This window comes from Nerophis lumbriciformis, linkage group LG27 (assembly GCF_033978685.3).
Source record: "Nerophis lumbriciformis linkage group LG27, RoL_Nlum_v2.1, whole genome shotgun sequence".
NCBI classification, from domain to species: domain Eukaryota; kingdom Metazoa; phylum Chordata; class Actinopteri; order Syngnathiformes; family Syngnathidae; genus Nerophis; species Nerophis lumbriciformis.
This window is the reverse complement of record NC_084574.2, coordinates 26,394,845-26,466,933: the sequence shown is the minus strand read 5'-3', so window position 1 is coordinate 26,466,933 and position 72,089 is coordinate 26,394,845.

Here is a 72,089-nt window from a genome sequence, read left to right as displayed (position 1 = left end):
AAGATTCTTTTCATGGGGCCCAAAATCCCTAGCGGCGCCCCTGGTCCTGGTGGATTACGCAACTCGCTATCCCGAAGCAATGCCGCTGCAGTCCATCTCGGCAAAGAGTGTGGCGCAAGCACTGTTTCAGGTCATCTCCAGAGTTGGAATCCCGAAAGAAATTCTGACTGACCAGGGCACGTCCTTTATGTCACGCACGATAAAGGAACTATACGGATTATTGGGAATTAAGGCTATTCGGACCAGCGTCTACCACCCGCAAACCGACGGACTGGTGAAGCGGCTGAATAAGACGCTGAAAACCATGATCCGTAGATTTACGCACGAGGACAAACCAAATTGGGATAAATGGTTGGATCCCCCGCTGTTTGCAATGCGGGAGGTACCCCAGGCCTCCACAGGGTTTTCCCCTTTTGAATTGTTGTTCGGCAGGAAGCCGCGCGGGGTTTTGGACATAATTAAAGAAAGCTGGGAGGAAGGTCCAAGCCTCAGCAAACATTTAATTCAATACGTCATGGACCTGAGAGCAAAACTCCACACGGTGGGGCACTTGTCACGCGAGAATTTGCTCCGGGCCCAGGAATGTCAGCAGCGCTTGTATAACAGGGGGACGCAGCTAAGGAAATTTTCACCGGGAGAAAAAGTGCTTGTATTACTCCCGACGTCCAGCTCGAAATTACTCGCCAAGTGGCAAGGACCCTTTGTGGTCACACGGCGAGTGAGTGATGTGGATTATGAGGTCCGGCGCTCGGACCGGGGTGGAGACACCCAAATTTACCATCTCAACCTTTTGAAAGCATGGAAGGAGACGGAGCCTGTTTCAATGGTGACTGTGGTCGAGGAGATCCCGCGCTCCCACAGTGCGTGGTGCAGCCCCATCGTTCTGGTAGGGAAAAAGGATGGGTCTATACGGTTCTGTGTGGATTATCGCAAGGTAAATGAAGTGTCACGTTTTGACGCATACCCAATTCCCCGGGTCGACGAGCTCCTGGATCGGCTAGGCACTGCTCGCTTTTTCACGACACTGGATTTGACAAAGGGATACTGGCAGATTCCCTTGTCGCCAGAGTCCAAGGAAAAGACGACATTTTCCACTCTGGAAGGATTGTACCAATTCGTGAAACTTCCGTTCAGCTTGTCCGGTGCGCCCGCCACGTTCCAGTGCCTCATGGACCAGGTGCTGCGCCCTCACGCTGCATACGCTGCCACCTATCTGGATGATGTCATCATCCAGAGCGGCGGCTGGGAAGAACACAGCAGCGGGTGGGAGCGGTGCTCGAGTCCCTGAGGCGGGCGGGGCTCACCGCCAACCTGGCGAAGTGTGCGGTTGGCCGGAGGGAAGTACAGTATCTGGGGTACCACTTGGGAGGGGGGAAGGTGCGCCTGCAAGTAGACAAGACAATGGCAATCGCAACCTACCCACCCCACAAGACGATAAAAGAGGTGAGGCAGTTTTTGGGACTGGTAGGCTACTACCGGAGGTCAATCCCCCGGTTTGCGGACCTGACCAGCCCACTGACTGACCTCGCCCGAAAGGTTGCTCCAGATCTGGTCCGGTGGACGGAGCAGTACAAGCAGGTGTTGGAGAGGGTGAAAACGGCCCTCTGCGAGGAGCCGGTCCTACTCATTCCTAACTATTCTATCCCTTACGCCTGCAGGCGGATGCGTCGGGCAGGAGGATGGGAACGGTGCTGTCCCAGCAGGTAGGGTCGTCGACCGGCCCGTGCTGTACATCAGCTGGAAGCTCTCGGACCCGGAGGCGAGGTTCAGCACGGTGGAGAGGGAGTGCCTCGCCATCCGGTGGTCGGTCGGGGCCCTCCGGTATTATTTGCTGGGGCGATCCTTCAGCCTCTACTCGGACCACAAACCTCTCCAGTGGCTCCACCGCGTGAAGGAGGCCAACGCGCGGATCACCCGTTGGTATCTCGCGTTGCAACCCTACAACTTCCGAGTGGTCCACAGACCGGGGGCGCAGATGGCCGTGGCCGACTTCCTCTCCCGCTCTCCTACGGAATGGGGGGGGGCGAACGCCTGAGTCTGGTGGTGGAGGCATGTGGAGGGGGGCGTGGTCGGGGCGCCTCCTGCGGGAAGGGCATGTGTATGGACCGGCTTTCGAAGCAGCTGACAGGTGAGTGCATTGCCCAACTGAAGCGGGTAAGCTAATCACCTGTCTCCTTTATCAGTAGGGGCCGAGGCCATGAGAGGGAGAGAGGAGAGCGCAGACACGAGCGAGCAGGAGGCTGCGAGCGAGACAGCCCTGCTTATTAAAAGAAAAAGCAAAATAAAAAACTTTTGTTGCACCCTGGACTGTGGGTCCCGCCGTGTGTATCAGCCCACAGAGAGCCCACACGCAAGAGACATTCACAGTAACCATTGGTCAGATTCAAGGAAAGTAATGCCACCTTTTCTGCCACTAGATTCATGGGACATATTAAACCTAGATCAACTTATATAAAAATGTAAGAGTGCTGAAGTGAATTAATTAACTAATATTATGTTCTACTTATGGTGAATGTTCATATTCATCTTGGAGAAAGCGAACAAGTTTGAGTAAACAGTGGTATTTCAGTTTGAGCACATAAGATAAAGCCCCTTAGTTTGATATTCGCAGGTGAATTGGATCACTTCTCGTAGGAAAGAGGCCCTTATAGGGACTTTGGAATGCAAAAGTGATATCTATATCCTTTAGAAAAGACTACCTGTCTATCTCAAAGCCAACATTTGAGTTATAACTTAAAGCAGTGGTTTTCCAGACACTTACACCCGAACATCTCCTTTTATGGTCAGGATGCGCTCTCCTGACTTAGCACACATCCAGAGACAGAAAGGAGGAATATAAAAACGGATGGTTTGGCTTCTCCAGTGGGGAGTCCTCCATATTTGACCTGACCTCCTCCCAGGAACTGCAGTCCTGTGTAATGACACTCGTTGGTAATAAAGCAACTTTTGATTGAGTAAAGCGTCTCTGAAGTCTCTTTTGATCCAGCCACACTGCCGTGACATCCTTCTGTCTGGATGAGGATGGCAAGACCGGAAATACACTTCAGTGCAGCATGGAGAAGGGAAGAAGTAGAGCACGATCCAAAGCATAGCGCTTTATGTGTCAAAACTAGTAGAGGGAGTGTTATGGCTTGGTCATGGATATCATGAAGCTCTTTTTACTGAAACTCCAGTACTTGCTGTAGGCTACTACCAGACACTCAGCTTAAAGACAGACCTCTCAAAGTCACACAAATACATTGACATTAATGGTCAAGACCTGTACATAGACCGTCCTGCTTCTTTCACAAGTTCCATCAATAGTTCGCCATTATTCAACTTTGTCAGTCATCTGATCGATTCCTGTGTGAATAAGCAGTGCACTGGGAACCGACATCATCCGGATTGACCACAAGCTCGTATAAAGTTGTCTGGTACAGTTACCCAATATTGTAGTCCGTCCAATCAGTGTCCTGTGTCCTTATTGCCATACGCTACTAGTAATGGGATAAGTTCAGTGACGGTGTTCATCGATGATGTGACTACTGGACCTAATTCTAAATGTGTGGCATAACAAGTTCCTACAGCACTTGTATTGTTTTGTGCTTGCATAATAGCATGTTGGCAAAGGTGGTCCCATTTGCAAGGGACATGCTAGGTTCAGGCATGTGTATCTTTGTACAACAAATATTTGATTTCTTTATTTTTCCATGTTTCATTTGTTTTATACAATTCTTTTAATTTTGACAGTACCACGTAACATATGTTTTAATTGCTGACGTGGGTTTATTGAATGTTAAATGCGCCAAAAAAATAGACCCTTTTGTACACTGTGGAGGGGATTCAATCAACAGTAGTGTGTTTTTGTATAGTATCTCCAGCCGTGTCCATGTGGTGACATCAATTACGGTATTTTGAGAGGTGAAGTCGGACTAAGGAGGACATCACTGAAGGCCTAGGTGAGAAACGCACAGCCCGCCACTGCGTTCCAAGTATAGTTAGTTATCTACCCAGTACTCAAAAACTAATTGATATTATGGCAAAAGACTTTCACATTCAGTTTAAGTTGTTGGTGTTCAGTTAAAGTTCAACTGTTGGTAAAATTTCGGTCATCTGGATGCTATGGGTTCTTTGAAGTTCAACGTTATATTCCAAATAGGTTTTTAGAATTTTGAGCTTTTGTTTCTAGAAAACAGGCTCAACAATTTCAGTGTGTAAATGAAAGCAGATATTAACAGGTTTACAGATATGAAAGTAAGACTCAATAGAGTCATGAGACCTTGTTGCAGCTGCAAGTGAGGCCAGGCTCAGTTAACTCGCAAAAACAACATTTCCGTTACAGGGTAGTTTCTAACAGAAGCAAGTGTGTATGTGCGTGTGTGTGCAGAAGTGTGTGTGCGTGTGTCTGTGGTAGTGTTGTCCCGATACCAATATTTTGGTACCGGTACCAAAATTATTTCGATACTTTTAGGTACTTTTCTAAATAAAAGGGGACCACAAACAATTGCATTATTGGCTTTATTTTAACAATAAATCTTAGGGTACATTAAACATATGTTTCTTATTGCAAGTTTGTTTTTAAATAAAATAATGACGCCTTCCGCCCGATTGTAGCTGAGATAGGCTCCAGCGCCACCCGCGACCCCAAAAGGGAATACGCGGTAGAAAATGGATGGATGGATAATGAACATACTGGACAACTTGTCTTTTATTAGTAAGTAAGCAAACAAAGGCTCCTAATTTAGTCTGCTGACGTATGCAGTAACATATTGTGTCATTTATCGTTCTATTATTTTGTCAACATTATTAAGGACAAGTGGTAAAAAAGTAACTGTTAATCTACTTTTCCCATTTACTGTTAATATCTGCTTACTTTCTCTTTTAGCTTGTTCTACCTACACTTCTGTTAAAATGTAATAATCACTTATTCTTCTCTTGTTTGATACTTTACATTAGTTTTGGATGGTACCACAAATTTGGGTATCAATCTGATACCAAGTAGTTACAGGATCATACATTGATCATATTCAAAGTCCTCATATGTCCAGGGACATATTTCCTGAGTTTATAAACATGATATGAGTTTTGAAAAGCGAAAGAATATGTTCGGGATAAGCGGCAGAAAATGGATGGATGGATGGATGTTGTGATGCCAAAAAACATTGATGTAATCATAGTAGTTTCGATTAGATACACTACTGTACTTGGTATCATTACAGTGGATGTTAGGTGTAGATCCACCAATGGTTGTTTGTTTACATTTTGATGCCGGTGAGCTACGGTGTGTAGTGAAGCATGTTTAGTTATTCCTTGTCCTGCAGGGATGATACTTGTCAGAAACGTACTTTATTTGTCGCCATGGAGGCGAGGATTAGTGATTTAAAAGTAGCTAAAACACTGCCGACGTGGATGGACGTTAGCCGGTAGCATGTCTTAAAGCACCTCTTCCTGAGGGTGTTTCAGTGTTATAACTTCACCATTATCTTTAGTTTTTAAGCCAAAATGCGTCCGTTCTCCATTTTCTGTCTACACACTGTGTCTGCTTGTAAGTACTCCGTGATTGTGCGCTGCCGAACATGCTCCTCTGCTCGTAAACCAGCAATGACGGAGGCGCGGTGGGGTGGTCGACTGGTACTTTTCAGAGGCGGTATAGTACTGAATATGATTCATTAGTATCGCAGTACTATACTAATACCGGCCTACCGTACAACCCTAATCTGTGGTAATCGGCAGAATATTTCATGTCTAATGTTTTACAACACTTAAAATATATAAAACACATTGTTAACCTCTCGGTGTCTCCTCCGTCACTTCTTGGAACTGGATTCGCTATTAAAATAGAGGATTCAGAGTGCATTCCTCAGATCTACAAACCACCAATTGGTGTCGACACACACACACACTCACACACACACACAGACTAACCATGATGGTGGATAGGAGTACTTCCACTCACCACTCCACAAGCCAGAAACCCTGCAAGGATGCAAATTCAAATGTCAGCCTCATTTTTCCTCAAAGGCACTGTCAGCTTGGGGAAAGAGTGGAATCTGAAAATCAGCTAATTGTTGTTGGCAAATCCTTGTAGTTAGTTGCTGTGAACATCACGGACACTGAAAGGTACATCCCAAAGAGGAGCAAACACTGGCATTAACAACCATAACAATTTTGTGTTTGCCCAAACCACCCCTGTGTGCAGATGATTAGATTTAAGTCCTAATCTATTCATTTATTTATTTCATTATGCAAATATCTTCAGTGATACATTGTTGGTAATTAAACATCTGTAAATGGAAATATGCTTTGTTGCCAGCGTGTGTGTATCGGCTTCATGTATACTGAATTTGTATTTCAATCCAACTCCATTTCTAAAGAATAACTTTAACTCGTGCATCCTGAACCTAACATTTTATACAATTAGCATCAGCCACTGTATTGTCCCAATTTCCTGTGTTCATACACAAGCAGAATAAACATAGACACATGAACTACCATCAATCACAAACTGGGAATAAGTATTGAGAAATCAAGTAGAAGAATAGAATAGAATATAATAGAATGGACTTTATTGTCATTATATTTGCATATAACGAGATTAAGGACTCCAATTTAAGGTGCGGTAGTGGGAACAAATATGAGGTAAAAATTAATTAAATTACACAACAGGTAATAAAGAAAAAACTAACAATTGAAATAAACAGACTACTATCCAATAAAAATAATAAGCAATCCTGTACAATATACAAAACACTATAGACATACAAAATACTGTACAATATACAGAACAAGACAAGACCTTATTGCAGTGCAACTTGCCAAGGGACATGTAAGCAAATATTAACATTGCTGTATGTATACTTTTGACCCAGTAGATTTGGTCCCATTTTCAGTAGACCCATAATAAATTCATAAAAGAACCAGACTTCATGAATGTTTTTTGTGACCAACAAGTATGTGCTCCAATCACTCAATCACAAAAAAATAAGAGTTGTAGAAAGTATTGGAAACTCAAGACAGCCATGACATTATGTCCTTTACAAGTGTATGTAAACTTTTGACCACGACTGCATGCATACTATACAGGTAAAAGCCAGTAAATTAGAATATTTTGAAAAACTTGATTTATTTCAGTAATTGCATTCAAAAGGTGTAACTTGTACATTATATTTATTCATTGCACACAGACTGATGCATTCAAATGTTTATTGCATTTAATTTTGATGATTTGAAGTGGCAACAAATGAAAATCCAAAATTCCGTGTGTGACAAAATTAGAATATTACTTAAGGCTAATACAAAAAAGGGATTTTTAGAAATGTTGGCCAACTGAAAAGTATGAAAATGAAAAATATGAGCATGTATATACTCAATACTTGGTTGGAGCTCCTTTTGCCTCAATTACTGCGTTAATGCGGCGTGGCATGGAGTCGATGAGTTTCTGGCACTGCTCAGGTGTTATGAGAGCCCAGGTTGCTCTGATAGTGACCTTCAACTCTTCTGCGTTTTTGGGTCTGGCATTCTGCATCTTCCTTTTCACAATACCCCACAGATTTTCTATGGGGCTAAGGTCAGGGGAGTTGGCGGGCCAATTTAGAACAGAAATCCCATGGTCCGTAAACCAGGCACGGGTAGATTTTGCGCTGTGTGCAGGCGCCAAGTCCTGTTGGAACTTGAAATCTCCATCTCCATAGAGCAGGTCAGCAGCAGGAAGCATGAAGTGCTCTAAAACTTGCTGGTAGACGGCTGCGTTGACCCTGGATCTCAGGAAACAGAGTGGACCGACACCAGCAGATGACATGGCATCCCAAACCATCACTGATGGTGGAAACTTTACACTAGACTTCAGGCAACGTGGATCCTGTGCCTCTCCTGTCTTCCTCCAGACTCTGGGACCTCGATTTCCAAAGGAAATGCAAAATTTGCTTTCGTCAGAAAACATGACTTTGGACCACTCAGCAGCAGTCCAGCTGGTGTCGGTCCACTCTGTTTCCTGAGATCCAGGGTCAACGCAGCCGTCTACCAGCAAGTTTTAGAGCACTTCATGCTTCCTGCTGCTGACCTGCTCTATGGAGATGGAGATTTCAAGTTCCAACAGGACTTGGCGCCTGCACACAGCGCAAAATCTACCCGTGCCTGGTTTACGGACCATGGTATTTCTGTTCTAAATTGGCCCGCCAACTCCCCTGACCTTAGCCCCATAGAAAATCTGTGGGGTATTGTGAAAAGGAAGATGCAGAATGCCAGACCCAAAAACGCAGAAGAGTTGAAGGCCACTATCAGAGCAACCTGGGCTCTCATAACACCTGAGCAGTGCCAGAAACTCATCGACTCCATGCCACGCCGCATTAACGCAGTAATTGAGGCAAAAGGAGCTCCAACCAACTATTGAGTATTGTACATGCTCATATTTTTCATTTTCATACTTTTCAGTTGGCCAACATTTCTAAAAATCCCTTTTTTGTATTAGCCTTAAGTAATATTCTAATTTTGTGACACACGGAATTTTGGATTTTCATTTGTTGCCACTTCAAATCATCAAAATTAAATGAAATAAACATTTGAATGCATCAGTCTGTGTGCAATGAATAAATATAATGTACAAGTTACACCTTTTGAATGCAATTACTGAAATAAATCAAGTTTTTCAAAATATTCTAATTTACTTTTTTTTACCTGTATATGATAAAACAAGGCGGTCAACTAAATAAGGAGTACCCTGTGCACCCCTTCTCAATTAAACACAAAAAACCTGCCGGTTGAACAGCTGAATTAATTACTTCCAGACTACAACAACCACCACCAAGTGACACGCATTACCATATGTGTCCCGACTACAACAACCACCACCAAGTGACTCGCATTACCATATGTGACCATACCACTAAAAAATATACAACAGTACCAGTGGTGGCTGCTGGTCTTTCAAGTAGGGGAAGCTCGTAGGGTTACTGATATATATAGGTGCTAGATTTTACAAGAAAACATCCCTTAGAGCAGTGGTCCCCAACCACTGGGCCGTGGCCCGGTACCGGTCCGTGGATCGATTGGTACCGGGCCGCACAAGAAATAAAATAAATAAATACAAGAAAAAAAACAATTACATTTTTTTATTATTATTTTTTTTAATTAAATTAAATCATTATAAAAAAACACAAGATGCACTTACAATTAGTGCACCAACCCAAAAAAAACCTCCCTCCCCCATTTACACTCATTCACACTCATTCGCACAAAACGGTTGTTTCTTTCTGTTATTAATATTTCTGATTCCTACATTATATATCAATATATATCAATGCAGTCTGCAGGGATATATATTGATTGTATTTTTTTATAACAAAACAAAACAAAAAACAAAAACAAAAAAAAACATACATACCCCCCCCACCGGTCCGTGGGACAAATTTTCAAGCATTGACCGGTCCGCAGTTACAAAAAGGTTGGGGCCAACCCCCGGGCCGCGGCCCGGTAACGGTCCGTGGACCGATTGGTAGCGGGCTGCACAAGAAATAAAAACAAAAATAAAAGTTTTTTTTTGTTTTTATTTAAATTAAATCAACATAAAAAAACACAATATATACATTATATATCAATATAAATCAACATAGTCTGCAGGGATACAGTCTATAAGCACACATGATTGTAGTTTTTTTATGACAAAAAAAAAGAAAAGAAAAAAAAAAGAAAACGCCAAGCGTGGACCGGTCCGCAGTTACAAAAAGGTTGGGGACCGCTGCTTTAGGGCAGCGGTCCCCAACCCCCGGGCCGCGGCCCGGTAACGGTCCGTGGACCGATTGGTAGCGGGCCGCATAAGAAATAAAAACAATTATTATTTTTTTTATTTTTTGTTTTTTATTAAATCAACATAAAAAAACACAATATATATCTTATATATCAATATAGATCAACATAGTCTGCAGGGATGCAGTCTATAAGCACACATGATTGTAGTTTTTTATGACAAAAAAAAAAAAAAAAAAAAAAAAAAAAAACGCCAAGCGTTGACCGGTCCTTAGTTACAAAAACTTTGGGGACCACTGCCTTAGAGGATTGACAAATGTATTGACACCAACCAATAATAACACTAAGATGTGTCTTAAAATGAGTATATTTTTTAATAATTCTTCTTCATAAAATATTACATATTTTATTATATACGAATTCACGGTTTGGGCATATCTTGCCTTAGTTCATGACTAAAACCCAGTAATTTGGGCTTTAAAAGTCTGGTGACGACTGCAGTAAATGTTTGGATCCCAGGATGCAGAGAAGCGGCAATGACTGACTAACAAGTCTTTAATGGGCCACGCAAGGGGAAGACGGTCCCAAGGCAATCCTAAGGTCAGCAGGAATTTTAAAAGGGCTGCCAAACGGCAGGACCGCAAGATGGATGCAAGGAAGAACACAGTTTGCACCAGATTACCATTAACAAAATAGAACTCATGAATGGGAGATACCTGAGAGAAACAAAACGAGCGAGGAAGGACGAAATGGCAAATATCGTCCATCTGGATTAGGTGGCATTAAGGGTCTTGACACGGAGGAACAATGCAGCATCTTCCTGCCGCAGCGGCTGATCTTAAATGTGATGCTGATTGGAACGCTGCAGGCAGTCTCGTGACTCAGCCCGGCTCTGGGAACACAGGAGTCTGAGGAGGAAACACAAAAAGCAGAAGAAGTGAGAAGACAATAACAAAATAAAACATGGTGGACAAGCCGAGTGTGGCATGTAATAGTACAACACCAGAAGTATTAATACAACGTATACCGTACAATTTCGAGCGAGGCTGTCTAGCATTTACACTAATGTAATTGTGCATCAAAAGGTCAGCTTGTCAGATACTGGATTTAGTAGCAGCACAGATTCATATGTTTGCTTTTTTGCACCACTCTCTCGCTTATTAACTTCAGTGTTGTTGTTGTTTTTTTCTTTCTGAAAGATGATGTGTCACCACTATCCTAAAATAATATTTTGAATTGTTCATAGCTTATTGCAGTGCTATTCAACTGGTGCCTCAGGGGCAAAACCCAGCCCGGGAGTGAGAACATAGTGGCTCCATTTCAAACCTGGGAGACAAACATTTTTGCAGCAAATTCCTAAAAACACTCGAGTGCTCCTGTTGTATAGAGGAACTTGAACCTATGTAAACACATTGGCAGATCTATTTAATGACATTTTAGGCCCCTTCTACACTAAGGTTATCCAGGTTAACACTCACCTAACTTTATCCTTGTCTACACACACACAATGGTCGTTTAAGACGCAACGTGACCTAGTACGCATGTGCAGAAAATGCGCACGTCATAGTCACCTCCAGTGTTGCTTTGTGTGCGAGTTCTTAAATTAAATTTCACTTATCTGAACAATATCCAGTGTTGTGGTATTTCAATTAACTGGAATCCAGTGTGCTGTGTGGCCCTATTGTAGTGAATCACACCTGAGACATCATCATTTAATCAAATCTTTAAAGGCCTACTGAAATGCGATTTTCTTATTTAAACGGTAGCAGGTCCATTCTATGTGTCATACTTGATCATTTCGCGATATTGCCATATTTTTGCTGAAAGGATTTAGTAGAGAACATCGACGATAAAGTTTGCAACTTTTGGTCGCTGATAAAAAAGCCTTGCCTGTACTGGAAGTAGCAGACGATATGCGCGTGACGTCACAGGTTGTGGAGCTTCTCACATCTGCACATTGTTTACAATCATGGCCACCATCAGCGAGAGCGATTTGGACCGAGAAAGCGACGATTTCCCCATTAATTTGAGCGAGGATGAAAAATTTGTGGATGAGGAAAGTGAGAATGAAGGACTCGAGGGCTGTGGGAGTGATTCAGATAGGGAAGATGCTGTGAGAGGCGGGTGGGACCTGATATTCAGCTGGGAATGATTAAAACAGTAAATAAACACAAGACATATATATACTCTATTAGCCACAACACAACCAGGCTTATATTTAATATGCCACAAATTAATCCCGCATAACAAACACCTCCCCCCTCCCGTCTATATAACCCGCCAATACAACTCAAACACTTGCACAACACACTCAATCCCACAGCCCAAAGTACGGTTCACCTCCCCAAAGTTCATACAGCACATATATTTCCCCAAAGTCCTCAAAGTTACGTACGTGACATGCACATAGCGGCACGCACGTACGGGCAAGCGATCAAATGTTTGGAAGCCGCAGCTGCATGGGTACTCACGGTACCGCGTCTGCGTATCCAACTCAAAGTACTCCTGGTAAGAGTCTCTGTTGTCCCAGTTGTCCACAGGCCAATGGTAAAGCTTGACTGTCATCTTTCGGGAATGTAAACAATGAAACACCGGCTGTGTTATCCGGCACAACAGTCAGGGGGTGCATTCTAGGGCGGGGGTGCGTTATCCGGCACAACACCTACCGCAATACACCGCTTCCCACCTACAGCTTTCTTCTTTGCTGTTTCCATTGTTCATTGAACAAATTGCAAAAGATTCACCAACACAGATGTCCAGAATACTGTGGAATTTTGCGATGAAAACAGACGACTTAATAGCTGGTCCCAAAATGTCCTCTACAATCCGTGACGTCGCGCGCAGGCGTCATCATACCGAGACGTTTTCAGCAGGATATTTTGCGCAAAATTTAAAATTGCACTTAAGTAAGCTAACCCGGCCCTATTGGTATGTGTTGCAATGTTAAGATTTCATCATTGATATATAAACCATCAGACTGCGTGGTCGGTAGTAGTGCGTTTCAGTAGGCCTTTAATGGACAAGTGTAATTAACAATGTGATAAAGAACATTTTACATCAATCAATCTAGGGATCTAGATATCTGGTCAGGACACTCCTCACTCTTTTGCCTTCACCTTCATTGTCCATTCGTTTTTGGTAACTTTTATACTCTAGACGTTGAGTCCGCGACATACATGGCAGACAATAACTGATACAGTCTGCTTTGCCAGTCCAAACATACAAAGCTAAGAGTCGAAGATTCAAGAAATACACGGCGCACTTACCCGTGTAAAAAATTATCCAAGGAGGGTTACCTTAAACGCTGGTTTAGTGTGGCTGATACGGAGCTTAGGCTAAATAATTATTTGTTTAATGAGTTATCCGGCTTAATGTAGACAGCGTCCAAACATGTGATTTACATAACTGAGGTATTCCTCAAGGCAGCCCTCTAAGTCCTTTTTTTTGTAATGTGGATGGTTGGCTTTATGTAACTCAGATGTTGCTATAGCTTGTTTACTTCAGATGCAGTCAGTAGTCATTTGTTGAACTTATTTATTTATACAAGTAGTGTTCCCCAAGGTTCTATTTTAAATCCTCTCTTTTTCATCATTCGGGCTATTCAATTGGTGCGCGAGTTCAGTTAAAAAAAACTTGTGAGAGACTCACATTTTTGCGGCACATTCTTAAAAAACACTTGAGTGCTGTCATGAATAGTATCTTTGACTAGCTTTTTTGCAGATGATCATTAAAAACAGCAGAGCGCTCCTGTAACTCAAAATAAAACGACCAAAATCAAATGTCTACTGTAGAGGACACTTGCTCTCCGGAATATACACTGAACAAAAATATAACACTTTTGTTTTTGCTCCCGTTTTTCATGAGTTGAACTCAAAGATCTAAAAAGTTTACTATATACACAAAATACCTATCGCTCTCAAATATTATTCACATATCTGTCTGAATCTGTGTTAGTGAACACTTCTTCTTTGCTAAGATAATCCATCCCACCTCACGGGTGTGGCATATTAAGATGCTGATTATCCGGAATGATTACTACACAGGTGTGCCTTAGGCTGCCACAATAAAAGGCCACACTGAAATGTGCAGCCCAGGACCTCCACATTCAGCAGGTGTAAGTCCATGATCGTCTGAGACTAACCACCCGGACAGCTGCTGCAACAATTGGTTTGCATAACCAAATAATTTCTGCACAAACTGTGAGAAACCATCCTAGGGAAGCTCAACTGCATGCTCGTCGTCCTCATCGGGGTCTCGACCTGACTGCAGTTCGTCGTCGTAACTGACTTGAGTGGGCAAATGCTCACATCCGATGACGTCTGGCACGTTGGAGAGGTATTCTCTTCAAGGATGAATCTCGGTTTTCACTGTTCAGAGCAGATGGCAGCCAACGTGTGTGGTGTTGTGTGGGAGAGCGGTGTGCTGATGTCGACGTGGTGGATGGAGTGGCCCATAGTGGGGGTGGGGTTACGGTATGGACAGGCGTATGTTATGGACAACGAACGCAAGTGCATTTCATTGATGGCATTTTTGAATGCACAGATATACCATGACGAGATCCTGAGGCCCATTGATGTGCCATTCACCCGAGACCATCACCTCATGTTGCAGCATGACAATGCATGGCCCCATTTTGCAAGGATCTGTACACAATTCCTTGAAGCTGAAAACTTCCCAGTTCTTGCATGGCCAACATGTCCCCCATTAAGCATGTTTGGGATGATGTGGATCGGCGTATACGACAGCGTGTTCCAGTTCCTGCCAATATCCAGGAACTTTGCACAGCCATTGAAGAGGAGTGGACCAACATTCCACAATCAACAACCTGATCATTTCTATGTGAAGGAGATGTGTTGCACTGCGTGAGGCAAATGGTGGTCTGACTGCTTTTATGACCCTGTCACACCCTCAATAAAGCAGAACTGCATATTTCAGCGTGGCCTTTAATAGTGGCCAGCCTAAGGCACACCTCTGCAATAATCCTCTCCGAGGTTTCTCATTGTGCCCACTTGGGTTGAGTTTTTTTCCTGCCCTGATGTGGGATCTGAGCCGAGGAAGTCGTTGTGGCTTGTGCAGCCCTTTGAGACACTTGCGATTAAGGGCTATATAAATAAACTTTGATTGACTGACTTTGAATAATCATGCTGTTTAATCAGCATGTTGATATGCCACACCTATGAGGTGGGATGGGTTATCTTGGCAAAGAGGAAATGCTCACTAACACAGATTAGACAGATTTGTGAAGAACATTTGGGAGGAATAGGTCATACTTGCCAACCTTGAGACCTCCGATTTCGGGAGGTGGGGGGGGGGGGGGGGAGTGGGCGTGGTCAGGGCTGGGGCGGGGCGTGGTTGGGGGCGTGGTTAAGAGGGGAGGAGTATATTGACAGCTAGAATTCACCAAGTCAAGTATTTCATATATATATATATATATATATATATATATATATCCATCCATCCATCCATTTTCTACCGCTTATTCCCTTCGGGGTCGCGGGGGGCGCTGGAGCCTATCTCAGCTACAATCGGGCGGAAGGCGTACACCCTGGACAAGTCGCCACCTCATCGCAGGGCCAACACAGATAGACAGACAACATTCACACTCACATTCACACACTATATACATATATATATATATATATATACATATATATATATATATATATATATATATATATATATATATATGTATATATATATATATATATATCCTGAAAATATGCAAACAAAACTGTGTTTAGATAATTGGTACTTCAAACTTGCATAAATATAACATGAATATAACATAACTTGGCTTCTGAGAGCTTCAAAATGTAATGAATAAAATGCTAAAGTTGTTGATAAACAAGCAATTATTTTAATAATTAAATATGGTCATTTTAAATGAATTATTATGATAATTTCAAATTAATTATTTCAAATATGTTTATTTTAATGTACCGGTATAATTCTATGGCTGGATGTAGTAAGGAGTAAAAAAAAATACAAATAAAAATACAATTAATTTTGATGTTTTTAACAAAATATAATAAAAATGTATTCAGTTTTTTTTTAAATTAATAAATATATTTATTTTTAGGTAAGATAAACATAATAATACAATGTATCTCTAGTCTGGATGATTTAGTTCTTGTCACCCTGTTGTCCTCCCGTCGTGGAAAAAGGCTGTCCTCACTCAGGTCCGCATGGAGCTGGAGGGGGCGTGGCCTCCAGCTACGGCTGAAAATCGGGAGATTTTCGGGAGAATATTTGTCCCAGGAGGTTTTCGGGTGAGGCGCTGTATTTCGGGAGTCTCCCGGAAAATTCGGGAGGGTTGGCAAGTATGGAATAGGTCCTTTGTGTATAGAGTAAAAATTTTAGTTTAATTTATATTTTTATATACAAAATAAGACTAAGAGTGAAAGGAGAAGTCTGGCCCCCTGGTCCCTAGCTTTCTGGAAATGTGGCCCCCAAAATAGTTCCTCACAATAAGAAGATCCTGGGTTCGATCCCCGTGCTCGGAGTCTTTCTGTGTTGGGTTTGCACATTCTCCCCGTGACTGTGTGGGTTCCCTATGGGCACTCCGGCTTCCTCCCACTTCCAAACACATGCACTTGGGGATTAGGTGGATGGGCAACCCTAAATTGGCCCTAGTGTGTAAATGTTGCCTGTCTATCTGTGTTGGCCTTGTGATGAGGTGGCGACTTGTCCAGGGTGTACACTGCCTTCCGCCCGAGTGTAGCTTGGATAGGCTCCAGTATTATTGGAGAAGTATATGATCGAACCCTGTGTGCTACTTCAACAATAAATGATAGAAATTGGTTTTGTATCGAGTTTAATGTTGACGGTTATTATCATGGTGTATCATGGAAGCATTTACAAAAAAAACAAGCCAATGCAGTCCTCATATTTGCTAGCATCCCATTTATTAATCGAGATCGATGAAATGTACTCACACGTGTCGTATCAGGTCATACATCACCCCGTCACTTCATCTCTCCTGACACTGCAGCATAGAGGTGATGAAGTTTGGACTCACTCATAATCTTATTATAGCTGCTCTTCCCTGCTCTGGATCAAGGCCAAAACACATATTACACTAATAAAACAAGAGGCCGACAGACCGGGAAGAGCGAGGCGCTGCCGCAAACCTCATGTAGTTTTGTCAAGAACACCTCCAACCAGGATGAAACATTGTCCTTGCCATTTATCTTGTAATCCAGTGGTCAAAATACCTGAAATCTTTTAATTGCGAAATGTTTAATTCATCAGACGTGTTTCAGATGTTTTAATAAAACATGCTTTTTGTCCACAAGCGGAGTATTGTTGGATTATTATTGTTGATGATTGTCACTTTATTGAATGTTCAATATTTCTCCATAGTAATGGTAGTAGTAGTAGTAGTAGTAGTAGTAGTGTGTGCAGAGTCTGTCGTTTGCACCAGTAAAGAGCAACTTCCTAAAGTGAACTTGCTGGGATTTTAAAGCTACCTTGTCTGTATCAAAAGTGGCGTACCACGTTACATCAAACTTATTGGTAACGGCGTTTTAACATACAGTCGTGGTCAAAAGTTTACACACACTTGTAAAGAACATAATGTCATGGCTGTTTTGAGTTTCCAATAATTCCTACAACTCTTATTTTTTTGTGATAGAGTGATTAGAGCAGATACTTATTTGTCACAAAAAAACATTCATGAAGTTTGGTTCTTTTATGAATTTATTATGGGTCTACTGAAAATGTGACCAAATCTGGTGGGTCAAAAGTATACATACAGCAATGTTAATATTTGATTACATGTCCCTTGGCAAGTTTCACTGCAATAAGGCGCTTTTGGTAGCCATCCACAAGCTTCTGGTTGAATTTTTGACCACTCCTCTTGACAAAATCGGTGCAGTTCTGCTAAATGGACTTGTTTCTTCAGCATTGTCCACATGTTTAAGTCAGGCCATTCTAAAACCTTATTTCTAGCCTGATTTAGCCATTCCTTTCCCACGTTTGATGTGTGTTTGTGGTCATTGTCCTGTTGGAACACCCAACTGCGCCCAAGACCCAACCTCCGGGCTGATGATTTTAGGTTGTCCTAAAGAATTTGGAGGTAATCCTCCTTTTTCATTGTCCTATTTACTCTCTGTAAAGCACCAGTTCCATTCGCTGCAAAACAGGCCCAGAGCATAATACTACCACCACCATGCTTGACGGTAGGAATTGGTGTTACTGGGATTAAAGGCCTCACCTTTTCTCCTCAAAACATATTGCTGTTTTTTGTTTTTTGTTTCATCTGACATCACATGGACAAAGATAAGACCTTCTGGAGTAAAGTTCCGTGGTCAAATGAAACCAAATATTAACATTGCTGTATGTATACTTTTGACTCAGCAGCTTTCCCGGGCGCGGCCACCGCTGCTGCCCACTGCTCCCCTCACCTCCCAGGGGGTGATCAAGGGTGATGGGTCAAATGCAGAGAATAATCTCGCCACACCTAGTGTGTGTGTGACAATCATTGGTACTTTAACTTTAACTTTAACTTTATTTGGTCACATTTTCAGTAGACCCATAATACATTCATAAAAGAACCCAACTTCATGAATGTTTTTTGTGACCAACAAGTATGTGCTCCAATCACTCTCACAAAAAAATAAGAGTTGTAGAAATTATTGGAAACTCAAGACAGCCATGACATTATGTTCTTTACAGGTGTATGTAAACTTTTGACCATGACTGTATTTACATTTATATATATATATATATATATATATATATAATTAGGGATGTCTGATAATATCGGACTGCCGATATTATCGACAAATAAATGCTTTAAAATGTAATATCGGAAATATCGGAAATTATCGGTATCGGTTTAAAAAATATCGGTATCGGTTTCAAAAAGAAACATTTATGACTTTTTAATACGCTGCTGTGTACACGGATGTAGGAAGAAGTACAGAGCGCCAATAAACCTAGAAGCCACTGGCTTTGCGTGCCGGGCCAGGCACATAATATCTACGGCTTTTGACTCACTCACAAGTGAATACTTGATCAACAGCCATACAGGTCACACTGAGGGTGGCTGTATAAACAAACTTTAACACTGTTACAAATATGCGCCACACTGTGAATCCACACTAAACAAGAATGACAAACACATTTCGGGAGAACATCCGCACCGTAACACAACATAAGCACAACAGAAGAAATACCCAGAACCCCTTGCAGCACTAACTCTTCTGGGACGCTACAATATACCCCCCCTCACTACCCCCCCCCCCCCCCCCCCCCCCCTACACACCTCAACCCCGCGCATGTCCCAAATTCCAAGCTGATGTTTTGAGGCATGTTAAAAAAAATAATGCACTTTGGGACTTCAATAATAAATATGGCAGTGCCATGTTGGCATTTTTTTCCATAACTTGAGTTGATTTATTTTGGAAAACCTTGTTACATTGTTTAATGCATCCAGCGGGGCATCACAACAAAATTAGGCATAATAATGTGTTAATTCCACAATTGTATGTATCAGTATCGGTTGATATCGGTATCGGTAATTAAGGGTTGGACAATATCGGAATATCGGATATCGGCAAAAAAGCCATTATCGGACATCTCTATATATAAATTAATCAATAGAAAATGTAGTTAATGCATTACTTATATATATCATATCTGGTGCATGCAGTTGAGAGATGTTTCATGAGAGAAGAGTGCATGCCTTTAAAAGGCAGGGCCTATTGCCAAGTGAAGCGTGACGTCAGCGAAGGCGTGCTCATCGGCTGTTGTAGCTCAGCGTTGGTAGTCTGTGGACTGGAAGGAGATTGCTGATGGCATTGCCTGTGGGATGTGTCTCTCCTTGTCCACAAACGGAGTATTGTAGGATTATTATTGTTGATGATTGTCACTTTATTGAATGTTCACTATTTCTCCGTAGTAGTAGTGGTAGTAGTAGTAGTAGCGTGTGCAGAGTCTGCTCTTTGCAATAGTAAAGAGCTACTTCCTCAGCTGAACTTGATGGGATTTTAAAGCTGTCCTGTCCTCATCAAATGTGGCGTACCACGTTACATCAAACTTATTGGTTAAGGACTTTTTAACATTCATAAAAAAATAATTAGCTTATTCGTTAATAGAAAAACTAACAGTGTTAATAACACCGTTATTATGTAACGTTGTTTTTCTGAACACTGTTTAAGAGACACAATCTTCTGCACACGCTTTTTTTGCGCTGTCAAGTTCGTACGGGTTTAGTAGATCTCGGTTATCGTATGACTAAACATGGCTTGCTTGCAGTACCCAAAAAAATAATTGGGTAATAAGTCTGTGCTTTTTTTTTTTTTTTTTTTTTAAATTGAGTACCACTGCAAAATAAGCCGCAATAGGGCCACATAAAGTTGTGAGTACCAGTACTTTGAGAAACAAGGTGAGAAACCATATTGAATTCATGAGAGAACTTAGACTTAGACTTACACAACTTTATTGATCCACAAGGGAAATTGTTCCAAATAAAAATAAAAATATTGAAAACACACAAAAGCGCCCAAGAACCATAATTAGTGGTTGATGGAAAAGATAAGTGATTAGAAAAAAGCAAGAAAAGTTGAGAAGAATGCCAAAAATAAAGTAAAATGTAAAAAGTCAAAGGGGCTACTGTACTGCTGCCACTCTCTCAGGCGCATCAAAGAGAAATAAAATAATAAAACAATACAAATAAAAAATAAAATAAAAAAATGGCGGTGTCTGTGTGGCTCATCACCCACTCCTTCCTCTCTGCTCATCGCCATCTTCGCCAACAAGAGTCTTTAATAAAAGGTAAAAGGGATGTTAAATGTTCATTTATCCATTTTCATAGTTTTTTTTGCATGTAAAAACTCTACTTTTTATTAATATGTTGGGGTGAGAATGTTATATTGCTCAATTATTCTACCTTATTTCAATTATTGTGCAGACATATGGGGAAATACATATCACAGCAACATAATGCCTTTATTTCTTTCACAGAAAAGAGCAGTTCGTATAATTTTTACAGTAGGATATAGAGACCACACAAATCCACTCTTCATTAGGTCAGGATTATTAAAACTAAAAGACATTGTAGAATTGCATACTCTATTAGTGATGTTCAAAGTTAGAAATAAAGTTCTTCCAAAGGACTTACAAAAGTTATTTGTGTTCACGTCAGAAGATGAGAATCACAGAAGGCCGTATGACTTTAAATATCCAAGAGTGCGAACAAATTTGAAGCAAATGTGCTTATCTGTTGCTGGTGTGAAAGCATGGAATTCTCTAACAAAGACTTAAAAAGCTGCAAGAATATATTTGAATTTAAAAGGAGTTACAAAAAGAAACAACTGGAATTATATAACTGATTTTTGATTTTGATTGGAACGTGTCATTTTGAAAATGCTTAAACGAAAATTAAAAAGTATGTTGGAGTTCGGGTGTTGGTGGAGGGAACAGTGATAAAATCATCTAAATAATTTGTGTTAAAAAGGGGGCAGATGAATACAAGAATAGTATTCTTCCATCTGCTCCTTTCTGATCATGGAAATGTATAAGAAACAAAAAACAATGAAAGTGTCAACTGTATATGGCTTGTATATGTATTTTCATGAAAGGAATAAAAAGAAATGATGATGATGATGATGGAATAATTGAATTGACATCGTTTCTTATAGGAAACATTTGCTTTGTTTTTTTTCCAGGCTTTTTGGAACGGAAACCAAGGTACCACTGCAGACATAATTACAGAGCAGGTGCACCCAGATGGACCATCATGAGACAAAGACAGTAAAAAAAAAAAAAAAAAAAAAAAATTACAAAGAGCAAAGACAGATGGACAGTATGAAAGATAAAAGGGCTGCTTTCTGAATTTACGATGATGCTCAAATATTATCTGCGCAGGTTTGTGTTGCATTGCAGGCAGCAGTTGACTGGTTTGATCACAGCTTAATCAGCCCAGGCTGGAGGAGGTGTCACATGCAGGGACCAACCATTTGTTATGGCAGTCCTAATGGATATCAGGACCACATGGCAGCCATAAATTACCATTACCACCCCTTTCTTTTCTCACATCCATTCTCTCCACACTTTGATCCGGTTGCTTTCATCTCTCTTCCCCTCCTTCACAGTTTCATCCTGATTCTTTTTCAATTACTACAACCAAACATCTCCTCCTTATTTCTATGCTAACAGTTTCTATTGAAAATGTCCACCATTTGCTCTCCTTCAGCAACAAAACATAAAGGTTGTATTTATTGCATTTTATTTATTGCATTGTGTATTGCTCTGTTTTCAATGGATACTACGCTATTTAGCCTTTCTGGAAAAAAAACAACACCCTATTCTTGTGTTGATTTCGGCTGTACGAACCGTTAAATCGCAGAGAGCATAAACGTTTCTTCAGAGTTCCTCGAGAGGTTATCAAAAAGGACGGAAAAGTGCAAGCTTTTTGGAAACAACGACGAGAAAAGCATGCAGTTCACAGACCAGTTCTAGGGAGCATGAGTTTGCAGTGATCACTTTGTTCATGTTGCGTGGTGGTTGCATGTTTATGCGCAGATTGTTCTCCCAACGCTGCAGCAGGAACTCCGGAGACAGGGTGCAGGTAAGAGAATGATTTATTCTCATAAATCAAACAAAAAGACAGGAACCATACTTGCCAACACTCCCGATTTTCCCGGGAGAGTCCCGAATTTCAGTGCCCCCCCCCCCGAAAATCTCCCGGGGCCACCATTCTCACAAATTTCTCCCGATTTCCACCCGGACAACAATATTGCTACACCATCCTTCACTGAGCGCCGTTTCTGGCCGGACAATAATAATGGTTACACCTCGAAGTTGTCAGGACGTGGACTGTGGGGTGTTTGTTTTCCCGAGATGCAAGAATTGGAGCGAACGTGGCGTGAAGGTAAGTACATAATTTATTTAAACACTAACAAAAGGAACAAACAAAAGGCGCGCACAAGGTGGAGGTACAAACTTGACTATGAAACAAAAACTTACACTTAATGTAGACTAAGGACATGAAACAAAAGAACTGCTAAACGTGACATGAATAAACAAAAACTTACTTGGAACAAGCATGGAAACGATCATGGAACAATGGCATAGAACGCGTAATCATGGGAGTAACAGGAATACCAAGGGTAATGTCGCCAGAACGACCAACAGAAAAAGACAGGCTTGAATAACAGTGACATGATTAGTGACAGGTGTGTGAGTCCAAACGTGGAACAGGTGAAACTAAAGGTTGCTATGGTGACAAAACAAGGGAGTGGAAAAAGCAGAAACCAAAAAGAGTCCAAAAACCAAACAGAACAAAGCCAAACAAAAACAGGATCAACAGACATGACCGACGTCAAGCGCGGCAATCAGAACAGAAGAAGACAAAGCAGAAGAAGAGACATACCATACCATACCATACCATACCAACTTTATTTATAAAGCCCTTTAAAGACAAGCACAGTTGAAAAACAAAGGGCTGTACACCACAAAGAAATAGAGGCAAAGGACAGACTAAAAAAGTAACATTTAAAACAGAAATAAAAATACACAATTAAAAAGCAAATATAAATTACCCTAAGAACAGTTTGTTAGATAAAAACAGTTTAAAAGTTAAAAACAGTTCAAAGAGTTAAAAGCTAAAAACAGTTCAAAGTCTCATGCTGGGTTAAAAGCCAGTGAATAAAAAGCCAAAGAAGGGGCCTGTCTCACATGGAGAGGGAGATCGTTCCAGAGTTTGGGACCCGCAACAGAGAAGGCTCTGTCCCCTCTAAGCTTGCGCTTTGTTTTGGGTACCTCCAGGATCAGCTGATCAGATGACCTGAGGGACGATGAGTAAGAAGAAAAAGTACGCTTGCTGTCAAGTATTGGTGGTGACGAACCCCAAGATGCAGAGATGGCAGGCTTGGTTCAGGAAAACATGATTTAATGTCCAAAAATGCAGGTAAAACACAAACCAGGAACCAGGAAAACAGGAGACAGCAAACAGGAACAAAGAATCAGGAACCAGGGAACAGCTCACAAGAGACGAGGAACCAGGGAGAACTGGAGACAGCAAGCAGTCCACAGCATACAGCTTACAGCTAGTAGCAAAGAGCTAGTAGTCCACAGCATACATTCGACCCATAAATAAATGATAAATGGGTTATACTTATATAGCGCTTTTCTACCTTCAAGGTACTCAAAGCGCTTTGACAGTATTTCCACATTCACCCATTCACACACACATTCACACACTGATGGTGGATACCAGTTTGCTTATCGCCTTAACCGCTCCACACAGGACACCATCTCCTCTGCACTCCACCTGAGCTTAGAACATCTGGAAGGAAAGGACACACACGTGCGGATGTTGTTCCTGGACTTCAGCTCAGCATTCAACACCATCATCCCGCAGCACTTGGTGAGCTAACTGGCCCCCCTTGGATTCAGTACCCCCCTTTGCAATTGGCTGCTTGACTTTCTCACAGACAGACCCCAATCTGTGAGAGTGGGCAACAACACCTCCAGTGCCATCTACCTGAGCACCGGCTCCCCCCAGGGCTGCGTCCTGAGTCCGCTGCTGTTCACGTTGATGACTCATGACTGCTGCGCCAGGTCCACTACTAACCACATTGTGAAGTATGTGGACGACACGGCAGTAGTGGGCCTCATCCGTGACAACAACGACATGGACTACAGGGAGGAAGGAGGTGAAACATCTGGTTGACTGGTGCAGAACCAACAACCTGGTCCTGAATGTCAACAAGACCAAGGAGATCATCGTTGACTTCAGGAAGCACCAGTCCAGCCACGCTCCACTCTACATCAACGGCACAGCGGTGGAGAAAGCAGATAACTGACAATATAACCTGGTCCCTACACACCTGAGCTCTTGTAAAAAGAGCTCAGCAGCGCATGCACTTTTTGCGTCTGATGAAAAGAGCACAGCTCCCTCCCCCCATTCTCACCACATTCTACAGAGGCGCTATAGAGAGCCTGCTGACCAACAGCATCTCTGTCTGGACTGGAGCCTGCACTGCCTCAGACTGGAAGTCTCTGAGAGTGGTGAGGACGGCGGAAAAGATCATCAGGACTCCTCTTCCTCCTATCCAGGAGATCGCAAAAAGCCGCTGCCTGACCAGGGCTCAGAAAATCTGTAGAGACTCCTACCACCCCTACCAAGGACTGTTTTCACTGCTGGGCTCTAGAAAGAGGTTCCGCAGCCTCCGTAGCAGAACCTCCAGGTTCTGTAACAGCTTCTTCCCTCAGGCCGTAAGACTCTTGAACGCATCATAATTAAATTATCCCCTCAACTCCCCCCAAAATGGATTAACTCGCTGGAATAAAAAAGACAATATATCATACATCCATAAACGTGAAAAAGTGCAATATATTTATCTGTACAGTAATCTATTTATTTATTTTTATATATTTATATATATATATGTATATATTATTTATATATATTTATTTATTTATATAAGCACCTTATTGCTTTTTTATCCTGCACTACCATGAGCGTATGTAACAAAATTTCGTTCTTATCTGTGCTGTAAAGTTCAAATTTGAATGACAATAAAAAGGAAGTCTAAGTCTAAGTCTAAGTCTAAGTCTAAGTCTAATACAGCGACAGGTAGTAGCATACAGCTAGTAGTCCACAGCATACAGTGACAGGTAGTAATACTCCAGCACTGACTGGAGGGCAGGGCAGGTCTAAATAGCAGCCGGCTGATTGACACCAGGTGTGTCCAGGTGCCAATCAGCCGCAGCTGAGGGGAAACAGCGCTCAGGGAGACAAACAGGAAACTGAACAAAAATAAGAGCGCTGACAGGAAATAAAACACAAACACAGAGGAAAAACCAAAACATAACTAAACTGTCAGTGACAAACCTGACACTTGCAAGTTCCAAAATTATTGGAAAAAATAATTTCAGTTCATCCAGGACAGCTCGAAGGGGAAGGGGGTATGCTGCCTGCAAATTTTGTAGATTAGGGGCCGTATTTATCAAGCGTCTTAGAATTACTCCTAAGAAGTCTGCTAAGAGTTGACTTTTGCGTAAAGAAATTATTCGCTGAAAGCTGCACTTAAAAGTTAGTTATCAAGGACTGAATCTTAAGTGTCACACTCAGAGCTGAATTACGACATTACTATGTGCCGTAAACGGAATTTTAGGTGACGTAATTTCTCTGTCCATAGAAATGACCAATCACGGAAGGGAATCCCTTGTCTAAGAATAAAGAAATATCTTAGAAATATTTAAGTGGACAATGGAAGTGTATATTTTGACAATAAACTACAAAATAATACAAAACAAACAAACAATATTGGCAATGAATCAAAAATAAATGTTTCCTTTTCTTTCCAATTAATTTTCCCAGTGGCAAGATATCGAAGCATTGTAATGACCTTTAGTTCTGCTGTGAAAGCTCTGCTGCGTGATGTTGCTGATGAGATGACGCCCCTTATTATTAAATCTGTGACAAAAATAATACCCGCTCTGTCTAAACGATACCGTTTGATCAGCTGCTCGTCATCAAACAAAGTCAGGACATCCTTCCGCTCCCTGAACGTTCGCGCACGTCTCTCTCGCCTCAGTGCCATCCCCCGCTGGCAACTCCGAACCACTTAGGACACCTCTGAAGGTCTCTTAAATATCGTGGAGAGTAGGAGTGATTCTTAGAATTAAGAAAGTTGATAAATAGCTTTTATTCTTAAGTTTGAGAGTAGGTCTACATTTCGCTAATTCTCAGGACTTAAGTGTAAAATGGCACTCTAAGACGCTTGATAAATACGGCCCCAGACTTCTCCATTGAACACGGTGGCCAAACGGATATAATCACTCATGAACGGTCAGAGAAGCACAAGGCTGCGGTAACGCAGCACCGGTCACAGCCCAATATTATGGGCCACCTTGCTAAATGGAGACCCGAGGATGTAACATATGTCCAGACAAAGATGACTATGCTGATTGCTACAAGCAACATCCCGTTCTCATTTGAGAATGTTTTCAACAAATCCGTGAAGGATATGTTCCCAGATTCAGAGATCGCTCGCCAGTACGCAAATGGCTACACAAATAGTGAAAGGTGAGTGTATAGGGTTGCCACCCGTCCCTTATAATACAGAGTCGTCCCGTATTTTAAGATTAAATTGTTAAATATTATTTACATTTTTTTAAGTAAGCAGCAAGGTTAGTATAAAAACTGTGTTTTCATTACTGTGTATTTGATAGGTGCCATTGCCCCGTGTGTATGTATATATATATATATATATATATATATATGTATATATATATATATATATATATAAATGACCCCCAGCGGGCCTTTTGAATATCTCTCTAATTCTGAGGTCTCAAGGTTGGCAAGTATGACAGGAACTTTAAATTAAAATTTTCCTGAGGTAACTCTCCTGAAGGAATCAATAAAGTACTATCTAACAAACAGAAGAGACGGGTGCCGATAGCACGGGGAGCTAAGGCGAAACTTAGCGCAGGAATCAAAACATGGACGCAGGAAATCATCCATGTAATGTATTGTAGGAAGGCAATCAAAAGCACCAGACTGAGTGAGGCGACAGGCAGGACTAAATAGCTCTCTGATTAGTGCCCGGGAACAGGTGAGCGTCCCGAACACTAATCAGAGGCAGGTGAAAACAATCAGCACCCATGACAACTACGAAACACAAAACAGGGGTGCTGAAACAGAACTTAAACCACAAGTGAATCAAAACCTAAATAAACGTAAACACACTATGATCCGGGCAACGGATCATAACAGTTCAAGGTTTATTTGATATACTTTTAACGGTTATTATTTCCAATCTACGTATTACCCTGATATTATTTGTATTTCTTAGACACGTTTGCTACGCGTGTTTGGGAAAGCACCAATTCGGAGTGTCTAACTAAAAAGAAAGTAAATGTGATCAAAACCTAAAATAGTTAAGCTTTTGCAAAGGCAACAATCATAAATGAGGCTTTCAGCACCTACACAATGCAGACATATATTTAGTGATGGGTTGATGAGGCGTCATGAAGCGTTTCGCCACATAGCAAAACTGTATTGATACTGTGTCGATACTGTGTCACTAAATACTGACATCTGCTGGACATTAAAAATCCCTACAGGCAACCTATGGACCGACTCAACTGACACTGATTTTTTGAACTAGTATATACAATAATATAAACCAAGTCATTGTATTTCATTTAGGATTATTTCATATCTTCATTTAAATAAAAAATATATTTTTATTTTTTAGATACAGTCAATAAATAATGTGAACATGTATCATAACATGGAAAACTAAGAGAACGTGTTGTGAATGAGGATGCTTGTGGACTGGGAATTTTTATTTTATTTTATTTTTTTACACATTTTTATTTAAAAAAAACAAACAGTTTTTTCAATGTATTCAATTTTAGACGATTTCTTATAGTCATTATTTCTCCGGCTGTAGAAAAGACCCGCTCACAGGGCACAGAGGAGGCGGAAGTGTAACACAGTTCGCGTATCGGTCACGTGTCCAAAACAGCTCATGATCGGTCACGTGACTTTCTAAAAGCGGTACGCGCACCGACACAGGGTTTTGCTCTATGAGCTCGACGCATGCACCGATGCATCGGTGTTGCCAGACCCATCACTAATAGTTATATTTTGATAAAGCTTTTTTTGACTGCACTACTTGATAACTTGATGGATCAATGTAATGATACGTTAGTATTAGCTTAACCGAACTACATATAAATGAGATAATTAAGGCAACTTGTAAAGCTATGTTTTTGCATGCATGGACAAAGACTTTTCTGAATTTATGGGGCAGCGTGGCTCAGATTGCAGAATAGGCGTGCCAGCAATTTGAGGGTTCCGGGTTCAAATCCAGCTTCCACACCATTCTATTCCTTGGGCAAAACACTTCACCCACCTTGCTCCTCCTGATGGGTCAATGTAAACAAGCGCTTTGGGTATCTTGCAGGTATAGTGAAGCGCTATATTAATACACACAGACCACTTACTATTTAACTTATGACATTTGACGCTATGGGATCCGACCACTAAAACTACAAACATGTCCAACAGGGTGCAGACTGCTGGAGCAGGCAAGGCATGGAGGAAGTCATTTGTGTTATTTATTGTTTTTAATGTAACCCTTGCTGCTGCCCTCTTGGCCGGGTCTCCCTTGGAAAAGAGATCTTTGATCTCAATGGGATTTTTACCTAGTCAAATAAAGGCTAAATAAATAAAAAAAATTGCATGTAAAAATCAGCCCACTAAGTCAAAAAGGGGCTTGGTCATAGGTCTAAAAGTAATATGTATGCAAATATTGACCACAGCACCACCATTACAGGTTATGTCCAGACTACAAATAAATGTTTTATGTGTAGATTCAAAATAATACTATGACCCCTTTAATGGAAGAATTTGGTGAATCCTCTTCTGTTCCAGTATGACTGCACCCAAGTTCACAAAGCATATAGGCCTGATTGAGTGGGTTGGTGTAGAAAGAACGTAAATGCCTGATTTCAAGCCCCTCAAACAACTTTAAGGAAAATTAAATCAGGAATTGTGAGTCAGGCCCATTATTGGGTCTGCCAATACTCTGACCTCTGGGTGAACTGACCACCAACATTTCTGCAGACACAATCCAAGACAATAGTAAATGAGGAATATCAATCTAATACTGTGGAAGCCTCTTGCTTGATTTTTTTTCAATACGTGTCTTTCGTCTTGCTTTTCAGCCATCGGGTTGTGTCAGTCTTCTCTTTCTCGCTCGAGCACATGAATGGTCTCTCCCAGAGTGTCGTCTGTCTTGTTCTCACTCTCTTTTATTCGTGCCCGTGTGTCACCAACCGCCATCACCAACAACAACAACCCCTCTCCTTCCCGACTGCTGCCTTTAACAGAGCGACAGGTGATCACACAAACACTCACAGCTGTGTCATTAAGTCACCTGTCGCTGATCTCGAAGCCGGTCCTTCGCTGCAAGCCCGCAGGCCACCCCCCCCACAAATACATTGCCTGGCCAAAAATTATCACCACCTTGATTTACCAAAGGAAATAGGTAAGAGCCTCAAATTGGATGATTACAGCATTGGTGTTTACGTTTCAGATGGCAACAAGTTATTTAACCCTACCTGATGCAAAGAGTAGCTTCTCATTTGGTAAACAAATGTGTTGAAAAACACATCCTGTGGTCAAGGTCTAGTGAAAAGCCTCTAATTCAATTATCTCTTGTTGGCTCAAGACATACGCAATAGTAATAGTAGTTATTCCTAATACCAGTCTAGTTGTCTCAAAATATTTGTCCGTTTAGTTTATGTGTGTACGACGGTCTACAGTATTCAACTTGCAAACAGTTTTCAACTTCCAAAGGAAGAACTTGCCTGCAAGTGCAATGCGTCTACTTAAGTGCACCATCGCACATGCAGTGCTGAGGTCCTGCTGAATTAGATCGTCAGTCATTGTGACGGAGGCGCTTACATTTGCATGCAGCAAGGCCGACACTGTTCCACCGCGGCTGAGTCACAATCACCTACCCTGGAAGAAGTACTGTTCATTCTGTCTGGTTGGGAAACATCCCTCCAGGGACATGACTTTAGCTGCTGACGACGAATCTGACCTTTGAATCCTATTGTCTGAAAGACACATTCAAGACCACTTGTACTGCATTACATCTTTTGATACTAATAACTCAGGTTTTGTTTCTCACTGCAGTAACCCGGCTCAGTGCTGGTTTGAACAGAATATCACGGTAGCCATGCAGACACAAATTGCAGTTAAACATGTGTAAACTGCATGTGATGAATCTTATTGGACACATGCCAGACAGATAGCACCAAAATAGGAATCAACATGGACATCAAATATATCCAATACCCTGCCTTTGCAAATAGTTTGTTTTTTATTGATACTGCAAGAGATATACTATTTTTACAATACTGACGATCTGTCACTTCACTTCTGTTCGCTCGTTTTCCTCACCTGTCCCTGATTGGCAGCCTGGCACACCTTGTTGCAGTTGCCAATCAGGCACCTATGTATGCCTGCCTCACCTGTTCCTCAGGGCTCAAGGATTGTGATTATGTTGAGAACCTTTACATGTATGACTACTTCCTCCTATTTTGAGATTAATAAAGACTCTTACCTACACCAACCTTTTTGAAACCAAGAGCTACTTCTTGGGTACTGATTAATGCGAAGGGCTACCAGTTTGATACACACTTAAATAAATTGCCAGAAATAGCCAATTTGCTCAATTTACCTTTAACTCTATGTTATTATTATTAATTAATGATATTTATCTTTGTGGAAACACTGATCATCTTAATGATTTCTCACAATAAATATATATATATATATAAACAGATAAATATCAATATGCAACACTTTATTTTTATATTTTCTCTAAGTGCACATTTTTCAAATTGAACATTTTCAAATGATCACTTCTAAGATTTTAACTAGCTAGCCACTAACATTTTTTAACAAATCATGAATTACTTTGCACCATGTTTGTACACATAATAACTCATGTAAAATACAAAAGTAAACTCTCAAATTTTTAAATAAATCATGTCACACTTTGAACTGGACTATATTTCTAACAAAGACAAATCATTATTTCTTCTAGATTTTCCAGAACAAAAATTTTAAAAGAAATTCAAAAGACTTTGAAATAAGATTTAAATTTGATTCTACAGATTTTCTAAATTTGCCTGAATATTTTTTTTAAATTTTAATCATAATAGGTTTGAAGAAATATTTCACAAATAATCTTCGTCGAAAAAACAGAAGCTAAAATTAATAATTAAATTAAATTGTATTTATTATTCTTTACAATAAAAAAAAATACATTTACTTGAACATTGATTTAAATTGTCAGGAAAGAAGAGGAAGGAATTTAAAAGGTAAAAAGATATATGGTATAAAATAATTTTTAAGGTTGTATTTTTTCTCTAAAATTGTCTTTCTGAAAGTTATAAGAAGCAAAGTAAAAAAATAAATGAATTTATTCAAACAAGTGAAGACCAAGTCTTTAAAATATTTTCTTGGATTTTCAAATTCTATTTGAGTTTTGTCTCTCTTAGAATTAAAAATGTCGACTAAAGCGAGACCAGCTTGCTAGTAAATAAATACAATTTAAAAAATAGAGGCAGCTCACTGGTAAGTGCTGCTATTTGAGCTATTTTTAGAACAGGCCAGCGGGCTACTCATCTGGTCCTTACGGGCGACCTGGTGCCCGTGGGCACCGCGTTGGTGACCCCTGACCTACACATTGATCTCCTGTGTCCTGCATCTTGGGGTCACAACTACTGCAGCCATGCGAGTTCCTGAAAGTGAGGTCATATTGTATAATCAACCAGAATATTAGAAAGCTCTCTCAGAATGCATTGCAGTTCTCCACTGCAAAATATTTATACAATTGTAAACACATTGTTCACCTAGATATCAGTTTTTTTATTGAAAAAATACAGCTCTTTGTTCAATCTGTGTTGGTCCTGCGATGAATGGATTTGCTAGCGTACCCAACGACACAATATTATATAACTAATGCTCGCATCTGTGTTAACTTAAATCAGAATCAGAATCAGAAGTACTTTATTAATCCCCGAGGGTAAATTTAGATTTTCAGCACAATCCCATTCAAGATCAGACAAACATTACAGGGAGACAGAACAGAATCGCTAACGGGTCTGCCCATTTTCGGCGCCCCTTACAAAAAAGGTGAGAAAAAGGTAAACGCTGGGGTGGGAGGAGTAAAAATTAAATAAAAAATAGACTTAGGGCATGGGAAAAAAAGCTCATAACCATAGCACACATATACATGTGTGTAAGAGGGAAACATCAAAGAACACAATTAAATACATTAAAAGAGCAGAGCTGATGCAACCAGCTGCCGCTGCAGCAGTACTATTTCTACATACAGCTACAAAAGTAAAACAAAAAAAAAAACAAAAAAAAATGCAGCTGAGATATGCTCCAGCACCCCTGCGACAAGCGGTAGAAAATGAATGGATGGGTGGAAAAATTAACCAATAATATATATTACACACACACAATTGCACCATGCATTGACAAGCATCCATCCATCCATTTCCTACCGCTTATTTCCTTTGGGGTCGCGGGGGGCGCTGGAGCCTATCTCAGCTACAATCGGACGGAAGGCGGGGTACACCCTGGACAAGTCGCCACCTCATCGCAGGGCCAACACAGATAGACAGACAACATTCACACTCACATTCACACACTAGGGCCAATTTAGTGTTTCCAATCAACCTATCCCCAGGTGCATGTCTTTGGAGGTGGGAGGAAGCCGGAGTACCCGGAGGGAACCCACGCAGTCATGGGGAGGACATGCAAACTCCACACAGAAAGATCCCGAGCCCGGGATTGAACCTAAGACTACTCAGGACCTTCGTATTGTGAGGCAGATGCACTAACCCCTCTGCCACCGTGCTGCCCCGCATTGACAAGCAACCAAACAAAAACATAATTTTAACACCCATATACACTGTGGTGGCCTCTGCCGTATTCCACACCATTGTCTGCTGGGTTGGGGGGAACATAGCCAGAGACAGGAGCAGACCCAACAAAGCAACCAAGAGAGCCGACTCCACCCTCGACCGCCCACTAACTCTCAGCCAGTGTCCAGTCTGCATGGATGAGCGAGGATGCGTCTAAGGAGACCGAGGTGTCCGATACCTGCTCATTCAGCCAAGACACTGTGAAGCTCCGCAGCCCTGTCTCTTCATCCGCATATCCTCCAGTCTCTCCAAACGGACTCTGGTGTAGCAAAAACCCAGCAACTGGTCTCCATGGTCAAAAGGCTCCTGGGAGGCAGATCCAGTAGTTCACAAAAAAGCACCTCAGATGTCACGAAAGGGCCACTCCTTGTCGCACAGTCCCAAGGGTCCCGAACCAAAAGGCAAAAAAAAACCACACTTAAGAACAAGAGGGAAACATCAGAAACACAAAAGGATGATACAAGAGCACAGAGCTCCTGCCACCAGCAGCCGCTACAACTGTGCCATCTTGGAAAAACAACAACAAATGATGACAAATATATTCAGGGCCTGATCTACTAATATCCAAATACCATACGCTGAATCGCATATGAAAACTATAAAAGTGCATGAGGGCGTGTTGCGGATAATCTAGTTAGACTGCATGTGCAACTGATAACAAGTGCAAACGTGGTGCAGACCGCCATATTTCAATGAGGATTGTGCGTGTATACCACCTGTCACTATGAAGGCACTCCAAATTCACGACATTATTTGCTCCTAACTGTGCAATTTGGACTGGTTTGGTCATATTGTGGAATATGCAGCACACACCAGCTTTCCCTGGTGATATACTGTAGAAGAGCAGTCTCGACAACCTATTTTTAGCATGCCTAAAGTGTGCTCTGGGGGGTGCCGGTGTTGTTATGGCGCGTCTGGAATGATCCAGAAATGCATACTAGAATGCATGAAAATGCAAGACATTTTTTTTTTTGCATTCAAGAGATATATTAGTAGCACATCTTTCATGTCAAAAACAATAAACTGATCCAATAATAAAGCCAGCAGACACTAAAACAAATAAATTGAATTGATATCAATCAGATCCTTGAGTCATCTAGCAGCTATAAGATTATAAAATAATACTGCTCAATAGACGATATGGCTGTTTTGTATTCCTGAATGTCCAAATATGTACCGTATTTTCCGGACTATAAGGCGCACTTAAAATCTTTTTTTTCCCCTCAAAACTCGACAGTGCGCCTTACAACCCGGTACGCCTAATGTAAGGAATAATTGTGGTTGAGCTTACCCACCTCGAAGCTATTTTATTTGGTACATGGTGTAATAAGTGTGACCAGTAGATGGCAGTCAAACATAAGAGATACGTGCAGACCCCACTATGATGGGTGTCAAGTAAACAACACCAACATTTTATATGTTCCATTGAAAATATAGAACATTACCGTATTTTCCGCACTATAAGGCGCACCGGATTATTAGCCGCACCTTCAATGAATTACATATTTCATAACTTTGTCCACCAATAAGCCGCCCCGGATTATAAGCCGCGCCTACGCTGCGCTAAAGGGAATGTCAAAAAAACAGTCAGATAGTTCAGTCAAACTTTAATAATATATTGAAAACCAGCGTTCTAACAACTCTGTCCCAAAATGTACGCAAATGTGCAATCACAAACATAGTAAAATTCAAAATGGTGTAGAGCAATAGCAACATAATGTTGCTCGAACGTTAATGTCACAACACACAAAATAAACATAGCGCTCACCTTCTGAAGTTATTCTTCATTCGTAAATCCTTCGAATTCTTCGTCTTCGGTGTCCGAATTGAAAAGTTGCGCAAGCGTGGTATCCAAAATGGCCGGTTCCGTCTCGTCGAAGTCATCGGAGTCAGTGTCGCTGTTGTTCTGTGAATCCTGCCTTCCGGAAAGCTCGGACCACAGTTGTGACCGAAATATCTGCCCAGGCATTTACGATCCACTGGCAAATGTTGGCGTATGTCGTCCGGCGCTGTCTGCCCGTCTTAGTGAAGGTGTGTTCGCCTTCGGAGCTGTGTGAAAAAAGCCACCCGGCCTCTTCGCGTAAACTTCCCTTAACCACTCGCTCATCTTTTCTTCATCCATCCATCCCTTCGAGTTAGCTTTTATGATGACGCCGGCTGGAAAGGTCTCTTTTGGCAAGGTCTTCCTTTTGAATATCACCATGGGTGGAAGTTAGCATGGCAAGCTAGAACCACAGTGAAGGATGACTTCTCATTCCCTGTGGTGCGAATATTCACCGTACGTGCTCCCGTTCCACAGTGCGGTTCACAGGAATATCAGTTGCTGTGAAATACGGTAGTAATCCGTGTGCGGATGGAGAGATTGCGTCTTTTTATGAACCGGATCCTTTTCGCTTAGTAGGAGCCATTTTGTGGTCTTTACAGATGTAAACAGGAAATGAAACGTACGGTGATATCCGCGCGTTTTTTCTTCTTCTTCCGGGGGCGGGCGGTAGCTTACAGTAGAAGAAGAAGCGCTTCCTGTTCTATGGGGGCGGGTGCTTACCTTGGCGGTTGCTTGCGTAGAAGAAGAAGCGCTTCCTGTTCTACCGGGAAAAAAGATGGCGGCTGTTTACCGAAGTTGCGAGATCGAAACTTTATGAAAATGAATCGTAATAAAGCGCACCGGGTTATAAGGCGCACTGTTAGCTTTTGAGAAAATTTGTGGTTTTTAGGTGCGCCTTATAGTGCGGAAAATACGGTACACACGGCGTTCAAAAATCTATCAACATGTTTTAGTACGACTTTGCTAAGCTATGAAGCCGCACCGCTTGATGGATTGTCGTTTTGTTTCGCAATATTATGCAAAAGCAACTTTTCTGACCTTCTGGTACCTGCTGAACTGGGTTTGGGAACTGAGTAAATCCTGAAAAATTGTGCGCGTCCGCCCCGACGCCGTAGTCAATAATCTGCTTTTTTCTCTCTATCTTCTTGTTATGGGACATTCATCCTCCGCTGTTGCCATTTCTAATATAAAGTAGTGTAAAGTTCTAACTTAAATCTGTCAGTAAACTCTCCATGAAAGCGCTAAAACATACCGGTGTCGTGAGTTTACATTATTCACCCAAGGAACTTTAGTTATTAGAGAGTTCCGGTCGGACAATTTTTCACGGGACACATTTCCGGTGTTGTTGTTTCCGGATGAGGAGATGCTGCTCCGTTATTGATTTAGGTAAAATCAAAGAATGTCATTAAAACAGTTAGCTCCATTTTTTGACACTTCTTCCACTCCCGTCCTTGCACGCTACACCGCTACAATAAAGATGACGGGGAGAAGACACTGCCAAAAATATGATCTGTAAAACATAATCTATGCAACATTTTGACCAAAGAACCACCATTACATGTTATGTAGACCACAAGGAAGTGTTTTACATTTAGAAAATAATAATAATAATATGACTCCTTTAATGCGCCCTATAATCCGGTGCGCCTTATATATGAAAAAATATCAAAAATAGACCATTCATCGGCAGTGCGCCTTATAATCCGGTGTGCCCTATGGTTCGGAAAATACAGTATACACCTGTAGGATGGCGGATTTTCTGTCCATCGTATGTCTTTGCAGAGAAATTGCCTCCCTTCTCACAGCTATTTGTGCGCAACTGTGCCAGTTTGCACGCGAATTTCAACAGGCTAAATACAAACGCAAAACAGCAGTAAAACCATTAAAAATCAGTTCCCAGTGGCTTATTTATTTTTCGAAGTTTTTTTCAAAATTTTACCCATCACGCAATATCCCTAAAAAAAGCTTCAAAGTGCCTGATTTTAACCATCGTTATATACACCCGTTCATTTTCCTGTGACGTCACACAGTGATGCCATCACACAGTGATGCCAATACAAACAAACATGGCGGATAGAACAGCAAGCTATAGCGACATTAGCTCGGATCCAGACTCGGATTTCAGCGGCTTAAGTGATTCAACAGATTACGCATGTATTGAAACGGATGGTTGTAGTGTGGAGGCAGGTAGCGAAAATGAAATTGAAGAAGAAACTGAAGCTATTGAGCCATATCGGTTTGAACCGTATGCAAACGAAACTGACGAAAACGACACGACAGCCAGCGACACGGGAGAAAGCGTGGACGAATTCGGCGATCGCCTTCTAACCAACGATTGGTATGTGTTTGTTTGGCATTAAAGGAAACTAACAACTATGAACTAGGTTTACAGCAAATGAAATACATTTGGCAACAACATGCACTTTGAGAGTGCAGACAGCCCATTTCAGGACTGTCTGCATTTAAATGTTTTTAAGCTAAATTATTGGTAAACACAGTTTATGTATAATAATTTACGTAAAACCGCGAGTAATGAATAAAGTTTTCATCAATTAATATATTCTGTAGACATACCCTCATCCGCTCTCTTTTCCTGAAAGCTGATCTGTCCAGTTTTGGAGTTGATGTCAGCATCTGCTTTGAGTGTCGCAGGATATCCACACATTCTTGCCATCTCTGTCGTAGCATAGCTTTTGTCGGTAAAGTGTGCGGAACAAACGACTGACCATTTCGTCGGCTTTCCCCACAGCCTCGTATTTTGAACAAATTTCGTCCAATTTCTTGCCACTTTCGCATCTTTGGGCCACTGGTGCAACTTGAATCCGTCCCTGTTCGTGTTGTTACACCCTCCGACAACACACCGACGAAAGTGAGAAAATGGCGGATTGCTTCCCGATGTGACGTCACAACGTGCCGTCAACCCTCCGAGAGCGAATAATAGAAAGGCATTTAATTCGCCAAAATTCACCCATTTAGAGTTCGGAAATCGGTTAAAAAATTATATGGTCTTTTTTCTGCAACATCAAGGTATATATTGACGCTTACATAGGTCTTGTGATAATGTTCCCCTTTAAGGGCCAAAATTAGGTCCACTTTCAAAATAATATTGTTGTGGTGTACAAATGTGCTTTGTAAAACCCAACTATTTAAAATACTGTAATCCCATGCCATGCATATTCTTCATGCACATTAATGAAAACATTGTTACAGTAATCCTTTCTAATACTGTCAAGCCTCTATAACACTGTTAATGAATAACTGTGCTTTATATACAGTGTTTGTTAATAGTTTTGACTGGGGGAGGAGGTATGCGTTCATATGCGTTTTTGGTATTTATGATTGACTGGAAATTCTAATTCATGCCCATCATTTAGTTCTTATTTTCCGCCATCACTCACTACGTTTCCATGCACTAAATTAGTCTGATTTCTCAAATAGTTTGTTTTTTTGTATTTTCACAGCTCCTTGTGAAGTCCAAGTGTCCATGCACTCTCTCTAATGCAACTATTGGTCATACGCCATGTGCCTCCTGTACACTGGGGGGTGCTTTTTCCTTTTAGCGCGGACAACTGAATTACTTTTCCGGTTGACCTACAATGTCACACTAGGATTTGCGGATCTTTGTTTTAACTGATGTCCGCTGTAATATTTGCACAGATCAGAAATATTACGTCTCTAATGTCTATGCCGATGTTAAATAGCAGACAGTATCAAGGAATGATCTTGGATTGCCCTACGGACATGACGCTACTACCAAGAATGTATCGGGTCGGATGCAAAGAAAGGCAGCGGAAGAGTTTTTCCGAAGACATTTTTTCGATGAATTTTCCGGACGATAATCTTGGAAACAAAATGTTTCAATGTCTCAAAGTTCATTCAAGAGGCTCTGTGGATTGATGAAATGAGTTTTAAACCCGAAGGAAAAGACTGGTCGTGCCCCGACTGATATCCAGAGGAAGGTTGCTATTGTTCTAGACCAGTGGTGTCAAAGTCAAGGCCCGCGGGCCAAATCCGGCCCGCGAATGAATGATATATGGCCCCCGGGATGATATTTGATTAGTATTAGAACCGGCCCGCAGGCCACAGCCGCCTGCTGCTGTTTTGCCTGCACCAAAACTCCATCAGTGTTGGCGCTAGGAATTTTCAAAATGTGGTCCCAGGGACCTCATCAAGTCATAAAAATTGGGTACCACAGTAAATTTTTGGGGTCCTATTTTTTGTAACCGTTTTGAAAACCAATGATACATGTATGCATTATCCTGTTATATCGCACATTCTATATTGTATTTTGGAAAAAGGTTGTCAAAAACATTACTTATTTCACGAAAAAAAATAATACAAAAGAAAACAAATTTTTATGCATGTGTAAATTTATTCAGTTATAAATATTCATTCACTTTCTTCTTTCCTTCATGGGTCTAAACTTTACCGTATTTTTTTCTATATTTTTATTGTAATATTTTCAGAATGCAGTAAAACAAAGAAAACAATCTGAAGTTGTCTTTATTTTTTTTAGTTTTAATGCCATGATTTTAATAGTCGTGTGCACAGATTTCCCTCCATGCGGCTTGAGCTAAAATGAGTTTGACACCCCTGTTCTAGACTATTGTGCAGAAAGTTAATCAGTTGGCTTGCACAAACGCAGCGTGAAGAGATTTGTGTACGCTTTATTATTCGCCTTTAATATACCTGCTTCATTCGATTTCATCTCATCCGTACATTGTCTTAGCTACCTTCTTAAATAAATCTTTGTTTTTTTTTCTACTTATGATGCACTTCAAAATGTTTTAATTTGTAAAGTAAATAAACAGTCTCCCCTACATTACAATTGTTGCTGCTTTTATTGAATGCTATCTGCTACCGGGTTGTATCCCGCGCGATCAAACTGGCGCACACCCCCCCTAGAGGGATCTGATTTCCAGTCGCATAATCCAGGTGTGTTAGTCCGACTTTTCAAAAACCGAATACAATGGGATTAAGGTGTTTCCATGGGTTGTAGGAGGCTTATTCAGAGCCAAACTATTTGAGAAAACTGACTAATTTAGTGCATGGACACGTACTGACTTGTCGGCTAAATCTAATTTTAACATTTGCTTGTTTCTCTTCTTCACCTTCATTTAATCGGACTACAACAAATTACCTGTCTGGCCTTAAAGAGAAGCACAGTAATTGCTAGGTAATGTGTGACTGATGTGCATTTTAAGGGGCTTCCACTGGATTTCCCCCAAGAAGCTGAAGTGGAAGTGTGCTGTTGAGTCAATTGCTCCTAAGAACAATTGATCAAACAAGTGGTAAGTCATTGAAATCAAATGCTTGTTTTTTTTGTTTTTTTTTGTTTTTTATTAAATAAACATAAAAAACACAAGATACACTTGCAGTTAGTGCACCAACCCAAAATCCCTCCCTCCCCCATTCTCACTCATCCACACAAAAGGGTTGTTTCCTTCTGTTATTAATATTCTGGTTCCTACATTATATATCAATATATATCAATACAGTCTGCAAGGGATACAGTCCGTGAAGCACACAAGATAACAATTAACAGTTAATTTTTCTCAATTCCATTAATTAATAGTTTCTATGTAACTTTTTTTTATTTTATTTTAATTTATTTTTTGTTCAAGAAAATGTTTTTTATTTTTTATAATTTTTTTTTTAAATAAAGGACATTATCTTCATCATTGTTTAAAGGGTTCTTAAAACCAGGTCCAGTCCAGATTATGTCCAGGTCGGGCTCAGCAAAAAACACCTTCATTTATGTACCCTCAAATTAGGGAACACAACAACAGATTGCATATAATCTATAAAAAAAATTACATTATGCATTATTGTTAGTTTACTATTTATTTTATTACTTCAGCACTCCTTTGCAGCATGGCAAATATTTGGAAGGATTTTTTTTAAGCACGGTTAAAATTAACATTATAGTATCTGTTCTGATACTGGTATGTTCATGGCCCATTCACCTAAATTGGTGCCATTTGCTTGTATTTATTATAAATAAACATATCTTGTGGCGGTTGCCCTCCAGGGGATTCTTCTGACCACCAAACATTGACATAAGAGCCCGGATCAGGGTTACAACACGGTTTATTTTGCAATAATTCAGCAGGTTACTTTCCAGCAATTGTCTTTTTGTGTCTGTGTCTGTGTCAGACTCGCTCTCGCTCTCACTCCAGCTCCAACCAACTCTCTCCTCCCGGCTGCTGCTAATAAAGGGCGACAGGTGATTAGATGACAAGGCCCACCTGGGCCATCTACGTACCTGTCGCTGTCTTCGAGGACGGTCCTGACACACCCCGTTCCGTGGCAGGCCCGCAGGCCACGCCCCCTTCCACATATCTATTTTTTTTCTTCAACTCTGAATTTGATGTTACTCATATCGAACTACTAAAATGTGCAATAACCCTTCTCAGGCAACTTTATTCAACTAGGTTTTATAAGCCGGAAATTACTCGTTAAAGTAACAGGAATGCACTTTTCACATACAGTGCACACGGAAAGTTTTCACAGCGGTTCACTTTTTCCACATTTCGTTATGTTACAGCCTTATTCCAAAATGAAATAAGTTCATTTTTGTTGTCAAAATTCTACACACAATACCCCATAAAGACAATATGAAAAAGTTGTTTTTTTATATTTTCACATTTTTTGCAAAATGTATTAAAAAGGTAAAACTAACAAAACACATGTAAAAGTTTACACAGCCTTTGCTCAATACTTTGTTGATGCATCTTTGGCAGCAATTACAGCCTCAAGTCTTTTTGAATACAATGCCACAATCTTGGCACACCTATCTTTGGACAGGTTTGCCCATTCCTCTTTGCAGCTCCATCAGGTTGGATAGGAAGCATCAGTGCACAGCTATTTTCAGATCTCTCCAGAGATGTTCATCATATCCAAGTCCGGGCTCTTGTTGGGCCACTCAACATTTACAGAGTTGTCCTGAAGCCATTCTTTTGATATCTTGGCTGTGTGGTTAGGGTCATTGTTTTGCTGAAAGATAAACGCCCTGGAGCGGGTTTTAATCCAGGATGTCTCTGTACAGTGCTGCATTTATCTTTCCCTCTATCCTGACTAGCCTCTAGGTTCCTGCCACTGAAAAACATCCTCACAGGATTATGCTGCCACCACCATGCTTCAATGTAGGGATGGTATTGGCCTGGTGATGAGCGGTGCCTGGTTTCTTCCAAACATGAAACCTGGCATTCACACCAAATAGTTCACTATTTGTCTCATTAGACCAAATACATTTTTTTTCATGTTCTGAGAGTCTTTCAGGTGCATTTTGACAAATTTTTGCTAATGAAATGCTTCCATCTGGCCATTCTACCATACAGGCCTGATTGGGAGTTTGCTGCAGAGATGGTTGTCTTTCTGGAAGGTTCTCCTCTCTCCACAGAGGAATGTTGTAGCCCTGACACAGTGACCATCGGGTTCTTGGTCACCTTCCAGTCAAAGGGGCGGAATGGCATAGTGGGTAGAGCGGCCGTTTCAGAAACCTGAGGGTCGCAGGTTCGCTCCTCGCCTCTTGACATCCAAATCGCTGCCGTTGTGTCCTTGGGCAGGACACTTCACTCTTTGCCCCTGGTGCCACTCACACTGGTGAATGAATGATAGGCGGTGGTCGGAGGGGCCGTAGGCGCAAACTGGCAGCCTCACTTCCGTCAGTCTACCCCAGGGCAGCTGTGGCTACAAATGTAGCTTACCACCACCAGATGTGAATGAATGATGGGTTCCCACTTATCTGTGAGCGCTTTGAGTATCTAATAGTAGAAAAGCGCGATAAAAAAATCTAATCCATTATTATTATTATTATTATTATTATTATTATTATTAAAGGCCCTTCTCCCCCGATTGCTCAGTTTAGACAGCTGGTCAGCTCTAGCAAGAATCCTGGTTGTTCCAGACCTCTTCCATTTACAGATTATGGAGTGCAACTGGAATAGGGTACAGCCACCCCCGTGACCCCGAAAGGGACAAGCGATAGAAAATGGACGGATGGAAGCCATTGTGCTGAATGGGACCTTCAAGGCAGCAGATCATTTTCTATTCTCTCCCCAGATTTTTGCCTCGAGACAATTTTGTCTCGGAGGTCTACAGACAATTGCTTTGACTTCATTCTTGGTTTGTGGTCTGCCATGCACTGTAAATGTGGGACCTTATATAACAAGAGGCCCCTCAGCTCAATTTTGAGTTTTATGACAAAGGCTCCGAATGCTTATGTACATGTAATTTATTATTATTTTTCAATGAATTTGCAAAAATAAAAAAAATATATAAAAATTGTCATAATGGGCTATTGTGTGTAGAATGTATTACATTTTGGAAAAATACACTAATATAACAAAAGGTGGAAAAAGTGAAGCTGTGAATACTTTCTGCATGCACTGTTTATTTTGTAAATACATGAAATGTAGCCACATCTAAGCTCATAGCATGCTGGCATAAACCACAAAGGTCCTGTTCTATCAAAAAAATTGTGTGTATTAAAACACGTACACACTTGATAGTGCACACAATGCTAATTTATTAGTTTAATGCGCAAAGGTGTCTCTTAAATGAGCAAAGTAGCTCACATAATCTATGTAGCGTGTTTGCTTTCATGTGCATGTACAATAAATGCAGATTACTAGAACATTCAATATAAATGGGAGGAGGAGATGCAAATGCAACCATCTCGTGCCCGCAGTGTGAGTTATCATGCCTCAAACTGTTTGTGGACAAAGTTTTTGCGTCTATATTTAACACTTTTGGAAGGTGCATGCAAAGTGGTTCAATTAAAAGCCTACTGAAATGCGATTTTCTTATTTAAACGAGGATAGCAGGTCCATTCTATGTGTCATACTTGATCATTTCGTGATATTGCCATATTTTTGCTGAAAGGATTTAGTAGAGAACATCGACGATAAAGTTCGCAACTTTTGGTCGCTGATAAAAAAGCCTTGCCTGTACCGGAAGTAGCAAACGATATGCGCGTGACGTCACAGGTTGTGGAACTCCTCACATCTGCTCATTGTTTACAATCATGGCCACCAGCAGCGAGAGCGATTCGGACCGAGAAAGCGACGATTTCCCCATTAATTTGAGCGAGGATGAAAGATTTGTGGATGAGGAAAGTGAGAGTGAAGGACTAGAGGGCAGTGGGAGCGATTCAGATAGGGAAGATGCTGTGAGAGGCGGGTGGGACCTGATATTCAGCTGGGAATGACTAAAACAGTAAATAAACACAAGACATATATATACTCTATTAGCCACAACACAACCAGGCTTATATTTAATATGCCACAAATTAATCCCGCATAACAAACACCTCCCCCCTCCCGTCCATATAACCCGCCAATACAACTCAAACACCTGCACAACACACTCAATCCCACAGCCCAAAGTACCGTTCACCTCCTCAAAGTTCATACAGCACATATATTTCTCCAAAGTCCCCAAAGTTAAGTACTTGACATGCACATAGCGGCACGCACGTATGGGCAAGCGATCAAATGTTTGGAAGCCGCAGCTAAATGCATACTCACGGTACCGCATCTGCGCATCCAACTCAAAGTCCTCCTGGTAAGAGTCTCTGTTGTCCCAGTTCTCCACAGGCCAATGGTAAAGCTTGACTGTCATCTTTCGGGAATGTAAACAATGAAACACCGGCTATGTTATCCGGCACAACAGTCAGGGGGTACATTCTACAGCGGGGGTGCGTTATCCGGCACAACACCTGCCGCAATACACCGCTTCCCACCTACAGCTTTCTTTTTTGCTGTCTCCATTGTTCATTGAACAAATTGCAAAAGATTCACCAACACAGATGTCCAGAATACTGTGGAATTTTGCGATGAAAACAGACGACTTAATAGCTGGCCACCATGCTGTCCCAAAATGTCCTCTACAATCCGTGACGTCGCGCGCAGGCGTCATCATACCGAGACGTTTTCAGCAGGATATTTCGCGCAAAATTTAAAATTGCACTTTAGTAAGCTAAGCCGGCCGTATTGGCAAGTGTTGCAATGTTAAGATTTCATCATTGATATATAAACTATCAGACTGCGTGGTCGGTAGTAGTGGGTTTCAGTAGGCCTTTAAGAGGCATCATGTTAATGACAGGGAAGGGAAAGACAAAATTTTAGGGCCAGCAGACACCAGAACGAATCAATATACAGTATAGAATAGAATGCCTTTTATTGTCTTTATACACAGGTACAATGAGATTAAAAAGCAACTCCAGTATCAGTGCGACAGTCTTTAAATATGCAAAACATAGGAAAGAAAGAAAAGAAAAATAGTGCAAAAGGAGGTAAGGTGCACAGTCCAGTCCTGAGAACGAATGTTCTGAATGTGTTGTTTAAATATTATACTATATACATAGAAGCATTCAGACTGTGGATGGAAAGTAAAAATTGCACACAGAGAGGTGCTAAACTATAAAATCAGTGCCCATGAGAGTTCACCGTGGTTATGGCTTTAGGGAAAAATCTACTATATGGAAAAACTCCTGCAGCACTGCATTGCACCTGTATTGATAGTCCGAGCCTCTTTTAGAGCACACCTTCAGATGAAACAATTAACCCCTATTTTGAAATTCACATTTAAAATATCCTAAATAACATCAAATATTTTGACTCATGTTGGCCTCTCTCTGGCTTGCATAGCATCTGAATAATGCAACTTCCTGTGGACCACGTCACTTATGGAATAGTCCACATTTTTCATATGGGTGTGTTATGGAAACAAAACTGAGAACTGTGCTGTCGTCAACGACCATACTAATTTGCTACTTTTATGTGCTTTTCAAAGCGTTTTGAGTTGGGGTTTTTTTTGTCTTTTTAAACCGTTTGTCTTTTTACACCATTTATTTACATTTGTTATTGTTTCATTATGAGTCCATAGCACAAAGTAAGCTCACGTCCCTCACAGTGCTAAGCTAACGATCCGCGTATGGTGAGTGACGTGAGTCATGCCTCCACTCAACTCCACATCCAGTTGCCATAACTGTTTGTGTCTCAGCCAGAAAGTGATCGAGCTCAAGGGGAGAATTTAGGCCCTGTATACCTTTCATGATGAGGAAAAACCAACTTGACACGATTGTCCTCAGCAAAACGTAGGCCATTGCCACCAGTACCCAGCTAGCAGACACAGTGATCCTTCCAGTTGAGGCTGCAGCAGCTGCATCCTAGGTCTCTCCTGGGCTCAGTAGCCTTGTGGTTAGAGTGTCCACCCTGAGACTGGTAGGTTGTGAGTTCAAGCCCCGGTCGAGTCATACCAAAGTCTACAAAAAAATGGGACCCATTACCTCCCTGCTTGGCACTCAGCATCAAGGGTTGGAATTCAATCAATCAATCAATCAATCAATCAATCAATCAATCAATCAAAGTTTACTTATATAGCCCTAAATCACGAGTGTCCCAAAGGGCTGCACAAGCCACAACGACATCCTGGCCCAGATCCTACACCAGGGCAAGAAAAAACCCAACCCGATGGGATGACAACGAGAAACCTTGGAAGGGACCGTAGATGCGGGGACCCTCGCCTCTGGGCGACCGGTGCAATGGACATCGAATGGATCTAGCATAATATTGTGAGAGTCCAGTCTGTAGTGGATCTAACAAAATAGTGTGAATTGGGGATTAAAATCACCAAATGATTTCCGAGCGCAGCCCACGCTGCTGCTCATTCCCCTCCAGGGGGTGAACAAGGGGATGGGTCAAATACAGAGGACAAATGTCATTGTGTGACAATCACTGGAACTTTAACTTTAACTTTAACCTAACTCTTCTACTCTTCTACTGCTGATGGCGGCTGTCTCTGGCTTCACCTCAGGGCGAGGTCGATAGCACCGGTCAGCTCCACCCCATCGCAGCCAGAGAAGTGGACCTTGGTTGGACGCCACAGCAGGAGGTCTCGAGGACGTCGGTCGACATATTCCCCTCCCTCTGCGTCGACGTCGGAGAGTGGATCGAATCCCCTTCTGGATCCTGCAGAGTTTCCCCTTCTTGGCGGTTGTGATCACCCTACGGTGTCGCTGGGGCCCGCCTGGTCCACACCATCGTCACGCATCATTGTCCTGCTAAATCATCACCCGAGAAGAATAACTGCACGGAAGAACAAACCTGCGGTGCGGGCCTCCCCTCGCTTAAGCAACCCTCATGGTCCGGTATCGAGGTCTAGATCACGACCCCAGAACCCCCGGAGCCATGATGTGGGAGCCACTGCTCGCCATCCACACCGAGAGGCCACCCTCCTCACGCTGTCATTCCCAGGCGCCGCTGTTGCCGACATAACAGGACCAAATCCCGATATCCTCAACTCACACCCACAGGTCAGCAAAATAATCATCTATGCAAGTACCAATGACACTCGCAAACAGTCAGAGCTTGCTCAACAAGGTTGATTATGTCTTCTTAGTCATATACTTTTTCAACAGTTCTTGTAATCAGACCATATTTTCGGTATATTAGATGAAATCTTTACTTTCGACTGTCATCTGCAGTCTTCTTCAGAAGGGTCACCTGACCACCGTTCAGCTGTTCTTATAGGCGTGGTCATTCAAGCAGACGGAGCTGCTCAGGCGTGATTATATTGCCCTTTTAAACTCTTTCAATCATACACGTTTGAGTGTTTTTATCCCTGTCCCCACCCCTACTTGCGGCAGAGGAATAGGTCGCTTCACTAGACTACTTAGCCTGAATGCTTGGCTCGCATCCAGCTGTGCCTCCCACAACATGGTTTTTATTGACAATTTTGATGCTTTCTGGGAGATGAGACATCTTTTTGAGAATGATGGGCTTCACCTTAACACGCAGGGCAGCCACCTCTTATCTGCCAACCTGCCATATGCCAGGTTGGCAGATACCCTTATACTTGATGTCCCCCTGGTCCTAGCCCCAATGATTTTTTTTTTAACAGCAATATACACAATACTGGACTTGGACCTAATTTTTCCACATATAATTCATTAATTCCCACCATCATCACTAACAGAACGATACAGATCACATTCACACAACACTGTAAATAACAATAACCTCAAACAACTTCCAAAACATCACTACATTTGTTACAATCACAAATACACCTAGAGCCAACATAGAACTTGGAAAAAAAAAGCATTCAGTTATGCTGCTCCCTGGTCATGGAATGACATCCAGAAAGATCTGAGGCTACCAGAATTGATCACTTTGGGGGAGTTCAAGTCCATTTTAAAAGATTGAGAAACCAGTTCTCTTGGGAAATGTACTTGCTTTTAAATTGAATTCATGCTTAATCGTTTTAAATGATTTCTGACCTGTTGTGGTATGACTGCTGTTGTTCTGTTGTATTGTCTTGTTGTAACTATTATTGTAACTTTGTTTGTGCCGTCCTCTTTGTCAGGTCGCTCTTGAAAAATAGATTTTAATCTCAATGAGTCTTTACCTGGTTAAATAAAGGAAATTGACACCGATCATTATTAACATGGCATATTCGTTCTCTGGTCAATAAATCTTTATTTATTAATGATTTGATTTTAGAACACAAACTAGACTGCTTGCCTTTAACTGAGGTATGGCTGGAAACAGATCAGTGGCGGACTGTGCATTTCTCACCTAGGCTTTCAGTGATGTCCTACGTCACGGGTGTCAAACTCTGGCCCGCGGGCCAGATTTGGCCCGCCGTGTAATTTTACTTGGCCCTTGAGGTGATATCAAATTAACACTAAAGCTGGCCCGCCGATTTTATATTGTGGCGGTGCCGCGGTAATACTGCATTCACCGCTAATTCTAATACTTGCCAACCCTCCCGGGAGTCCTCCAAACTTCAGCGCTCCTCCCGGAAATCGTCACGTCTGCTTTACAGCCAGTCCAACGATGTTAGAATGGATGAAAAGCGGATGTGACGATAGCTCGTTAAAGGCAGTGCATTTAAGGCACGCCCCCAAGACTGTGGTCCGGGTGGACAAGATATAATGACTGATGAACAACTTCGTTCGATAATGAAGGTTGCCTCAGCTCAAAGCCTGAGCCCCGACATTAATGAACTAGCATCCAAGAAAAGATGGCAGGTATCTGGCTTGGGCACATCAGGTTAGATCCGTGTGTTGCAAACTGAGCAGTTTAAAGTCCTGAATGGTTGGTTTATTCATTGTTATTTTATTTTCAAATTTATTGGCCGGTGGAAAAAGTTAATGTTGATATTTACCTCAGAAGGCTGCAAATAGAAAAGAGGCATTCAATTTTTATTTAAATTGTATTTGATATGCCATTGATATTTTTTAATTATTATTATTATTATTTGAAACTCGAATTTGCATGTCACTATAAAGTTATATAAGCCTTGCTTGTTCAATATTCAATGCAAAACTTGTTTGGGTCCTTATTAAAAGGTTAATTTGTTCAACCTTGACCCGCGGCTTTGTTCAGTTTTAAATTTTGGCCCACTCTGTATTTGAGTCCTACTTAGTCCGACTTCACCTCTCAAAATACCGTAAGTTATGTCACCACATGGACACGGCTGGAGATATTATACAGAAACACACTTGCACACTACTGGGCAGTGTACAAAAGGATCTATTTTTTCGGCGCATTTAACATTCAATAAACCCGCTTCAGCAATTAAAACATATTTTACATGGTACTGTCAAAATTAAAAGAATCGTATAAAACAAATGAAACATGAAAAATGTAAGAAACAAATGTATTTCAACTCACAATTTGAAGCACACATTCGACGCCGTATAAGCCAGTGGTACCGCTCGTAGTCGGTTGATTGGTTTGAAAGTGGCGGGCAAACCATTTCACCGCCGGGATAGCTTCACGAGATGCAGTTCCTCTTAAGTAACCTTCTTGAAAATGGCCTTGCAAATATATATCTGCCACCTAATCAACATTTTGCTCTCCTTCTTTGTGAGTACCGGTGAGTTTTCTGTTGCTTTCTATGGCTCCGGTGCCACTTCCTGTTTTCGCGACTTGTGATTGGATACTCACTTGGGACTCCCAAGCGAGTATCCAATCACAGCGTAAGGCCAGCTAGAAGGCTTTACTGACAACAACTCCTGATCTGATTGGCTGTGGCAATTGTCTATCAACTGTATGTGTGCATTGTTGATTCTGAAGGCCAAGGGCAGATTTGGTACAGCATGGCAACATAAGCTAGCTGAATTCTGATTGGATAAAACTTTAACCTAAAAACAACAGCACTGGAAATAGCATAATATGACATGAAGAGAATATGAATACTTTAATTATGATCATGATTTCTGGTTATGTTAGGCCAGCAGAGAAGGCCTTGCTGGCCCTGACGACCCACCACTGGTACAGATGCGCCAGTTGTTCTCACTGAGGCCTCTCTATCCAATTTTAACTTTGCTTTTTCAGTCAGAAGTGGTAGGAAGGGAGGTGGCATAGCATCAATAGCCACACATTCCCTAACATCAAAACTGATTTTATTTGATCACTATACCACTTTTGACTATCATGCAATTGTCTTAGCAGCCGTCCAGTTTTGTGTGTCACTGGAGTTTTTATCAATCATTCATTCAACATATAATACGACCATTTTAGCTGGGGATTTTAATCCACAAACTGATAATGTTTTACACCCTGTTTCAAGGGAATGTTTTAAACATGTTAGATTTTATGGATTTTACCCAACATGTCAGAGAGCCAACTCACAACAAGGGACACTGTCTGGATTTGGTCATCACTTATGGTCTCACCAGTGTGTCCTCTGTTGTCGACATGGCTGTGTCAGACCACTACCGTGTGTTTTTTAATATCGCAGCTTTTATTCAATGGGAGAGCTCAGTGCGAACTGTGATGAAGCGGTATCTAACTTTTAAAGTGGCTGCAAATTGTATTAGAATATTTAATACCTGTCCTCCAATAGTTTTACCTTCACAGTGTGACCATTTGTCACTTCACTTCTGTTTGTGTTTCCTTGTGTGGTGTTTATTTCCTGTCAGCGATCATATTTGATTTCCATTTCCTGCATGTCTCCTCTGAGTGCTCGTTTCCCTCACCTGTCCCTGATTGGCAGCCCGGCACACCTGGTTGCAGTTGCCAATCAGGCTGCTATTTAACCCTGCCTCGCCTGTTCCTCAGTGCTCCAGGATTGTGATTAGGTTGAGGACCTTTTGGATGCATAACTGCTCCTTCTTGTTTTGAGTACAATAAAGACTCTCACCTGTATGTCCTTCTCCTGTTTCCTGCATCTTGGGGTCACAACCGCCACAGCCATGCGGGTTCCTGACACACCCTTCGATTTTATTGTTGACAATTTTAATCAAAACCTCAAATCCAGCCTTGATGCTGTTGCTCCTCTAAAATCAAGAAGGGTCATTTTAACACCAGTACCTTCATGGAGAAATGATGAGGAAATCAAAAAACTAAAAATAAATTGCAGGATAGCAGAGAGGTAAATGGAGGAAAAATAAACTAATGATTAACTATCGTATATTACATGAACAGTAAAAATATGAATGCAAGAAACACTTTTTTCTCCACTGTAATTGCAACCAAATTGAGTAGTTTTTGGAGAAATGTTATATGATGATCTCTTGATTAGTTCGTTTTAGATAAAAGTGTAATAAGTAATACAACAATCAGCTTAGCAAACTCACTTGAGGTAGTTGGACATACACTATATTGCCAAAAGTGTTTGGCCACCCATCCAAATAATCAGAATCAGGTGTCCTAATCACTTGGCCCGGCCACACGTGTATAAAATCAAGCACTTAGGCATGGAGACTGTTTCTACAAACATTTGTGAAAGAATGGGCCGCTCTCAGGAGCTCGGTGATTTCTACCGTGGAACTGTCATAGGATGCCACCTGTGCAAAAAATCCAGTCCTGAAATTTCCTCGCTCCTAAATATTCCAAAGTCAATTGTCTGCTTTATTATAAGAAAATTGAATACTTTGGGAACAACAGCAACTCAGCCACAAAGTGGTAGGCCACGTAAACTGACAGAGAGGGGTCAGCGGATGCTGAAGCGCATAGTGCAAAGACTTTCTGCACAGTCAGTTGCTACAGAGCTCCAAACTTCATGTGACCTTCCAATTAGCCCACGTACAGTACGCAGAGAGCTTCATGGAATGGGTTTCCATGGCCGACAGCTGCATCTAAGCCATAAATCACCAAGTCCAATGCAAAGCGTCGGATGCAGTGGTGTAAAGCACGTCACCACTGGACTCTAGAGCAGTGGAGACGCCTTCCATCTGGCAATCTGATGAACGAGTCTGGGTTTGAAGGTTGCCAGGAAAACGGTACATTTTGGACTGCATTGTGCCAAGTGTGACATTTGGTGGAGGAGGAATTATGGTGTGGGGTTGCTTTTCAGGAGTTGGGCATGGCCCCTTAGTTCCAGCTAAAGGAACTTTGAATGCTCCAGGATACCAAAATATTTTGGACAATTCCATGCTCCCAACCTTGTGGGAACAGTTTGGAGCGGGTCCCCTTCCTCTTCCAACATGCACCAGTGTGTAAATCATGGTCCGTAAAGACATGAATGAGAGGGTCTGGTGTGGATGAACTTGACTGGCCTGCACAGAGTCCTGACCTGAACCCGATAGAACTCCTTTGGGATGAATTACAACGGAGACTGAGAGCCAGGCCTTCTCGACCAACATCAGTGTGTGACCTCACCAATGCGCTTTTAAAAGAATGGTCAAAAATTCCTATAAACACACTCCGCAACCTTGTGGACAGCCTTCCCAGAAGAGTTGAAGCTGTACTAGCTGCAAAAGGTGGACCGACATCATATAGAACCCTATGGGTTAGGAATGGGATGGCACTTCAAGTTTGTATGTGAGTCAAGGCAGGTGGCCAAATACTTTTGGCAATATAGTGTGTGTGTGTGTGTGTATATATATATATATATATATATATATATATATATATATATATATATATATATATAATATATATATATATATATATATATATATATATATATATATGTATATATATATATATACAATATATATATATACATATATATATATATATATATATATATATATATATATATATATATATATATATATATATAACACAAATGATTATATTTCATGGTAAATTATCATTGTAAGAAGCTAACTTTTTGCAGTGTTCAAGGTCGTTTGAATTAATCTTTTAAAATATATTTTTGAATATGCTATCAGAACAATGTGCTAGACAATTAGCTTAATACCACTTGTTTTCCAGTTCTTTTATCGTTCATTTGTACATTACTGTAGATTTCCTGGCACTGCTTATGTGGCATGGCATTATCAAATCTGCTATGGACAGTTGAACTGTCGTTTGCCAGGGAGAATGCAAATGTTGAGTTATTTGTGTCCGAACATGGGCAAAAAATAAATTCACCCCTCAGCCGGTGGTGCTTTCTAGAAACATGTTAACTGCTGCTCTTAGACGGCAGCGAGATAATCTTTGCAGGCGTTTGCTTTCCATGTGTGTTGTCCGTCTCCATCAGCGTGACTGGCAGGGAATCTAAATGCGATCCTATGGCCAGCCGGAACTGGTGACCTTGGTGGACTACCCCCGGGCAACAGATCCACTTCCTGCATTGATTTTTTTTTTCATTGCGTGGTTATTTGGGTGGTCACCCTACAGAGGCTTCTTGGCAAGGTCAGCCGGGGAGACACGGAATCTGATTTAGTCTGCATCAGTCTCACACTGGGAGAAGATTTGACTCTCATCCAAACGGGCTTATCTTACTACTCCATCTGCTGTTCTCACATCCACCAAATCAATGTAGCATATTTGGATTTTATTTACGAAAAACCTTCAGCGTATTCAAAACATCATTTGCTACACATGTTTAGACTTAGACTTAGACTTAGACTTCCTTTTTATTGTCATTCAAATTTGAACTTTACAGCACAGATAAGAACGAAATTTCGTTACATAAGCTCATGGTAGTGCAGGATAAAAAAAAGCAATAAGGTGCATATATAAATAAATAAATATACATAAATATTATATAAATATATGTATAAAATAAATAAATATATATAAATAAATAAATAGATTACTGTACAGATACATATATTGCACTTTTTCACATGCGTCCACGTTTATGGATGTATGTTATATTGTCTTTTTTTATTCCAGCGAGTTAATCCATTTTGGGGGTAGTTGAGGGGATAATTTAATTATGATGCGTTCAAGAGTCTTACAGCTTGAGGGAAGAAGCTGTTGCAGAACCTGGAGGTTCTGCTTCGGAGGCTGCGGAACCTCTTTCTGGAGTCCAGCAGTGAAAACAGTCCTTGGTGGGGGTGGGAGGAGTCTCTACAGATTTTCTAAGCCTTGGTCAGGCAGCGGTTTTTTGCGATCTCCTGGATAGGAGGAAGAGGAGTCCTGATGATCTTTTCCGCTGTCCTCACCACTCTCTGGAGAGACTTCCAGTCTGAGGCATTGCAGGCTCCAGTCCAGACAGAGATGCAGTTGGTCAGTAGGCTCTCTATAGTGCCTCTGTAGAATGTGGTGAGAATGGGGGGAGGGAGCTGTGCTCTTTTCATCCGACGCAAAAAGTGCATGCGCTGCTGAGCTCTTTTTACAAGAGCTCCGGTGTATAGGGGCCAGGTTATATTGTCAAGTTCATGTCATTGTTTAGATCAAATACATACACTAATGTGGTAACTCTCTTTTTATACGTTATGTTTTAAGTCTGATTAGGTTTTAAGCCAACATTTTCACCAAAAAATATGTCCCGGTTTTGACACACGGTCTCGGTTTTAGCGCCATTAAATACACCATGACTCAATAACAGTCCCTTTGATTTTATTGAGTACAGCTGCAAGATACTGTATTTCACCACAAAGCACAATAGTTCAATCAAAGTCAACAGATCCTTACAGTCCATGTTTGCAGAGTGTCACTGAACGCACCACGCTGCTATGACATGGCGAGCCAAACAATCAAGGCCTCGTTGTCATCAAGAGTCTGTAATACAGGTACATGTGATGTTAACTGTTCATTTATCCATTTAATACATTATTTATAGATATTTTGTATGGTTTTCTGCATTGGTGGTTTGAGTGTCCGCCCTGAGACTGGAAGGTTGTGAGTTCAAACCGAGTCATACCAATGACTATAAAAATGGTACCCATTACCTCCCTGCTTGGCACTCAGCATCAAGGGTTGGAATTGGGGGTTAAATCACCAAATATGATTCCTGAACGCGGCCACCGCTGCTGCTCGCTGCTCCCCTCACCTCCCAGGGGGTGAACATGGGGATGGGTGAAATGCAGAGGAGAATTTCACCACACATATGTGTGTGTGACTATCGTTGGGACTTTAACTTAACTTATTTTTAGGTACATTTTGAATTTTACATTATTGCTTAAGTGACCAATTGTGTTGGTTTTCTTACAATGTGTGCCCTGTAGGATGAATTACCGTATTTCCCAGGCTATAGACCGCACCGGTATTAAAACCGCACCCACCAAATTTGAGAAGAAGTTCATATTTTTACATTGTCGTCCGCCCTCCGTGTAATGTAACTGTTATTTTACCTATATGTACAGTATTTTCTTTGTACAATATTAATAGTACATTAGTGTGCATTGTAACCAAAGACATCAAACCGAGGACAGTCTGTATTAGTTAGCACATTTATCCTATACAATTCTTCCACCACTTGCAGGCATAGGCATACCCTAAAGCTGAGTAAAGTACATCATTTAGAGTTGTACAATATTAATCAAATAGTATTTCATTTATATCATGAACACATGTGGCCACAATGATGTGGTTCCCCAAATCTAAAATTCATGCAGCTACAGTAGTCGATTATTGACTGTAAGTGTGAATGTGAGTACGACTCTTCCAAGGGTCTCGCCTTTCACCCGAGATCCTCTGGGATAGGCTTCAACTTCCACTGACCTGGACAGTCATTGATTGTTACGTCATTACGCACCACATTACATAACATTCTAATCTAATAAAGTACCTTTTGAAATAATGCAATCTATATGATGCTTAGAGAAAGAATGTGCATATATATTGCCAAAAGTATTTGGCCACCCATCCAAATGATCAGAATCAGGTGTCCTAATCACTTGGCCCGGGCCACAGGTGAATAAAATCAAGTACTTAGGCATGGAAGCTTTTTCTACAAACATTTGTGAAAGAATGGGCCACTCTCAGGAGCTCAGTGATGTCCAGCGTGGAACTGTCATAGGATGCCACCTGTGAGACAAATCCAGTCGTGGAATTTCTTCTCTCCTAAATATTCCAAAGTCAACTGTCGGCTTATTATAAGAAAATGGAAGAGTTTGGGAACAACAGCAACTCAGCCACCCAGTGGTATGCCACGTAAACTGACAGAGAGGGGTCAGCGGATGCTGAAGCGTATAATGCAAAGACTTTCTGCACAGTCAGTTGCTACAGAGCTCCAAACTTCATGTGACCTTCCAATTAGCCCACGTACAGTACACAGAGAGCTTCATGGAATGGGTTTCCACGGCCGAGCAGCTGCATTTAAGCCATACATCACCAAGTCCAATGCAAAGCGTCGGATGCAGCACGCCGCCACCGGACTCTAGAGCAGTGGAGACGCGTTCTCTGGAGTGATGAATCACACTTTTCCATCTGGCAATCTGATGGATGAGTCTGGGTTTGGAGGTTGTCAGGAGAACGGTACATTTCGTACTGAATTGTGCCGCGTTTGAAATTTGGTGGAGGAGGAATTATGGTGTGAGGTTGTTTTTCATGAGTTGGGCTTGGCCCCTTAGTTCCAATGAAAGGAACTTTGAATGCTCCAGGATATCAAAACATTTTGGACAATTCCATGCTCCCAACCTTGTGGGAACAGTTTGGAGCAGGGAACTTCCTCTCCCAACATGACGGTGCACGAAGCATGGTCCATAAAGACATGGATGACAGAGTCTGGTGTGGATGAACTTGACTGGCCTGCACAGAGTCCTGACCTGAACCCGATAAAACACCTTTGGGATGAACTAGAACGGAGACTGAGAGCCAGGCCTTCTCGACCGACATCAGTGTGTGACCTCACCAATGCACTATTGGAAGAATGGTCGAAGATTCCTATAAGCACACTCCGCAACCTTGTGGACAGCCTTTCCAGAAGAGTTGAAGCTGTAGTAGCTGCAAAAGGTGGACCGATATCATATTGAACCCTATGGGTTAGGAATGGGATGACACTTCAAGTTCATATCTGAGTCAAGGCAGGTGGCCAAATACTTTTGGCAACATAGTGTGTATATAAAGTTAACACCTCTATTATCTGCTCATGATAGTGTGTTTAATGTTGATCCATGTCTTATTCTTTAACAGAACCATTCAAAAACACAATAGCTTAGTCAACATTTTACACTCCATCTATAGTATGAGGATATTGAAGTTTCTCATTGACTCACCTGATTGGTCAAACTGTAGTCATTACACAATTAGCAATGTAAACAGCGGTATAGGCTAAAAAAACAAGTGTTTATCATATGCGTACATTGTACATGTGGACATTTCATGGCTCATTGTGCTGCTCTCTTCAAAACATCTGCCGTTATATTGTTGCGTTGGTAATAAGGGACATTTTTATGCAACAATGGACACATGCACGTATATGGTACATGCATGCATTAAATGTGCTTCTATGGCAATGTTCAGTCAAATTATGTCGGACTGGATGATAATTGTGCAGGTGTACATACATTCATGAATAATGCGGTCCTTTGCAACCTTATTCTCACATGTATGACTGTACTTGGCAAAAAAAAAAAAAAAACGACAACACACTCTTCTGCACTGGGAAATGTGATGCTTGTGGTGATTTGCAGAAGAGACAAGCATCAGCTATGCAAGATCTGCTATGTCAGGCTGCTGAGGGCAGGGTCAGCTTTCTCCCACTGGACTCAAGCAAATACATGGTGCTGCATGTATTTACTGCCATCTAGTGGATTTCAGCATACTGTGGAAAATGTATTTTAAAATGACGTAATTTACTGAGGTTGGTGCTGATGATGCGACCGCCCACACATTATTGGCTACCACACAGGGCTGAACTTGCTGTGTTATTTTTATTTGTTTTAATAAATAGAGTAGTTTTACCAGTATTTGTAGATAACTCGTTGTGAACTTTTGCAAAAATGTGTAGGGCTAATATTGTAATATTTTGGTAGAATTAGCGTTAAAAATGTAATATTTGAAGTAGTTTATACAAAAATATTGTAAACTTTAGTCATCATTATAAGTTAATGTGTGTTCAATATGTTTTTAAAGTATTATTGCAAATATAATATAATATAACATTATTATAGTGACACCCTACACCAGAGGTAGGGTACCTATGGATCTCGACCCAGATGTGGCTCTCTTGATGATTGCATCTGGCTCTCAGATAATTCTTAGCTGACATTGCTTAACACGATAAGTAATGAATAATTCATCCAACGCCCTTGACGCAAATCTCTTAGGGGTGATGGACAACTGGGCAGTGCCTGAAGAGCTGCAGCCTGACACCGTAGCCCCCACTCCCTCCCCTCTGTTGCAAATCTCGAGTTGTATGTTGTAATACGTATATGTGATTTGCCCTGGAGCTGAGACTTACCTACCTACCTACCTAATTACGCTGGTAATCAGTGTCAAAATATAAAACATTCTCAAGCATTTATATCCATCCATCCGTTTTTACCGCACCTGTTCAAGAAGTCGCATTAATGGTAAGAAGTATTTTATCTATTATTGGTTAGCTTCAGAATAACAATGTTATTAAAAAAATAATAAGAGACCAATTATACTCTAAAAATGTTGGTCTTACTAAAAAATGCACGCAATTAGTTACATGCAGTGTTAAAAAATATTACATGGCTCTCACGGAAATACATTATTTGGCTTTCATGGCTCTCTCAGCCAAAAAGGTTCCCGACCCCTGCCCTACACCTTTTTAAACATTCAAAATAATGCTTACAAACCCCAAAACCAGTGAAGTTGGCACGTTGTCTAAATTGTAAATAAAAACAGATAACAATGATTTGCAAATCATTTTCAACCTATATTCAATTGAATAGACTGCAAAGACAACATACTTAATGTTTGACTTTGTTATTTTTTTTCCCAAATATTAGCTCTTTTGGAATTTGATGCCTGCAACATGTTTCAAAGAAAGCTGGCACAAGTGGCAAAAAACACTGATACAATTGAGGAATGCTCACCAAACACTTATTTGGAACATCCCACAGGTGAACAGGCTAATTTGGAACAGGTGGGTGCCATGATTGGGTATAAAAGCAGCTTCCATGAAATGCTCGATCATTCACAAACAAGGATGGGGCGAGGGTCACCACTTTGTGAACAAATGCGTGAGCACATTGTTTAAGAACAACATTTCTCAACCAGCTATTGCAAGGAATTTAGGGATATCACCAGCTACGGTCCGTAATATCATAAAACGGTTCAGAGAATCTGGAGAAATCACTGCACGTAAGCAGCAAGGCTGAAAATCAACATTGAATGCCTGTGACCTGCGATCCCTCTGGCGGAACTGCATCAAAAACCGACATCAGTGTGTAAAGGATATCACCACATGGGCTCAGGAACACTTTAGAAAACCACTGTCAGTAACTACAGTTTGTCGCTACATCTGTAAGTGCAAGTTAAATCTGTACTATGCAAAGTGAAAACCATTTATCAACAACACCCAGAAATTCCGCCGGCTTCGCTGGGCCTGACCTCATCTAAGATGGACTGATGCAAAGTGTAAGAGTGTTCTATGGTCTGACGAGTCCACATTTCAAATTGTTTTTGGAAACTGTGACCGTCGTGTCCTCCGGAGCAAAGAGGAAAAGAACCATCCGGATTGTTATAGGCGCAACGTTCAAAAGCCAGCATCTGTGATGGTATGGGGGTGTATTAGTGCCCAAGGCATGGGTAACTTAGACATCTGTGAAGGCACCATTAATGCTGAAAGGTACATACAGGTTTTAGAGCAGCATATATGTTGCCATCCAAGAAACGTTATCATGGACGCCCCTGCTTATTTCAGCAAGACAATGCCAAGCCACGTGTTACAACAGCGTGGCTTCATAGTTAAAGAGAGCGGGTACTAGACTGGCCTGCCTGTAGTCCAGACCTGTCTCCCATTGAAAATGTGTGGCGCATTATGAAGCCTAAAATACCACAACGGGGACCCTGGACTGTTGAACAACTTAAGCTGTACATCAAGCAAAAATGGGAAACATTTCCACCTGAAAAGCTTCAAAATTTGGTCTCCTCAGTTCCCAAACGTTTACTGAGTGTTGTTAAAAGGAAAGGCCATGTAAAACAGTGGTTAAAATGCCCCTGTGCCAACTTTTTTGCAATGTGTTGCTGCCATTAAATTCTAAGTCAATGATTATTTGCATAAAAAAATATGTTTCTTAGTTGGAACATTATTTATCTTGTCTTTGCAGTCTATTCAATTCAATATAAGTTGAAAAGGATTTGCAAATCATTGTATTCTGTTTTTATCAGTCATACCAAAGACTATAAAAATGGGACCCATTACCTCCCTGCTTGGCACTCAGCATCAAGGGTTGGAATTGGGGGTTAAATCACCAAAATGATTCCCGGGCGCGGCCACCGCTGCTGCCCACTGCTCCCCTCACCTCCCAGGGGGTGATCAAGGGTGATGGGTCAAATGCAGAGAATAATCTCGCCACACGTAGTGTGTGTGTGACAATCATTGGTACTTTAACTTTTAACTTTAATTTACGAATTACACAACGTGCCAACTTCACTGGATTTGGGTTGTGTACTTTATAAAAAAATCTTACTAAATATGAATAATAATTATATTTTTAATAATTAAAGCAATATAGTTAACAATAATACTAATAAAACTACTGTTATTTGCATTATTAATAATAATAATTCCATTAAGCAAATTATTTACATATAATATGACCATTCAGCAGGAATTCAAACTCACTTTCTTAAAGTACTTTAATTATTTAATACATTTATTTATTACAGCATTTTTTATACGACATCAAACATGTTTTAGTACTTTCCTCATCATATGTAATTTATCCATCTGGACACTATGTGGCACTGTGTCCTGTCTTTGTTTAGGTTCGGTTTTGGGGGGTACTAGCGTTGCCAGGCGTACGATATCTGTCTTTGTTGAATACTGCATTTTCATCCTCTTTATGATACAATATCAATAATTCCAAATATATCCTAATGTAGGATATATTAACCCCTTTATCAGCCTGGAGGGGGCACTGTTCTGCCAGTAGAGGTTTTTAGGTTTTTTTTTTTCAGCTGTGCTGCCAATTTATTTAAAGGGTAAACAACATCATAATAACACACTCGGTCTGTTGTAACATTATACTCAATCAGGTGCTCCTGAATAACTCCCAGTTTTTATATCAAAAATATGTATAGCCATTTTCCTCAAAATGCGATCATTTGTCATTTCCCATTTGGCAACTCACTCTTTGGGGCCTTGTCACCATTGGGCAATCAAGATGACGTATAAATTAAGAACTGACATACAGGATCTCTGATTACTATAATTTACTGTTACGTGAAGTGATAGTCAGCCTATTTTTTTCAGTTATAGGATGAGAAAAGGGCACAGGATGAAAAACGGTATTTTTGTATTTTTGTTATTTTCTGATACATTGCATCATCCTAAAATATTGTAACATCGCGGAAGAGTTGGTGCTGCAGGGAATTCTGGGAAGTTAGTCTGTTGTGTTTGTGTTGTGTTGTGGTGCAAATATGCCCTTGGAATGTGTTTGTCCTTGAAGTTTGCTGTGGTTTCATTGTATGGCATGGGTTTGTGACAGTGTCAGAGTTGTTTGTACGGCCACCCTTACAGTCGTGGTCAAAAGTTTACATACACTTGTAAAGAACATAATGTCATGGCTGTCTTGAGTTTCCAATAATTTCTACAACTCTTATTTTTTTTTTTGTGATAGAGTGATTGGAGTACATACTTGTTGGTCACAAAAACATTCATGAAGTTTGGTTCGTTCATGAATTTATTATGGGTCTACTGAAAATGTGATCAAATCTGCTGGGTCAAAAGTATACATACAGCGTTAATATTTGGTTACATGTCCCTTGGCAAGTTTCACTGCAATAAGGCACTTTTGGTAGCCATCCACAAGCTTCTGGTTGAATTTTTGACCACTCCTCTTGACAAACTTGGTGCAGTTCAGCTAAATTTGTTGCCTTTCTGACATGGACTTGTTTCTTCCGTCAGGATTTTGGGAAGGCCATTCTAAAGCCTTAAAGGCCTACTGAAACCCACTACTACAGACCACGCAGTCTGATAGTTTATACGGCAATGATGAAATCTTAACATTGCAACACATGCCAATACGGCCGGGTTAGCTTACTAAAGTGCATTTTTAAATTTCGCGCAAAATATCCTGCTGAAAACGTCTCGGTATGATGACGCCTGCGCGTGACGTCACGGACTGTAGAGGACATTTTGGGACAGCATGGTGGCCAGTTATTAAGTTGTTTGTTTTCATCGCAAAATTCCACAGTATTCTGGACATCTGTGTTGGTGAATCTTTTGCAATTTGTTCAATGAACAATGGAGACAGCAAAGAAGAAAGCTGTAGGTGGGAAGCGGTGCATTGCGGCAGGTGTTGTGCCGGACAAAGCACCCCTGCCGTAGAATGCACCCCCTGACTGTTGTGCCGGATAACACAGCCGGTGTTTCATTGTTTACATTCCCGAAAGATGACAGTCAAGCTTTACCATTGGCCTGTGGAGAACTGGGACAACAGAGACTCTTACCAGGAGGACTTTGAGTTGGATACGCAGATGCGGTACCATGAGTACGCATGCAGCTGCGGCTTCTAAACATTTGATCGCTTGCCCGTACGTGCGTGCCGCTATGTGCATGTCACGTACGTAACTTTGGGGACTTTGGGGAAATATATGTGCTGTATGAACTTTGGGGAGGTGAACGGTACTTTGGGCTGTGGTATTGAATGTGTTGTGCAGGTGTTTGAGTTGTATTGGCGGGTTATATGGACGGGAGGGGGCAGGTGTTTGTTATGCGGGATTAATTTGTGGCATATTAAATATAAGACTGGTTGTGTTGTGGCTAATAGAGTATATATATGTTTTGTGTTTATTTACTGTTTTAGTCATTCCTAGCTGAATATCAGGTCCCACCCGCCTCTCACAGCATCTTCCCTATCTGAATCGCTCCCACTGCCCTCTAGTCCTTCACTCTCACTTTCCTCATCCACAAATCTTTCATCCTCGCTCAAATTAAGCGGGAAATAGTCGCTTTCTTGGTCCGAATCGCTCTCGCTGCTGGTGGCCATGATTGTAAACAATGTGCAGATGTGAGGAGCTCCACAACCTGTGACGTCACGCGCATATTGTCTGCTACTTCCGGTACAGGCAAGGCTTTTTTATCAGCGACCAAAAGTTGCAAACATTATCGTCGATGTTCTCTACTAAATCCTTTCAGCAAAAATATGGCAATATCGCGAAATGATCAACTATGACATATAGAATGGACCTGCTATCCCCGTTTAAGTAAGAAAATCGCATTTCAGTAGGCCTTTAATCCTAGCCTGATTTATCCATTCCTTTACCACTTTTGACGTGTGTTTGGGGTCATTGTCCTGTTGGAACACCCAACTGCGCCCAAAGAGCCAACCTCCGGGCTGATGATTTTAGGTTGTCTTGAAGAATTTGGAGGTAATCCTCCTTTTTCATTGTCCCATTTACTCTCTGTAAAGCACCAGTTTCATCGGCAGCAAAACAGGCCCAGAGCATAATACTACCACCACCATGCTTGACGGTAGTTATGGTGTTCCTGGGATTAAAAGCCTTACCTTTTCTCCTCTAAACATATTGCCGGGTATTGTGGCCAAACAGCTCAATTTTTGTTTCAGCTGACATCACATGGACAAAGATAACACCTTCTGGGAGAAAGTTCTGTGGTCAGATGAAACCAAAATTGAGAAAAGAAGCAAACTCCATAAATGTTTTTTTGTGACAAACAAGTATGTGCTCCAATCACTCTATCCCAAAAAAATAAGAGTTGTTAAAAGTATTGGAAACTCAAGACAGCCATGACATTATGTTCTTTACAAGTGTATGTAAACTTTTGACCATGACTGCATGGCTGTTGAACAAGTATGACTTTCATTCACTTGTTGCTGTTACATGCAACGTTTACAAGTAGCGTGTTTTCCCTGTCTTTATCAAAATATAACTATAGATGTCAACAGTGTGTATGTGCTAAAAGCTTCAGTTATGATTGTTGCCTCTGGTAAAAGCTTAACTATTTTAGGTTTTGATCACATTTGCTTTCTTTTATTTAGACGGGCCGAGTTGGTGCTTTTCGAAACACTTGTAGCAAACGTGTGTTTAAGAAATACAAATATCAAGATAATACTTAAATGGGAAATACATGTTACAAGTATATCAAACACACCTTGAACAAAGTGATAACTGCAAGCTATTGCATTCTTCAACTCTGCTCCCTTATTAGTGGTACGTGGGCTACTACTACGCCAAAAATGTGATTCATTATCTAAATACAGTGTTTATGTTTAATGTTCCTATGTTCAAACACAGCGTTATTTTTCAAATGTGTTATATTTCAGTGTTTAAAAATATTAAATATACTTGTTAAACAAAACCTCATCCTTGTTTTTAATGAATACTTGGGCCTACAACGCTACTGTATTTTAGTAATGGTCATTATGGTGGTACATGGAGAGCCAAGTGTTGGATATGCTACTTTATTACTATTGTGTGGACAGAGAGTATTTTTGGTTTGTGGTGTTCAGAATAAATTAATGTAAAAAAAAAAAAAAAAAAAGACTTACAAAACAAGGTAGTACAATACTGTATTTTAATTTAATAATTTTAAAATGTATATAATATACAGTTAATAAACATATAGTACATCTTAAGACGGCCATGATATAATTACATATCAAACTGTAATGGTACCTCATGGTGAAGCGACGTCATACGAGCAGGTAATAAATGTACTTTCAACAAAAATCCAGTAGAGGACAGTAGAGTGCTATGTAACTACACCTACAACAATACACAGAGCTTCCGCCACCTCTGTCATGTTGTTTTTGTAGTAACAACACATCTATAAAGAGGAGAGGAGTATATATATGACGTAATTCGAACATATTAATAAAACTGGGGGTAAGAACTGGCTGCCATAACAAGTTTGAACGCTTCCTCAGTAAATCAAGTCATTGTACAATTATATTAAGGACTATCACCCAACTGTACACACACACACACACACACACACACATACACATACACATACACACACACACACACACACACACACACATACACATACACATACACACACACACACACACACACACACACACATCCACACACTTTGTAATGGAGTAGTAAAGCATCTGTTCCTAACATACACGTTATGGCGTTCTCTAAATCAGATGAATATCTATTTATATTGTTCTTTATTATTCTTTATCAAATATGTGACATTTAATATAGGCATAATCAGCTGTTAATAAATGCCACTCATTATATGCATATATATATATATATATATACATATGTATATATATATATATACATATGTATATATATATATATATATATATATACATATATATATATATATATATATATATATATATATATATATATATATATATATGTATATATATATATATATATATATTACCATTTTCAAAGATTTTAATAATAATTTGAAATCAATAAACTATTGGGAGAATGTGTGTTTTACTTCAAGAAATTGACTTTTATGTATACAAAAAAAAAATAGTTTGCAACATAATAACATTAATAATAATTTCCCGGTTGTTATCTTTAATAAATATACTAAATTTAAACAATTCAATGGAGACATCCCATTTGTCTTTCACCCAACTTCCATAAAAATGTACCAAAAATATACCAAAAATAAATGATTCACATCTTCTATAACAAGGGTGTCAAACTCATTTTAGATTGGGGGCCACATGTAGAAAAATCTACTCCCAAGTGGGCCGGACTGGTAAAATCAGGGCACTATAACTTAAAAATAAAGACAACTTCAGATTGTTTTCTTTGTTTAAAAATAGAACAAGAACATTCTGAAAATATACAAATCATAATGTTGTTGTTTTTTTTGTTTTTTTTACACATACAAGTTGCGGTTAATAGTATTCTATCTTTATTTATTGTTATTTATAATTTCTGAATAAATGATGTGATAATGTTCATCAGTCAACTCATTGGTGTTCATTTTCTATCAATCAAGAAAAAAAACATATACCAAAATCAAATTACAGGATGTTATTTATGTAGTTTGAACATTTTTCCTCGACTGATGTACTAACATCATGTGGTTTATTTTGTACATATGTTGCATCCTCTACAAAGATACAAATAATTGCTATTGTGACATCTAGTGGACACATTTAGAACAGCAGTTTCTTTCATTCAAAAATTTCAGTTTAATTTTTGTACTTTGCAAACTCATCCCGCGGGCCGAATAAAACTTGTTCGCCTGCCCTCAGCCCGTACGTTTGACACTCCTGTTCTATAACATTACTGATAAAACAGTTGTTAACCATTATGTTGCATTTTTTGTTTAAACAAAAATCATGAGTGGGGTATATTCCATTAATAATGTTAAGTTGTATTTCTTTAATTGAAGAAGATTTGGGTATGTAATGTAGCTTGTACTTATTTTCCCTTTTTTTAGTTTTTTAAACTCTTTTAGGATATATTAGGGCAGTGTTTTTCAACCACTGTGCCGCGGCACACTAGTGTGCCGTGAAATACAGTCTGGTGTGCCGTGGGAGATTATGTAATTTCACCTAATTGGGTTAAAAATATTTTTTGCAAACCAGTAATTGTTGAGTGTCTGCAATGTCTAGAGATTGGCAGAGTAACCGTGTAATACTCATTCATATCAGTAGGTGGCAGCAGGTAGCTAATTACTTTTTAGATGATTGTCATAATCACAATATGCAGACAACAGCGGGAGGCTGAGTGCAGGTAAAAAGGTATCTAACGCTTAAACCAAAAATGAACAAAAGGCGAGTGCCGCTAAGAAAAGCCATTGACGCTTAGGGATTGTTATGTAAAATGAAACTAAAACTGAACTGGCTGCTAAGTAAACAAAAACAGAATGCTGGACGACAGCAAAGACTTACAGCGAGTGGCATCCGCACAACTTAAATAGTCTTGATTGCTAAAAAAAAAAAAGCAGGTGTGGAGAAGGAAGACATGAAACTGCTACAGGAAAATACCAACAAAACAGGAGAAGCCACCAAAAATAGGAGCGCAAGACAAGAACTAAAACACTACACACAGGAAAACACCAACAATTTCAAAATAAGTCACGGCGTGATGTGACAGGTGGTGACAGTACACCTACTTTGAGACAAGAGCTATAGTGATGCATTTTATGGTTTAAAAGCCTACTGAAATGCGATTTTCCTATTTAAACAGGGATAGCAGGTCCATTCTATGTGTCATACTTGATCATTATGCGATATTGCCATATTTTTGCTGAAAGGATTTAGTAGAGAACATCGACGATAAAGTTCGCAACTTTTGGTCGCTGATAAAAAAGCCTTGCCTGTACCGGAAGTAGCAGACGATATGCGTGTGACGTCACAGGTTGTGGAGCTCCTCACATCTGCACATTGTTTACAATCATGGCCACCAGCAGCGAGAGCGATTCGGACCGAGAAAGCGACAATTTCCCCATTAATTTGAGCGAGGATGAAAGATTCGTGGATGAGGAAAGTGAGAGTGAAGGACTAGAGGGCAGCGGGAGCGATTCAGATAGGAAAGATGCTGTGAGAGGCGGGTGGGACCTGATATTCAGCTGGGAATGACTAAAACAGTAAATAAACACAAGACATATATATACTCTATTAGCCACAACAAAACCAGGCTTATATTTAATATGCCACAAATTAATCCCGCATAACAAACACCTCCCCCCTCCCGTCCATATAACCCGCCAATACAACTCAAACACCTGCACAACACACTCAATCCCACAGCCCAAAGTACCGTTCACCTCCCCAAAGTTCATACAGCACATATATTTCCCCAAAGTCCCCAAAGTTACGTACGTGACATGCACATAGCGGCACGCACGTACGGGCAAGCGATTAAATGTTTGGAAGCCGCAGCTGCATGCGTACTCATGGTACCGTGTCTGCGTATCCAACTCAAACTCCTCCTGGTAAGAGTCTCTGTTGTCCCAGTTCTCCACAGGCCAATGGTAAAGCTTGACTGTCATCTTTCGGGAATGTAAACAATGAAACACCGTCCGTGTTTGTGTTGCTGAAGTCGGCCGCAATACACCGCTTCCCACCTACAGCTTTCTTCTTTGCTGTCTCCATTGTTCATTGAACAAATTGCAAAAGATTCACCAACACAGATGTCCAGAATACTGTGGAATTTTGCGATGAAAACAGACGACTTAATAGCTGGCCACCATGCTGTCCCAAAATGTCCTATACAATCCGTGACGTCACGCGCAGGCGTCATCATACCGAGACGTTTTCAGCAGGATATTTTGCGCAAAATTTAAAATTGCAATTTAGTAAGCTAACCCGGCCGTATTGGCATGTGTTGCAATGTTAAGATTTCATCATTGATATATAAACTATCAGACTGCGTGGTCGGTAGTAGTGGGTTTCAGTCGGCCTTTAAAGTCATATCCAACAACTTTTTATCGTCAATATCGGCTGCTGAGTTTCATTTTATTAATGTTTTCTGCTGGTGGTGTGCCTCGGGATTTTTTCAATGACAAAAATGTGCCTTGCCTCAGAAAAGGTTGAAAAACACTGTATTAGGGTATACCATTCCTACCGCCCGAATGCAGCTGGGATCAAATCCAGCCACCCTCTTAACCCCAAGAGGGACAAGCGGTAGAAAAATGGATGGCTGGATTTCTACAAATTATTTTACTGACACCATTTCTTGGAACACATATCATCACCACAAAAATGAACATCTTCAATGTGAACATTTCTCAGAGAAGGAGTCGTGTTTGGATGTCAAACTGCATATGTGTTACTTATTTACCTCCTTATTACAACAGAAACAGGAAATGACATCATTGCTGCTTGTGCCCGTCACTGGCCTGTAATGGTTAAGTGAAGAGGGCTGCAGAGGAGTGTTTGTGTTAGTGTGTGTGTGTGTGTGTGTGTGTGTGTGTGTGTGTGTGTGTGTGTGTGTGTGCGTGTAGTAGTGCAGCAGGGTTGGGGAGGGCAGCACGGTCACAGGTGACTGTCATGTTTAATAATGATTATCACCACGCACCTGCGCCCCCACACTAATTAACTGAACGCATATGCAAATCAGTCCAGGGATTTGCAGAAAGGAAAAAACACACACACACACACACACACACACACACACACAGCTCATGGAGTGGCAGTGTTCAGCTGCTGGATTTGATTAGGGTAATGAACGGTCAGCAATGGAGGCACTGGTGCTGGTAAAAAAAAAAAAAAAAAAGCCATATAAAGGGAAAAAAAGGATATTGGGGTGAGAGGGGAGGAAGTAAGGAGGAGAAGAAGAGAGAGAGATCACTGAGGTAACATAATGGGAACAGGTGGACGAGTGGCCTGTTGACTGAGGTAATAAGAGGAGCGGGAAGAAGGAGGGGGGATGTTTGTGTTTAAATGCAACTCTTGCAGCATGCATCCAGCAAGCAAATGTTCCTGAGACAGTCTCGTACTAATATGTTGTGTACACCGTCGTGGTCTGATGAGATTCAATACAAGGATAAGTCTTGTTTACATCGACGTCGCACACCGCTGCAAACGCCAAACAAAATTAGAATTGCTCTCAGAAGAGCGCAGGACTCCGCCGAGGTCAAAGAAGTTGACGTCGGATCTCAAAAATTGTACACTTCCATACCACCTGTCTCCCATTCCTGGGTGGATGTCGCGTGAGAGTAATGTGGGGGGGGGGGGGTAGTAGGGTTGTGCGGTATACCGGTATTAGTATAGTACGGCGATACTAATGAATCATATTTGGTACTATACCGCTTCCACCCCCGGCGCCCCAGTCGTCGTGTCATTGCTGATTTTACGAGCAGAGGAGCATGTTCGGCAGCGCACAATCACAGAGTACTTGCAAGCAGACACAGTTGTAGACAGAAAAGTTAAAAAGTTAAAGTAAAGTACCAATGATTGTCACACACACACTAGGTGTGGTGAAATGTGTCCTCTGCATTTGACCCATCCCCTTGATCACCCCCTGGGAGGTGAGGGGAGCAGTGGGCAGCAGCGGTGCCGCGCCCGGGAATCATTTTTGGTGATTTAACCCCCAATTCCAACCCTTGATGCTGAGTGCCAAGCAGGGAGGTAATGGGTCCCATTTTTATAGTCTTTGGTATGACTCGGCCGGGGTTTGAACTCACAACCTACCGATCTCAGGGCGGACACTCTAACCACTAGGCCACTGAGTAGGTTAAAGGGAGAACGGACGCATTTTGGCTTAAAAACTAACGATAAAGGTGAAGTTATAACACTGAAACGGCCTCAGGAAGAGGTGCTTTAAGACATGGCTAGCTAGCTAGCGGCTAAAGTCCAGTCCCAGTCTGCAGTGTTTTAGCTACTTCTAAATCACTAATCCTGGTCTCCATGGCGACAAATAAAGTACGTTTCTTAAAAGTATCATCCATGCAGGACGAGGAAAAGCTAAACATGCTTCACTACATGCCGTAGCTCACCGGTGTCACAATGTAAACAAACGCCATTGGTGGATCTACACCTAACATCCACTGTAATGATACCAAGTACAGGAGCGTATCTAGTCGATACTACTATGTTTTTTTTTTTGGCATCACAACATCTTTCGTTTAAAAAAAATTTATATTATGTTTATAAAACTCAGGAAAAATGTCCCTGGACACATGAGGACTTTGAATATAATAATAATAATAATAATAAATTTTATTTAGTATAGCGCTTTTCAGAGCACTCAAAGACGCTTTACAGGATAAAAAATTTAGAAATGAAACAGTTTAAAGTAATAATATAAGATACAGGAAAGAAAAAAGCAGTACATTGTAAAATACATGATAATACGGGACAATTACAAGACAGTATGCAGTATGACCAATGTATGATCCTGTAACGACTTGGTATCAAATTGATACCCAAATTTGTGGTATCATCCAAAACTAATGTAAAGTATCAACAGAAGAATAAGTGATTATTACATTTTAACAGAAGTGTAGATAGAACATGTTAAAAGAGAAAGTAAGCAGATATTAACAGTCAATGAACAAGTAGATTAATAATCTATTTTCTACCGCTTGTCCTTCATAATCTTGACAAAATAATAGAATGATAAATGACACAATATGTTACTGCATACATCAGCAGCTAAATTAGGAGCCTTTGTTTGTTTACTTACTAATAAAAAACAAGTCGTCTTGTATGTTCACTATTTTATTTAAGGACAAACTTGCAATGAGAAACACATGTTAAATGTACTGTAAGATTGTTTTGTTAAAATACATTCAATAATGCATTTTTGCGTGGTTCACTTTATTTAAAAAAGTATTGAAAAGTATCAAAATAATTTTGGAACCGGTACCAAACTATTGGTATCGGGACAACACTAGCGGGGGGTCGGGGGGTTAATCGTTTTGCAATGCAGTCTGCTGCAAATGATGGAAAGCGCCACTCTACATAGCCCCTGACGCTGTGGTCAAAGTTGGGATTGCCACAAAACACATTTTAAGATAGTCAACACTTTACTGTTATCTGGTGGCTAAAGTGGATAGTGCACCCTCCCAATTTGTCACCTGGATTGCCGGCGCATTACGACTACTGTAGTCAGACATACTAACCTAGACTTAGACTTAAACAATCTCAAATGACCCACAAGGGAAAATTGTTCCACACAGTAGCTCAGTTACAAAGGATGGAAAAGGGTAAGGATTGAAAGGATAATGCACACAAGGGCACAAAAAGAGGGCGAAAACAAAAGGTATAAAGTAAATTAAAAATGTACCATAGTAGCAATAAAAAATATAACATATGTAATATTTACATATTATATACACAGTATGTAATATATACTGATATATTAGTATATTA